General features: G+C 47.1%; 1 protein-coding gene across 8 annotated transcripts; it reads left to right on the forward strand.

Moving 5' to 3' along the window:
* The first annotated feature begins 3384 nt into the window (after positions 1-3384).
* On the forward strand, positions 3385-43972 carry BDNF (brain derived neurotrophic factor). Of its 8 annotated transcripts, none has more exons than XM_030039828.2 (2): positions 3385-3624; positions 42658-43972. In XM_030039828.2, the coding sequence occupies exons 1-2, from the start codon at positions 3622-3624 to the stop codon at positions 43417-43419; spliced, it is 765 nt and encodes a 254-aa protein (XP_029895688.1). In that variant the 5' UTR covers positions 3385-3621; the 3' UTR covers positions 43420-43972. The 8 variants fall into 8 exon arrangements, with proteins under 8 accessions (XP_029895688.1, XP_029895687.1, XP_029895693.1 ...); XM_030039827.2 differs by lacking the exon at positions 3385-3624 and adding an exon at positions 4579-4680; XM_030039833.2 differs by lacking the exon at positions 3385-3624 and adding an exon at positions 5405-5451.
* The last annotated feature ends 27544 nt before the right edge of the window (positions 43973-71516 follow it).

The raw sequence follows: 71516 nt of genomic DNA on the forward strand, positions 1-71516 counted from the left end.
CAGCTATCCTGTTTCAACACCCTGTAAACGGATCACCTGATTATTAAACGGTGGACCAAACTCTACTCGCTAGTCCTGACTTTTACTGAACTGTATGACATGTCAAATGAGTAACTTTGAATCAACTGTGCCCCTCCACCGTAATAAGGAAAAATAATCCTCCGCACCTATTCGCGTCAAGTGATTTTTTCGTGGCTGGGTCTCCCGTGGCCTAGGGATCAACCCTTCTAGAGATAAAAACCACAGTCGGAAACAAGACTTAGGGAAAGGAAATGGCTGGAAACTCAACAGACATCTGGGTTTAATTCTGCTCCATCCCCTTTCTAATGCCTTTCTTGCCGGAATCTCTCTCAGCTGTCTGTCAGTGACTCTCCTCCATCATTTCTGTGCGTTGACCGATGTCCCATCTTCAGCTCTGGTCCATCAGAACGCCTTGGGCTGTTCTCTCACCAGTGAATGGCACTACAAGGGAAGGACTGTGATTGCTTTATCCTACCTCCTCCTCTTCTGCCAGATAAACCCCGTGCTCCACAGCATGCCGTATGACCCTACCAATGACGGTTTGTTCTCCCGTACGCGTTGGTACCATTCTCTTGGTTACTGTGCCTGTTTTTTTCATGAACTAGTTCAGATTGACGTGACTGAAGCGATGTAAATCAAACTATCCCCTTGGCAAACACGTGCTTAATTTGGTCTAACAAGCATGAGATGGGTTATCGCTTGTCACCTATCTGCCGTGAAGTAGGTGGAGTCGTGTTGTGTTATCTTAAGCAGAAGTCTTGACCGGGAGCTCTTCTAGTTAGCTCTCTAAAGGAGTATCTTTGCTTGTGGTTCTGTCAGCATGACCCTGCCTTAGTATTGCCGGCAAACGCCATCAGTTTGCTCTGGAAAATGCAGCTGGACAGGACTGAAACCATAGCATGTCCAGTTCCTGCTGTGTATCTCCCAGGAAGCTTTCTTGGAAGTTTTTTTATAGGTTTAACATTTCTACATCAATATAATACTGTGACCTGGCAAAGGTTTCTTCTGGACATCTCTAACAACTGAGACTGTCATCAGAAAATGAAAATATCTAGAAGTTAATGAGATGAGAAGTAGCGGAGGAACGGTGCTGTAGATAACATACTTTCTTACAAGTGATACAGCTGGAGTTACTTTCTCAACGAAAGGCTATGTTTCTTGAGCTACGAAATAAGTATGTAGAAATATTTTTTGTAACTGACACTGCATCTTTATAAAGTTCTCTGTCCAAAACCACTGAGGACTCCACGGAGTCAGAAACTTTTAGGACTTAGATACATATTTGTGTAGTCAAAATATGAACCGTATGTCTTACTACCCAAAGTAGATATTACCACAGTTATTTTACTCCCCTGAGGGACTGGCAGGAGCTACTTGCTTAGAAGCCTGCGACAAAGCAGAACTCACCGCAAGCCCACTTGTTGAAACACTCGTGCTTTTTTTTTTTTTTTTCCCCTTTAATGTGATTTAAAAAGCGGTATGCCCGACTACTATTAACACTATGACTAATTCCAACTGTTGGAAGAAAACTTCGGCTTCCTGACTGAAGATCAATACTTAAGGACGGGGCTCGGGTGACAACCGGTAGGGTGATCTATTGGGTGCAGGCTTACATCGGCAACAGCCTTTCTGACCGGCTCTGCCTCTTGCATGTCATACAGCAAGTATGTAATGCCGGCGAAGGGGTTCAGCAGCTCTCTTCAGGGCAGCTTTGCTGGAGACCACTTGACTTTTTCTTCTAACACCTTGCCCCCAGGACAGCCGAGGCAGGAAAGTACCAGCTGTACCAGTCTTAGGGCAGCATCTGCTGGTTATTGCATGGATCAACATAAATGGTTGTCATGGAAGAGGCTGCTTGCTTTGGCTCCCAGGCAGAGGTACCTGGGACGAGGGGAAAGGTGGGGGGGGGGGGGGGGAACGGGCGCTCCGAAGAGAAACGACCCGTAAATGCAATCCTAACAGTCAAGGAGGAGAGAACGGGAGCGGGCAAGGAGCTGCTGGGTCTTGGTCTGGCTCTTTCCCGGTATGAGAGGCAGCACCCACAAACTTTGGAGAGTCCAGGTTCAGTTGGCTGCAGTCCGCCTCCAAAGGCAAAGAAACCCGCACCGCCGTCACCCCCCCTCCCGCCCCGCACCCCCGCTCCGCGCTGGTGTTTTCAGAAGCCGGGAGAGGCAGCCACTGATAACCAAAGTCGAGATCCGGACACAAAATGGGGGGGGGGGGGGGCGCGGACTTTGTGAGCCTCGGCAGGAATAACGCCGGGGCTCCACCACCTCTCTCGGGGAAAGACCCCGCAGTTGCGTCCGGGCGGGTGTTTTTAACATCGCAAACGGGGCCAAACAGTCCGAGCGGTAGAAATAACGCGGCGGGGAGGCAGGAGGAAGGCTGTGCCGAGCCCCCGGGGGGGGGGGGACACGGCCTCGGCCGTGCGGGGCGAGCTCGGGGGAAGGCGGCGGGCGGGCAGGGGCTGGCGGCGGGGTCGGGGCGGGCCGGGAGAAGAAGGGGAAGGGGGAGAAGAAGGGGAAGGGGGAGAAGAAGGGGAAGGGGGAGAAGAAGGGGAAGGGGGAGAAGAAGGGGAAGGGGGAGAAGAAGGGGAAGGGGGAGAAGAAGGGGAAGGGGGAGAAGAAGGGGAAGGGGGAGAAGAAGGGGAAGGGGAGAAGAAGGGGAGGGGGAGAAGAAGGGGAAGGGGGAGAAGAAGGGGAAGGGGGAGAAGAAGGGGAAGGGGGAGAAGAAGGGGAAGGGGGAGAAGAAGGGGAAGGCAGGTCCCCGGGATGCTGCCCCCCGCCCCTTCTCGCCTCCTCCCCGGCGGCGGGGGCTCGGTGCGGGGCTGGCGGGGCAGCCCGCCCCCGGGGCTGCGCCTCCCGGCGAGGGTAGAGCGAGGAGGGGGAGGAAAAGCGTGCTGGGAAGTCGCGACTGGGGAAAGGCAAGGGGTTTCCGAAGGGAGTTCGTCTTGGCAACTGTGCCACGTTCCTCTTGTGGCAGGAGCTAGTATGCAACAAGTCCCTGGAGCGCTTCCCGTGTGAGCGAGAGTGAGCGTGACATTTAAAAAAAAAAAAAAAAAGCCAAATGTTTACTTACCTGTCACCCATGCAAATCTCCAGAGCCAGCTCGTCTTGCACGGCCCCAGGTGCGAGCCGGGAGGTGGAAGGAGAGCGGCCGGGAGTCAGGGCTCATTACACAGCGCGCCCGGCCGGGAAGGACTTTCCTCGGGAACTTTCTGTCCCGCTCCGGTTTCCTGGGAGGCGGCTGCGATCACGTTTTATACCGTGTTAGTTGGTAACCCCGCTCATTCATTAAGATCACGTAAGAACTCAAAGGGAAACGTGACTCTGAGCTAAGGCGTTTGCGTAAATCTATAGGTTTTTAAAACTCCCTGCCAGTTGCTTTCTGTCTTCTGTAGGCACCAAGGTGGCGGAGAGTTTAAGCTTGCGGATATTGCAAAGGGTTATTAGATTCATAAGTCACACCAAGTGGTGGGCGATCCACTGAGCAAAGCAGAAGTTCTCACATGATGACTTCAAACAAGACACATTACCTTCCAGCATCTGTTGGAGAGACTGGATTTTAAGACACTTCTGTCTCCAGGACAGCAAAGAAACAATGGTGAGTACCGGTAAAAAAGCCTATTTTTATAACTGGAGAGAGAAAAAAAAAACCCAACCAAAAATTAAAAAAAAAAAAAAAAAAAAGCTCGAGGTGTTGCTTAACGACAGTATCTAATACCGCGGGCTCGGCTTTCTAGTACTTAACATACCGAAGCGTGCAACCCGCCGAGGCCGGCAGAATTGTGCTTTAGACAGTGGAACTTTAATTGCAACGCTCTTTGATTTAAGGCTGCGATGGAAACACCGCGTTTGAGAAACTTGGAGCTGCCGGCGACTTGGCTGCAGCCGGGCGCTCGCTCCTCCCGGCTCTCTCCTGCCCTCTCTCTAAGCGGGCACGGCAGGCGGCTGACGCCCGGCCTGGGGCGGGGGACACACACGGGGGACACCTCCGCGCCCCGCCGCGGAGCGAGGGCCGGGCGCTGCCCCGGCGGCGGTGGGAGGGGGGGGGGGGGGGGCGCGGAGCGGCGCGGCCGCGGCACGTGACGGCGCGCGGGGCCGGGGGCGAGGAGCGGCCCGGGCGCGCAGCGGGGCGCGCAGCGGGGCGCGGCGGCGGAGCGGCGGCGGCGGCGGCGGCAGCACCTTGGACAGAGGCGGCGGCGGAGCCCGGGGCGGGGGGTGGGGGGGGGGGGGGGGCGGCCCCGGCTCCGGCGGCGGCTCCGCACCGCTCCGCGGCCCGCTCCGCGCCCCTGCGGGCTCGGGGAACCGCTGGCACTTGGTACCGACACCCCCCCCCCGCTCCCTCTCCTCCTCCTCCTCCTCCTCCTCCTCCTCCTCCTCTTCTCCGCCACCCCGGTCCTTCCCCTCCCCTCCCGTCCCCGCCCGCCGCCCTCTCGCCCCGCTGGAGCTGGGCGAAGTTGAATTCCTAGCGGTGCGGGCTGGAATAGGAAAAGGAGCGGAGAAGAAAAAAAAAAAAAAAAAAAAAAAAAAAAAAAAAAAAAAAAAAAGCACAGAGTCTTGCAAGCTCCGGGGGTTGGTTTGACGGTGTCAACTTTGGGAAATGCCAGTGTTTATCTCCGCGATCTAGCCACTGCTCGTGGTGTTAGCTGTGACTAAGGTAAGCGGAGGGGTGACCCCCCCGGCGGCCCCCCTCTGGCTTCTGCCTCTCCCTCTGTGGCGCGGGGATGGGTGCCTGCTCTTTGCCTAGTTTTGTTACCTTGTTGGCTGCTCGGTGTGTGGAGGCTAGAAAAGGTAGGAGAAGCTTGATGAGATTGCACTACGAGTTGAGTTAAGTTGTGCCTGATTTAATCTGGGAATCTCGTCTCTCTATGTGCGTGTGCATGCTTTGGGCAGAGATGCAACCGATCTTTACCTAGATAAGCAGATGCGACGGATTTTTTTTCCCTGGCTGAGGATGCAAGTTGATTTTGCATAGCTAAAGAGATGCAGCCGAGCTCTAGCTGGCACTGTGCACAACTGATCTTACATAGATAAAGAGACGCAGCTGATCTTTACCTACATGAAGATGAGCTGGTCCCCAGCTTGAGGGATCACTGATGGCCCCTCTGTGTATGCAACCTACGACTGAACGGGAGAGCCGTGCATGTATTGCTGATGATCCAATATCCGCATCTACTTTGCTATAATTAAAAGGGGGGGGGGGGAGGTGTTTGACAAGCCTGAAACCCAAACGCAGCCCCCCCACCTGGAGATCATTCGGATAAGCTTTCTGCTCATGTCCCTCTCTCTAGTGCCTCCCCCCCCCCCCCGCCCTTCCGATTCTTCCTACGTAGAAATGTAGCTAATAATATTTAGTCTCCGGGCTAAAAATAAGCTCTGGAAAGTCAGCAGTTTGGCGGAGCAGCGCCGGTAGCAGCAGCGCTCGCAGGTAGAGAAGCTCTGGGGGTCTCCGGCTCTGCACGGAGACTGGGCATTGATCCTCCCGATTTCCACCGCCCCCCCCCTCGCCCGCCCTCCCCGCGCTGCCGGGGAGGGGTGCGCTCCCGCGGAGGAGGGTCCGCAGGGAGCCGCGCTGCCTCCGCCGCCCCGCTCCAGCCACAGCGTCCGCCTCCCCGCCCGGGGGGAGGCGGGGAAGGGAAGGCGGGGGGGGGGGGGGAGATCCCGGCCGCCGGGAGCCACCCCCTCCAAACCCCGGCAGGGCGCGGGGGGCGGCGGGCGCTCCCTGCGGCAGAACCGGCGGAACCCCGCGGCCGGCTCCGCTGCGGCGCCGGGAACCGCCGGGGAGGGAGCGGGCGAGGGAGGGAAGGAAGGCGGGGGGGGGGGGGGGGGGAAGAAGGAGGATCCCGCGGCCCCGCCGCCCCCGCCGGGCTCCCGCTCCGGCTCGCACGTAGCGCCGCCGAGGAGGGAAACCCCCCGGCAGGCGAGGAGGGAAGCGGGGGGGGGGGGGACACACACGGAGAGCCGGGGGGGGGGGGGCACCGCCGGGGCCGCCCGGCGCGGAGGAGGGGGCGGCATCCCCAGCGCGCCGCCGCGCAGGGCACTGCGCGCCCCGGCCGGAGCGGAGCGGGGAGCGGGCTCCCCCCCCCCTCGCCGCCGGTGTTTCCCCCCCCCCTCAGCCCCCCGCCGCCGTTGCTACGGCGACCGCCTCCCCCCCCCCCCCCCGGGGGGGCACCGTCCTGCGGGGATGGGGGGGGGGGGGGGCCGGGGATGCCGCCCTTCTCCCGCCCCCCTCCGTGTGTGTGTGTGTGTGTGTCCCCCATCCCGGGGAGAGACACGTCGTCAAGAGCCCCCGGACGGGGCCGCTCGCAGCACCGGGCACCGGCACCGGTACGCACAGCCAAAATGGAGGTGCTGCAGGACGGCACCGGGGGGGAGCCGGCGCGGAGCTCCCGCGAAAAGTCGGTCACCTGGCGTCTCTTCTGCGTTAGTATCTATTTGGGGGGGGGTTGGGGTTTGGGGTTTTTTTTTTCTTATCATTAAAGAAAAACAACCGTCCTTCTCTCCTGGAGATGCGCTAACCGCGGCCTGGGGTCCCCGTCCCCCCCCCCCACCACCACCCACGCCCCCGGGCCCGGCCGCGCCGCTGGGTGGGAGCCCCGGGAAGGGGCCGGGCTGGATCCCTCCGTGTATTTTTCCATTTCCACTTGGAGAACTTGCGTTTGCTGGGATGCCTGTTTGGGTGCGATGAGAGGCATTTCTCGGGAGCTCTAAGGCGAGGAGGAGGAGAAAGTAGCCCGAGAAGAGATGGGTCTCGGAAGCATCCGTCGCCGGCAGGCTGGATAAAACTCAGACGCACCTAGTTTGCAGTATCGGTTTCATGAAATTCATCATGAAACGTCCTCTGACCTTTTTTCACTTAGGAAAAAGTCAGGTGGTAGAGCTGGTGTTTGAATACATCTCCTGTGATCTAGTGGTGATGAGCCCCACTAAAGCCCATCCACTTCCCAAAATAAATGGTTCCGTTACATAGGAGGTTGCCAAGGAGCTTCTACTTATATGAATTTTCCACTCCATGGATAATTTTGTGTATCTTCCTATATTTTAATTTTACACCCATTACTTTCTTACCAGCTTTTAAAAAACTCTTGGTTCCAATATTTCCCTTTCTGCCTCTGTTGCCGTGTTTGTGTTGAATTCTAATCGTTCTCTGCAGAGACGCATGGGACGGACGGCTGCTAACAAATGACACTGGGCCATATTTGGTCACATTTGCTCACGGTGACTCATACCTTAATCTGCAAGTAGCTATATTGATTTTAGTATCTACTATTTCTCCAAGAGCTGTCACCGCTTTGGTGGTGGTTCGTCACCACCTTTCAGCTCTTATGGTTATGATACTGTAAAATGTCCCATCTCCTTCTAATATCTCTTCATCCTGCAAAGTTTTGATATGGCAGTCTTTCTTGCTCCTTTTTCATAGTTTTTCCTTTTATTTTACCTGATGGCCACGAGTGTTGTCTTCAGCGGTGTGGCGGCCGTGAGGTGTCCGTCTCCAGCATGAGATATTTTTTTAATGCAGTATTTGACATAGGCATGGTCTCTCTCCGAGTTTTTCATTCTCAGCACCTCTCCATTTGGATAACCACTTGATTTTCAGCATCGTTCAATAATTTCCTGTTTCAAATGATCTGATAGTTCTCACTATTTGTTTTTAGTGACCACCATTCACAGGCTTGTATGCTGGAGGATTATGTCTAGCATTTCATTAATCTGAGGTGGCTGGATGCACACGTTTGCCTTTGTACAGCAAGTCCTTTATTTCGTTTCTTTAGCACACTGATACTGTTGAGCTCTCAGAAATGCCCAAGGAAAATGCAGACTGGCTGCCATTTACTAACCATACGCTGCTTCCTAAATACAGTGGCATACGATTGCCCTGCCGTGAGAAATTCTGGAAAGGTGGATGAATCCCGAGGGACAAATTTTCCTCGGAGCTGTAAGTCTTGCCATGAATCACTGTAGTAAATCACCACTGAGCACTCGAAGATGTAGCTGCTAGAATTTTTTTAATCAGATACCCAAACAAAGAGAGCATCCATAAGATTTGGGGAGATCTAGTTCATTCCTCTAGCAAAAAATAGTCACGTCAAGTGCTGTAAACAGCATCTGTAAGAAACAGTACCTCTCAAAGTTGTTGAAAATCAGTAGGTTCCCTAGAGCTGGGAAAGAGACAGGTAGCATGAGGTAAAATACATATGGATAGCCACTTTCACGGCTCCCTCCCCTTTGAGCTAACATTAGACTGGGGCTAGGAAACCGGGGCTAGCAAAAAAACCAGGCTTGTCAAAGCGGTCCTTAAAATGGAGACGATGGCTTTTGGGGCATGAAGGACTCGAAAGAAGGAACTGAGAAACGCAGGACTGGTTTGGTAATCCTCATTGTCATTCGTGGTCGGCGAGTCCAACTAGTAATAGGGACCACAGAATATGGGCAGATGATACGTAAAAAAAAGGCAATACCCGTACGCCTGGAAGTAGGAGTTTGAAACAAGTGTGAGTATCCCATGTTTCCCTCGTGCTTGGGTTTCCAAAGGTTTTTACGCCTCCTTTCTGCGTCTCTCCCACCAGATCATTAGGAATACTAAAATGCCCCGGCAGGGAAGTGTCAGGGGACGTCCCGCAGTGCCCGGGGCGCGCGATGAGCGGTTTCGCCTGCAAACCTCTCTCCAGCTTCAGTGAATCCCTACACCCACACGCCAGCAAGGTGCGGGGCAGGGCAGGGCACCGACTTCTCCCATTAACTGAAAATATCTCTGAGCCATACCCTTGCAAAATTATAGCCAGGAAAACATACCAACTGACATGGAGTTCATATAACAACTGCCCACCCATTTCATTATTTCACAAATGTGTGATTCGTGCTTGTGAGCTGTCACCGTTAACATTTCCATCTGTCTCAATATTGCTTCTATTCTTAGTTGCTATGTGATAGATGTAGGTGTATGAAAAGGATTTTTCCCCCCTCCCTGTGTCATGAAACAAAATAAATGAAAGCCACATATATGTATCCACGCACGTCATGCAGGCAGCAAGAAATACAGGCACCTTCGTGGCGCTCCCATTACTAGAAGTAGAGGTGGCGTAAGAAACACGTGCCTGTGGCCTCTCGGTGCTGCTAGGACATGTACTCAATGGGGAAAAACATAAATAAGTCAAAATCTAACCGCAAAAGAACGATATTGTTTTGATCTCCCTTTGAACATGCAGTCTGAGAGACCTATTTTCCTAATCACGTAAGTATGGGAGTAATTTTACTTATCACGTAATCCTAATTGGTCTTTTCCTGAGGCAATCTCAAAGGGAAAATAGCCGTGACACACTTCAGCATTCAAAGGATCGGGTCCTCAGCTGTGTAGATATTTCCAAACTCGGAGCTTTCAAGATACTCATCGCTCGGACAAACAGAAAACTCTTTGCATAACATAGGCAAAAACCTGCATTTGTCAGTACCTCTATGCCAAAACTGGATTCGATGGGATACCTGTAGAAGTGAAGAGACATTTCACGACAGCCTCCGGCAAAAGCGAAATCTGGCTCCAGTCGCTTTATTCCTGTTGTCATTTGAACTTCACGGCAGAGCGCAAGCTCGTAGTCCTCTGATGAAAAACGTCTTTTGAAGTCGCTAATGGATGTGACTGATTGTCACCCCTGGCGCAGCTCGATGCGCTTCCCAGGGAGGCAGGGATTAGCCGGCTCCGGTCTGTGGCGCAAGCTGGGCTGCGGGGGGTTGGCCCCTGCTCCTCCTTGGCTAGCGGAGAGCCTCGGGGCCGGGGCATTTGCCACAGAGCCAACTCCGCTGTCGGTAAGTGGTTTCCCCACGGGCCCAGGCTGTTGTATGGTCTCCCGCGGGGAATATTAGCGGTGGGACCGTAATGGACCAAGGTCTTGCCGTAAGTGGCCAAGCGTATACTTTTCTCTTCCCCCTACCTTTTCGTGGTCCGGTCTGTCTGTCTTTTTTTTTTTTCCCTTCCCGAAATAGCACACAAAACCCCAATTTAACAAGCATAAACCGTACACTCTGGCCTCCAATTTATTTTGACATTTGGCAAGAATGATTACGCAACATGTTCATTAAGTCGTAACATTTTTGCTACTTTCCCATTTCAGATCCTTATTGACTGTAGCACATGCGAAAATAATGAACTTATTTATTCTCCAAACGGAGAGCAGACCCCAAACCTCCCAAGAAAACGCATTGCTTATGGATGCAACGTATTGCAGAGACTTTTAAAGCCCTAGGTCTCACCTGACTGTAAAAAAAAACAATGGTTCATTTCTGAAAGGGGTGAGGAGGGGTTTGTCATCCACTAAAATGTTTCTAGGGTTGCGCAGCTGAGGAGGTCTCATCAGACGAGTTGTTTCCTTTTTCTTAAACAGAGCCCCTTCCTCCTGACAATCCTTTTGTGGGACTCGGGAATAATGCAGTACACAGCTATGGTAATAGATAATTAGATGGACCAGCTAAAAGCAATATGAAAGGGGGCTGGTAGCACAAGGATTACAGAAGGTGTGTGGGCATTTTGACATCCAGAAAACATTATAGATCTGGTCTCAGCTACCTCAGTCTCATGATGATAATTAAGAAATGTGGGTGTAGCAAAGCTCTTTGCATGGTTTGGTTGGATTATTGCTGCAGTTCAAAACACAATTGGCACAGACACCCACATTGGACATGATTGCCCTTTGATGAGGCAGATACTGACTTTTTAAAGCTGACATAGTTAAAATTATGTCTAAAGTTTATGGGGCCACAAGCTTCTCACTAGACTCCATTATTATAACAAATGGTAAAATACAAGCTGAAGCACTTTAAAAAAAAAAAAAGTTGAGGCGTGTTGAGGAGGAAGGGACCCTGGCAGTGGGAAGGCTTCAGGATTAACCCTTCTCTCATCTGTTTGGCAAGAGTCGAAGAACATAGGCAGCGTCCAGGGGGTTTGCTTTGTATGCGTGGTCATACATCCTCTTTAAAGACGAACCGGAGGGAAGGCCAGCGGGGCTGGTTCTTTGGCTGGTTCCGTTAATAACCCACCGAGTGTAAAGTCCAGCTCCTGTACAGTTTGTGTGTTGTATGGCAGATCTTTCCAGTTCCTTTTACCTCTGTTTGTTCATCAACGATACAGAGATGTTACCAAACTCCCTTCTGAGCATTGAATAAGGTGAAAAATACCATAAATTTAAGGAAAAAAAAAATGCTCAAGCTTCTTTCTAAGTAGAATTTTTTTAAGAAACACTTGTGAACGGTAAGAGAACGATGGAGGCTGCCTAGATCGGGACTGCTTGCGCCTAAGATAAGACATAACAATACAGCTTAACGTACTCACTCTTGCAGCATGTTATTCTAATATTAGAGACACTAAACCTGTACAGCTATGGAAATGTCAAAGTATTGACTTCAGCCCTGATCCTGCATTCAGGTTTCTTTATTCTTTTACACGTTTCACTCCTTAAAACAATAGCAATGAAAGAAGGTTGCATGGTGGCCCACTGGTCGTTCTGTATCTATCACTTAGCTCCCATTCAGGTTTTCCTTGAGGAACCAGAGAAGGCCACACATTGACAAGGTAGACAGAGTTGCGAAAATATTTGACATTTCAAAATTATCTTTTTTTCCAATATTTTCAACACAAACTCAGTTCCGTATTGTTTTACAGTGTTCAAAGAGGCTTTCAGTGTTTCCCTCTAAAGCTATCATCAGAAATCTGACAGTGACATTTGCTAAAATATTCAGATTCAAAACAAAATATGTCATTAAAAGACAATGGACTTCAGGGAAACAGGTGGTTACCAAAAGAAAAAAAAAAAAAGGCAGCTGATTTCTGACAGCAAATACCTTTTGAAACCTGACCAACTCTACTGAGAATAGGATGCAGTGAGAGTCATGAGCAGGGGTCAAGAGACTGGAGCTGCTTAGGTGGTTAGTTGGCTCTGTCAAATACATGTTCACTCACATCTGCCAAAAGTTTATAAAACCATCTGAGAGGGTATTTGGCTGAATTTTGTAAACAGATATCTGATAAAGTAGTATCGGCCAGGAAAACAAAAAGCCCTAGCAGTTTTTAAGTGAGGCTAAATTCTGGGTTTGGAATTTTCCAGTGGATGACGATACGTCTCAAATGTCCTTTGCTTCCGTACATGGCGCTTGCTGTAGCCTGAAGTGTGATACTCCTTATTCTATTGCTGAAAATTTATTGCATCAGAGAAAAAAAAAAAAAAAGAAGAATGTATCTATTGGTTATAGAAAGAGTCATCCACACAAGGAGTGAATCTCACACTATTTCCCATATGCATCTCTTTTCATGTCCCAAATTTGGTTTATTGACTAAGTTATTGTAAGTCCTTATACCACACTCATCATTCATCATGGTATTTGAACACCTTTCTTAGCGACATGACTAATATCTGTCACATGTTTTGTTCTCATCCTCTTCCGAGGGAACAAGTACTTCAGTCTAGGGTTTTTCCTTAGGTTTTTTTATTGTGAATAAGTCTTTCACAAAGGCCTTGGTGGTGCAAGAGGTAAGAGCTTCATCATAGATCCACCTGATTCTTCTCTTTCTCCGTGGTATTCACCCCTACATCAGGAGTCAGTCACTCTATCCACCACCTATTCCCCAGGCAGATCTGATTCTTGTGTTTTTTCCGCCCACCACCTGCTGGTTTCCTCTTCCCAAATCCTTCACCTGGACTCAGTCATCAGCTGCCCAACCATGGTCATAGCCCAGGATACCCACTGCTTTTCTTACCCCTTTTTTTGAGCTCTTTCAAAGACCTGAACGTCTCTTGACTTCAGAGGGGTTTTTAATCCCCAGTCTACCGCCTTTGGCACCAAATAGTTATTTTCATCGTCTACTTTCCCATCAAAGATTTCCTGCAGCATTCCCTAAAGAAAATTCTGCTGGCTCCCAAATTTTAAGGAAACCAAAATATCTGACAAGAAGGCTACGCTCTTTTTAAGGCAAAGCTAGAAAGTTAATTTGAAATGGCCAGAATTGCCTATTCATTCATCCATAGGGGTTTCCCAGACAAAGAGAAAGGAGGAAATTCAGACTAGTGTGAGGCATACACTTCAGGCCAGGGGGAAAGCCAAAGATGATGGACTTTTCAAAATTGTTTTCTTTTGGGTCCGTCCCGTCCCCTGGCAAGTCAGCCCATCCAAGAGCAATAGGGCAAGACCAAGGCAATGTACTGACTCGCCTCCTTGACCACCAGAGGCCATTTCACCAGCTGCTGCTTGTGTGTGACAGCTGCCTGGGGCTCTGATTAGCAGCAGAACTTCCCAGCTCGCCTCTGCCAGGGCTGTAAACACGATGATGATGATGTGCGTTATGCCAGTTCCCTCTCAGAAACTGAGAGCTGGGCAGACTTCAGCGCGTGCTCCCCCAGGACACGCTGGGGATGATGCAGCCACGGAGCCGAGTCTCGTTTGGATCCGTTTGTCTTTTTAATCTCTCTCCGTTTGGATTTCCAATATGACTTGCAGGCTGGGTTAAGCCCTGAGACCCCGCGCATAGGATCAGCCCTCCCCGCGAATCTCACGGAGCTAATTGCGGGTGGACGTTAATACCTCCCTGCATAGCAATAGCCTCCCGCTCGCCTTCGCTGCAGACCTGTAAGTGGCAGTGAGCCACACGCTGTTCCCGCAGCCGAAGAAATGGAGATAAGAGGATGGGGACTGTGCAAGAAGGTGGTTTGGAGGGTGCAGAGCCCCTGAGACGAGCAACTATGGGGAAGGGGTGGGGAGGACACGGAAAGCCCCTGAAAGAGGAGGTGGATTGTGGGATGTGAGGGAAGGAGCCCCATGGAGGGGGTCTCTGGGGGGAAGAAATGAGGCAGGTGCCTGGCGTGCTCCGGGTGCTCAGCCTGAACGCTTGGCATCGCTGCGAGTTTTGTCAACCTCTCCTCAAGCCTTGTCCAACCCCCGCCTTTGACGACTCCTAGAAAAAGGCAGCGTAGTCTCTCAGACACAGGCACTCGGAGACTTTGGGCCAGGACACAGCACCACCGCTGTGGTGGAATCAAGCTGCGGCCACGAGCCCTCCCTGTGCCCCCCAGTACCGCTCCCGCGGTGGCAGTCCCGTTGTACCCTCGGAGAGGAGGCACCTGGGCTGTGACCGAGTTAATTTTCCTTTATCCATTCTGGTAGGCGCTGTCACCGCTCGGCAAGGCAGAGACTAGACGGAGATATGGTAACAGAGACGGGCAAGTGACAGGGAAGGAAAATTACAGGGTTGTATGGTTCAAGCGTGTACAGGAGGGATGTGCTTTAGGTACCTGAGAATACTCCCAAAGCTCTACATATTATACCAATACAAGGAAATGCGATGGAAGGCTGTTAGCGTTTATCTGAAGACTCTACCAGGTTATTTATAAAGATCCATTTTAACATACCTCTCTCTTTGGGAAATGAGGAGAGAGAGAAAGCTATGGACCAGAAAGCAGCCCGGATCAGGAGCCTACAACGCACTTACACAGGCACTTTAAACCAGCATAAACGCCCATCCCCGTTCCTGCTGGGTTAGCCCTGGCCTGGAGCGGGTCCCTGGGCTAACCGGTTGTGTGGCCAGAGCGTGGCCCTGCGGGGCTCCCGGGGACCACCACGGACCTCCCTGCCAGCGAGGAGGAGTGGATGCACCAGGAGGTGATGGGTGAGCAGAAATGATGGGTAGCACTGGAGCCTCGGCGGGCCCAGGCTGGCCCACGCTGGTGGAGCAGCGCTCGGATGGAAAAGAAATAGCGATGCATCTTGCCCGGTATGGGGGAACACGGGATGAAAGGCCCATCTTCCCGGCAAGTTGGCTTAACAATCCCTTGGTCGTCTGCGAGCGTGTCCTGCCTGGCTCTATCCAAAACCTCGATGGGAGAAGCTGTCCGCCGCCTTCTGAGTCCACGCTTTTTGTGGGATGTTAGTAAAGATCAATGGTTAGCTAAAATCAATCGGCTAAATTCAGATGGAGGTCTAGGACCAGTTTGTCAAACAGACAGCGAGAATGTGTTTTTCCTACGCTTGTCTTTCGTTTGTGTTAGTATTTGGGCTCAGCCTTTTTTCCTGAGTCTCTCTCAGCCCATCAGTATGTGGAATTAAAGGAACGTTCATTTACTGCGAGGGTGAGGGCCTGACAAAAGCACAGCAAACCCAAACTGCGAAATAAACTATGTAATCAGTTACGCTTTCCCAGCTCTGGTAACTGGTGCAATTTTCTGGCAGTTAACAGGGTCTAAATTAAGAAACTAATCAGAAATAAGCCTGTAAATTATACTGGTTCTTATTTACTTTCTTTTATCTTGATACAACTTCTTAAAAGAATATTTTTAACAGATCTTTTAAACATTTGTAGTAAGAGGCAACAGACAAAATGTCACAATTTCCATATGAAGGAGTTTCTTTCAGTGCAATTCCTATCTAAAAAGCCATTTTACCCTAATATGGTCACAGAGCCTAAGTAACATATTCTGTCGCAATGATTTTTGCATCAAAACAATTTTTCTGTTTCATATCCAAGAAGAAATGTTGAATATTTAAATTCCATATCCTTTTTGATCTTAATTCCCATCACAGAAGAGCTCTTTAGGCCTCATCAGTGTGCTCTAGGTGCAATATCAGAGTATATTTTTCATATTATGGGATCTAACCCAAATTAAGAAACCAAAGGGGAAGAAGCTATACATGCCTGGAAGGGAAAGGGATTCTGCTCAGAGCACGTAGCAGGGTAAAGCATCAAACGGAAACGTAACGGAAGTGTAAAATAAGGGTTTAAATGCCTTGCTGCAGAGTCCTCACTGCAAATCTAGCACTCAGCTCTCTTCTGATTTAAATACTTTGCATTCCTGTTGACTTCAGTGGTGTTTATATTCAAATAAGTAAAGGCACTATAAGGCCATACAGCACAACTGTGAGTTGCAATAAATTATAGCAGATTAAACAGGCTAACTAATGAAATACAAAGAGGTGTTTAATGCCACCACTCCCTTGTAAGCATTTACGTTTCAGCTGTATAAACTATACGAAAAATAAACAGTGTCCAGAAATTAAATGTAGATAATGTTGTTTACGAATTTATACTCCAATGGCACGAGTCCTGAACCACCGAGAAAAGGCCCCACTAAATGTCTCGCCAAAGCCAGAGGTGGATTTTACTTGAGTAGTCTTTGAGTCTCGTCCAACCCTAAAAATAGAGGGGCTTTGGGGCATGCCGAGTGCGTGGTTGCTTTCCTCCTGCTTGAGGTCCTGGTCCCATGGGTTTTGTGGTGGCGGCCGTGTCCCCGGTGTCGGATGCTCCTGCCCCACCACCACCCCTCAGGAGCCACCCCGTCCTTGTGCAGGCTGGGACAGAGAAATCGATACGTCTTCCCATTTGAGAAATGGTGTAGAACTTGAGGAAAGTTATTTTAAAATACCTTAAAATTTGTATTGATTTTCTGAATCAATATTTCAGGATTTTTGAATTCCAGAGTAGCCGTACATCCACCCTGTGTTTCATTCCCATCTCTCTGCATCTATAAATGATAGTCCAAGCACATCACGTGCTGCAGAGAGAGAACCGGCTGCGCATCCAATTACTCCCGTACTGTAGATGTGAGGAGGAAAATAATATTTTAATAGGAGTGCCACAAATACAACTATACCGGTACTAATTGCTATTTAAAGCAATTCTGCAATGCAAGTCAATTAAATCATTTCATCTGGTGAATGCAGAGAAATAAAGGCCCCTGTGCAAATCCTGCACCCTAGGGCTGGGCTGGGTGTTACGGTGAAAGGAAAGGGGGAGCGGGGACCGTACCCTCTTTGTTGGCATCTTTTGCTGTGCATTAACGTGCCCCGAGGAATGGGCAAGCACGTAACCTGACGGTGGCCCAAATCTGGACTCTCGCCGGGCGCTCCTCCGCCGTGGATAAACAGACCATCCCTTTTATCTGGACAAGTGAAAACTGCCGGACTGACACATGGCCGCCTGTTCATCCCCAAAGTGGAATGTAGTAACGTTTATACACAACATGGTTCCAGTCATTAAATTAGTGGAAGATTAACAATCCCAAGTGTTCAATAAACAGAAAAGACAGCAAACAAATGAAAAGTGTTAGTCAAGGGAAATTTTGGCTTTAGTGCGACTAATCCAGTACTTGTTTCTTGAGCCACAAGTCACAGTAACTGGAAGAGGAGAACATAATGTGGCCTGGGTTTCATTTTGAGGACTCTCTTTAGTTTTTATTGCTGCACTGATGATTTTAGTTTGTAGTTAACAAAAATATCCGCTGTTCCTCAGCTGCTTCTCTCTTTAACGCTTTAGGTGGTTAACATGAAAAATGTTTTGAACTCTAGAGTTGCTTCTTTGGTAAAATAGCTCAATACCCTATTTAAAAAAAAATATCTTGAATTAATCTTTAAACACATCAGCTCGTTAAAAGTATTGATGCGGCTGCGCTTTAAAGAAGGACAGAGCCAAAGCACCTTAACCTCTTTGGGAAGACGAAGACTGCTATCTAAGTGCAGCGTAAAATGCCTTAATATGAAAGCAGCACAGGGCAGGAGAGCTAGAAGAACTATTTAATGTTTACGCATGCTTTTCATTCCCAAGGATCTCCACGTACCCGAGGAGGATCCCTCCTGCCAGCTCCGGGCCGGAGCGGGGCCCCACGGGTGGTGGGCACCCCAGCACAGCTACCGGCCCCCGGCACCGAACGCCATCCTCCATCTCCCCTCCCTGACTGTTTGCTTTAGATCTCTTATCGCCCATCACCCTCCAGGCAATATCACTGAGCTGCTGCACCTGGCGAACGGAGCGCTTGAGCTTGATGTCAGAGGAGATTTTAGTTGCTTAAATAGAAATAAACTACAAAGGAGCGCTCGCAGGGCTGCGAACCTGAGTTTGGGGGGCTTGCTTATTTTTAGGACATAACCAAAATAAGCTCTCCACAGCTATGCGCTGAGGAGCGTTTGGTAGGGCACGGACCTACTCTGACAAGATGCCTGGCTAAGTTTATTAAACCCCTGGAACCTGATCCCTTTAAATATTAAAAATAATCCACTGTATTGCATCTAATTGAAACCCACTGAATACTTAGAGGAAAGGAGAGATGAGTCAATCCCAACACCTTTCACCCACAAGTGCACCAACAGTTTTCTGATCTTCTTTAATCATAGAGCTCCAATGGCTGGATTCGTCACAGGAGTGCATCTCCAGCCATCTAATCTTTCCGCACTCGGCTCGGGTTTCCCCCATCCCAAGGAATCACACACAGCCTCTTTGGGGGAGAGGGGATTTTCTTTTCCCGTCCCATGTCTGTGGCTCACTCGGAGCCTGCTTTTTTGCTGTTGCTGTTTCATGCCCTCTTTTCTGTCCGCTGCGACGGAGCCGTGGCTGGGCTGTTAGCGGGGAGGTCAGGGGCGAGCGGGGAAGGGCTCGGGCACCGTACGCCAGACACCCGGTACACTGGATACTCTCAGGCACAACCCAGATACCTTGCTCTTTGCTCAGGCGCCGGGTGTTTAATGCCTCCAAAACAACAGCAGTAAGGCAGAGACACTCAGGAGATGAATTCCCAGTTTTAGCGAGCGTCAAAGCATCAGCGAATGATAAACCCAACTTTTAATTTTGCTGCTGGGTTGGGTTCATTCTCTCCTTTTGTTTTTCTGGCTCTCGCCTTCTCGGCCGTGCCACCGTCCTCGATAGCCGCCCTCCGCCCCGCAGCACGGGGCCAGCCTGGCACGGCTCCGCACCGGCCGCGGGGCCGAGCGGTCAGGACGAAAGGTGAATTATCCTCCCGGCTACCCCCAGCCCTTCTGCACGGGGAAGAGGGATTTCGCGTCTGGTTTAGGAGTCCCACTGTCCAAGCAGCGTGTGAAGTTCATGCAAAACCCCAAACTAGAAGCCTAGAGATTTGGATAGGGAGGAGTGTGTGTGTGTGTGTGTGTGTGTGTGTGTGTGTGTGTGTTCATCACTCGATGTATGTGGTAATTGTCACGTATGACTCATATTCCATTTCTATGACAGTTGATGCCAGCAGAGACTACTACACGAGCGGTGGCAAGGAACAAACACAGAAGGGGCGTGCTCGCCAAACAAGTATGTTCATGAGCAGCTTAATAAATTTATATATAATAGACACCTGCATTTCCTCATTTGCAAAAGACTAATCTGCACCTACCACAGAGCTCTGTTATAGAAGCAGTTTCATGCACATAAATTGTGCTGAAATCCCTGACTAGAAGGCATGGGACAAGATCCAGGGTACAGATCCCCCCATGTGACGGAAAGCTGGCATACCTCTAGCAGACATGAGAAGAGACCAATTATTTTAATTGTTTGTTGGAGTTTTACATTCACTTTTGCTGTAGCTGCAGGGTGACGATTCTGAGCTATTAGGTGATATTTTCTTCAGCAAAAATGTTGTGGTTTCGGTGCCTGTGACTGAAAGGGTAGGTTTCACCGCTTTATCCTGTACACACGCAGCCTACAAACTGCGTCTAATGAAAGATCTTTGGGTTTGTATTCCCGTCTTTGCTGTTTCACATAATACTTTCCCTGCTAAAATGAGGCCGAAAGGCCTCTCGGCAGACGTTGTTCACTGAAGGCGAAATTATGCTCGATATTAAGAGCAAGTACCCTGTGCTATTTAAGGCACAGGGTATATTCCAGCCACCCAACAAGCTACTTGCAGACCAGAACCACAGCAACTGTTTGCGGGCTGGACGCAAGGTAAACCTCGAGGCTGTGAGATCCCAGTGCCACCAACCCCCGGGCATTAACACAAACGCAGACGCCCAGCAGAGGCCGTGGCAAGGGGTGGGCTGGGGAAGCGCTCGCCACCCCCCTTCTCTCTTCATCTCGCTCGGTCACAGCCTGGCCGATTACCAAGATTTTACATAGTTGAGTAGAATTTGGGTTCCGTCCTCGAAGATGCTGAGGGTTTTCTAGTCCCGCTGATGTTAGTGCGGAGCTTGTGTGGCTCCGCTGTGTGTGCTGCGATCGCTGAATCATCAGAGAGTGGCGTCACAGCCCAGTCATTCATATTCTCACAAAGGCAACGTGCCTGCAACCTCCAAGTGTGTTTATAATCCATCGCAATCTTTAGCGTTACTCGAGTTGGAAAAGTTTACTTCCATGAACTCTGCAGCCCTTTAACGTGAAAAAATAGCAAAGATAGGTAACTAGGAAACATGAATAAACATAATTAAACATAAAATGCTTGTAGTGATATAAGAACTGACCTCAGCCAATTAAAATTATTAACAGAAAAAATACTCCAGTGTCAAAACCCAAGTACATCAACAGCATTCTCATTTCTGTAATCAGGATTAGTTTATATTTCCTGACAACCGAGCGAGAGGCAGTCCAAACTGTGGGTTCTTGACCTTTTTCTCATTCAAAAACAGGTCGAGATACCACGTGAATAAAATGGGGAGTGTAAAGACACATTTGTGGGGGGAGACTGAATCGCCACTTATGTATTGACTAACTATGGACCTTTTAAGAATGTTACTCTTTTCAAATATTGACTTTTTTATTGCTTCTCTTACAACTGCAATGGGGGAATTTAAGAGCCCCACAAACTACTTTATCATATAATTAGTTTATCAGTAAATTTGGACCTCGTATATCAATCACTATAATGCATAACCTCCACTGAGACAGAAACCAGATGTGCATGCTTCTGCTTTCTTCTTTATAGTATCTAGAGCATCATTAGTGCCCATGCTACAGTTTAAATTGAATTCAGCAAAAAGCAATGGTCTTACCCCCCTGCAAGCAATCTGATATTGCTGCAGGGATAAATCAACGTTATGTTGATTGACAATTCGTACTCTTTCTTACTCCTTCCCGGTTGCTGTACAGAAAAGGGTGAAGTGTGATTTGTGTATGGAAAAAAGAATTTTAACTAGCTAAGTACAGGAACAAGATACTCGCTTTCAAGGTAAATGCGGTGAGGTGGGCATGCCGTGACAATGACACCGAGAGGCTCGATACGCTGAATTAACCAAACCGAAACCAACAGAAACGGGCCTGCCTGCCCATTTCTTCCCCCATGCAGCCTGCAGCGTAGCTTTGAGTGCCACTCAGTTCCGATGCCTGTACAACCCAAACGGGGAAAACATCGCCGCACCTGAGAGAGGCTGGGAGATGTCCTTTTTCAGACACGACAAGAGGGAACTCTTTCTGGGGCCACCTGGGAATCCACAGGAAACGTCAGGATGTTTGATCACTGCATCCTACGTATCCCACAAATTTTGAAGGCGAGGGTTTATGTATGCCTCCAAGCTTACAGTATGTCTTGCGGACGAAGGAGTGGAGCTCTGACCAAGGCGCTGTCTCCATGTGATGACTATCGGTTGCTTCACAAACTAATACCTTGTGGGCCCAATCTTTCGAGGCTCATTCATACAAAATTCTCCTTGAAGTCAGGGTCTGACTGAAAAATATGAAGCCCAGCTTGTGTGTGCATTAAAAATCCAAACAGATCATTATTTACACTACTTTTTCATTTTCCCAGTAATCAAGCACTGGCTGGTAATAATCCCCAAAGGGCTGATTATACTGGCAAGATACAGCAGCTCTCTGACCACACCTCTTCCCCGGGAAAAGCTCTACACCAGGGCAAAAGCAGCGCGTTTGCAGCAGAGCAAAATGGGAATTTCAGCACAGGGTTGCCTGGAATTGATGGTTCTCCTGTTCTTAGCAGAGCTGAGCTGAAAGCGCGTACCACAGAGTGAGGACTTGTCAGGCGGTCCGTAACACGCTTCCTTTCCAAAATTAAAAAACTTGTTCCGATTGCAAGCAGACTTTTTCAGAATATGTGCCTTCTCCTTCGCTCCTGAGAGCAAGCCAGCAGATGCTTCAGTGTCTCTAAAGCATGATACACGCTGCTGCTCATCTGCATGTTTAGTGTACCGGGAGAAGAGTCCTTCCTCCAGGAATAACATGTGTGTAATGTATTACATTACAGCTAATTAAAGTAGCCTCTGCTGCTGCTGTTAATCTTGACTGGTAGATCATCCAAATATTTGCAGGCATCGTCTTATGAACACAGAATATTAAAACTATGCTGTCTTCCCGCTGTGCAAAAAGGCTGCTGGAAACATGGTGCCCTGGTGGAATGGGGCACCCACACTAATCCAGTCAGACCTGGAAAGCTGAATGGTATCACGGAGAGAAGTCCAAAACGGTAGAATAAAATGCATACGGTAGCAAGTTCCAGTTATGATCCCCGTGTTTGAAATCGCACTCAAACGTCCACCCGGCGGTGTCGCTGAGAGATAGAAGGTTATACCAGTATATTGGAGTGGGAAAAGAAATGGCTGAGGTATTCTTAATGGCAGAATTCGAGTATTACAGAAATAGCCGAGCAGGAGTTGGGCTAAAGAGCTACCTTTATTAGCGACTATCTATCAGACAGCAAGAGCTGGGCGTAATTCGTCAGGCCCAGGCTGTTAGCGAGGACTTTGAAAAACCATCTTCTTTTCTTGTAAATTGAGTAGATTTGGACTGGAAATCACTGGGACAAAAGAGATGGAACCATCTTCACAGCTCAGCGACGCTTTTAGTTCAAACACGCGAAACCAAACCTCCAAGTGCAAGAAGGATGGTAATGTGGTACTTGAACATGATTTCTAAAGAAGTTCTTAAAGCTGCAAAGGATATTAACCACCAGGCTTGTTTCCCTTAATATATATTAAAAGCTGTTTTATATGGAAGGCCTTAGGTGTACTCAAATTTCAAACGCCTGGGATATTTTATTACTTTACTGATCTAATAAATGCAGGTGTTTCATAGCAAAAGCACACAGGCAATCAGACTGTCTGAAGGCAGCAATGAGTTGCACACATTTCTCCTAGCATAAATAGATGGCCACGAGCGCGCTGAAGCGGACGGGCCTTTGGCGTTACTTGCGATTAGGCGGCAGTCAGGCTTTAAGGTGTGGAAAGATAACTGGTTTTAACCGATTCATACAAGAGATGGCGCATCTTCTTCTGAAAATCGCCCGCCGACCAGTTTTGCCAGCGAGGGGACGGGGGACGTGAGGCCACGACGGCCCGTGCCAGGCCGGGGCCGAAGCGGGCGCCTCTGCCACGGCCGGCTCTCGCCGTGGGACGTGGCACAAGGCGCCGCGTCCCGCCGGCACACGCGTGCGCTCCCGCTCCCCGCGGCCAGCCCGGCCGGGGAGCGTGCCACCTCTCTGTCTTTACCGAGATCAAATGGAGCTACTCAATCAGGGGGTGCCATTATTGCCTCCACCATGCAATTTCCACTATCAATAATTTACTCCATTTGCTGCGCGGGCACAAGGGGGAAACGGCAAGACAGATTTTTGACAGGAGGGGCCGGAGAACCACCCCGCGGCCAGCGGGGCAGAGCCGAGCCGGGCGGGTTTGGGTTTTTTTTTTCGCCCGGGATCCCGCGGGCACCGCGGCCGCCCCTGGCTTCGCCGGCGGGCGCTGGCGCGACGGGCGGCTCCGGCTGTCGGTGCCGGTGCCGGTGCCGGTCCCCCCGGTGCCGGTCCCCGGCTGGGCAGAGCCGCCTCCGGACCGCCCGGCTTTGAGCTTGAGCACCCGCGCCCGCTGCGCGCCTGCAGAAAGTCACCGGTGTAACGTTACCTGGGGCGCTCATTAATAAGCAATGCCTGTTATTATCTTGATTGCATTCTTAATAGGCAAACTACGGAGAGGTCAGCGCGGGAGCGATATTTAAATGGATCGGGCTTGCTTAATACCCGCCGGAGTAAACCAATATCCCGCGGCGGGCGGACCGACAGACCGACCGACCGACACCCCCCCCCCCCCCCCTCCGCCTCCCGGCCCGGCCCGGCCCCTCCGCGCCCTGCCCGCCGCTCGGGGGGCGCCGGGGGAGCGGGGGCCGGGCCGGGCGGGCGGGGCCGGGGAGGCGGCGCGGAGGCTTTAAGCGGGGCAGCGCGGTTGCCTGCGGCCGCCGCAGCCGCTGGCCGGAGGCGCCCGGGCTGGGGCTGGGGGGGCGAAGCCGCTCCGCGGGGAGGCGGCGGCGGCGGCCGGGGCCGGGCCGGGCCGGGAGGCTCCGGTTGGGCGGCGGGGGTGGAGGATCCGGCTCCGCTGCCCTCCCGCCCCTCATAAAGCTTTGATGAGACACTTGAGCCGCCGCCTGTGTTGCCGGGGCGGCGGGTAGGCGGCCGGTGGGACTGGGCGCCCGGGAGAGGATGTGACTTCCCGGAGGGGGACCCGGACAGGCTTTGTGTGGACGACGAGGTACGCGGCGCCCCGCCGGGGAAACTCGAGGGGCCGGGGGCGGGCGGGCGGCTGCGGGGCCGCCGAGAGGCGTCCGGGGAGCGGGAAGGGCGGCGGCGGCGAGGGAGGGGAGGGCCGGGCCGGGGCGAGCCCCGCGCCCCTTTGTTCCCGCACCTGTCGGTCCGGCCGGTGCCCGGCGGGGCGGGCGGCCCGGCGGGGGCTTCTGTGGGAGGCAGCGGCGTTCCGCCGTCGGCGTGAGGGGGCAGCGCGGGGCCGGGCGGCCGTTGGGCGCCGGCGGCGCTTCACCCGACGGCGGCGGCGGGGGCGAGGCGGGGCCGGGCGCGGGGCGCGCTGCCCGCGTGGCGGCGCCCTGCGCGGGGCGGGCGGGCGGCCCGTTGGGCGGCGGGCGGCGCCCCCTGGCGGCGGGCGCGCGGCGGGGCGGAGGCCCCGTCTCTCTCTCTCTCTCTCAGCCCCCCCTCAGCGGCGGCGGCCCGGTGGGTCCGGGACCGGGCGCCGCCCCGGCGCTGAGGGAGAGGTGCCGTCAGGGAGGGGAGCCGCGCACTTGTTGAAGCTGAGCCGTCGCTGGAATGTGAAGCACGCCGGGGCACCCTCACCGGGATTCCGGTGCCGTGGCGGGAGAGGCGGGCGGGGGAGGGGGGGTTGGTTGTCCTCCGCCTCTCCCGCCTTCGGCCGGGCCTGAGGAGCCCGCCGTGTGCGGGGCGGGTTGAGCGGCCCTCGGCGGGGTGTCCGCGCTGGCCGGTGCGCGGGGAGGAGGAGAGGGGAGAGGTTGGGTCCTGCCCGCGGGGTTTGACTTCACGTTGGTGTGGGGGAACGCCGATCCGCCGGCCAGAAGGGAGTTGGCCTTGGACGGTAAACGCGGTTGGCGAAGGTTTAACTTACACTTTGGAAGCCTTGCGCTCTCCCGCTGTTTTGTTTTGGGTTTGTTTTTTGTTTGGTTGGGTTTTTTTTTCTTTTATAGGATTAAAAGCATAAGGTGTTACAACTGTGGGCCACGCTTGCTTTGCTTGTTTATTTTTAAGAGGTGCTATTGGTGTCTTGGTTTGTACATTAGGGTTAAAATGCCTACTTTTCCTTTCGGTTTATTGTAGTTTGCCGTTCTGAGGTTATGACTATTTCGAGATCAATAGTCATTACTTATTTATGTTTCTAGTAACACAGTTCTAATGAATGCAAAGAATCTATCCTGGCGATACATTTTTCTTCAGCAAGGATTTCTGTAATCTTTAATTCATGGTGCGATAAGTACATAAAATGAATTTCCTTGGTCATCTGTAGATAGGAGCAAAGGGCCGGGCAACGAGCCGCCTGCTCGCAGGCAGGACCAGCCTTCGCCTCGCTAAGTTTGGGTGGCTGTTGGGTAGCAGAAGCGAGGGGGTTTTGCCCTGTTTGCGCGTGGTCGGCCGTCCCAAGCGAGAAGGTCGTCGCATCGTCCTGCTCGTTTGTGTCGGGTAGCGCTTTGGTGCAAATCAACGGCTCTGTTTGCAGAGCAGGAGCGCTGCCTGCGACCGCTTGGGTGACAACTTGACCCCAGTGATGGCCCGGAGTTAGTCTAGGTGGGGAAGAACGTAAGCAGAGGGGACGCTCTTGGCTCTATCTGGGCTGCGAATCCCGTGGTTTGGCACGTGAGAGGAGGTAGCAGCTGTCAGGGGGATGCTACCGGCAGCGGCAGGGCACTGGCTGTGTAAACAAACCCGGGGCGAGGGAAAGGGAGAAGGCAAACCGCGACGTTCTCCTGCCTGCTCTGGGAGCAGCGGGACAGAGTGCAGTCCCTCACCTGGGAGTCAGGGCAAAGCAATGGCTCGCTGTCAACTCTAAAATACCTCGAAGGAGCTGGTAGATGTTTCAGCTATTTACTTAACACGACTAGATACAGGAGCCTTTCTACAGGGCTCTGTAACTCAAAACAATTTTCTGCTGTAGTACTACCACTTAATGTTCAGCTTCACTGAACCTCGGCTGGGAAAACCCATTTGTAAGTAGCGTGCCTTCTGTTCACGTTGCCAGAGCACTCTGCTTTCTGGAGCTGCAGGGTAGATCCTGTCGTTACATGGCTGTGAAATCAGGGTAAACCGGGTCAGAAGGATCAAGAACACTTTATCTGAATAATCCAGATATAACAGTGGAGGAAAATGGGAAAGTACTTTTATCTTGGTGGGAGTAAGGCTAAACTGAAAAAAGTTTTAATTTCAAGCAGCGTGCTTTTAAACACGAAGGCATTATGTTGTAGTGTAGTGCTATGGGAGTACTACAGTATGCTGAAATACTACGAAACGTAGTGCACAGATGCAAAGGATTTTAAAGACTCATTAAAATGTGAAAGAATATAGTGGAAGATAAGGATCTGTGTTTTTGCTTAAAAGCTCTGCATATAGCGACAGTGCTGAGCTGAAAGTAGCTGCAGCTAAAAGTCCTTGCAGTACCCGTAGCACTTTGTGCAACTCTTACTCTGCTGTTACAGTGAGGAAAACACACGAAGCTGCGTGTTTAGCTCGGATAGTCGTTCTCTGCCAGGGTGCAGGTATAAAAGCAGGTCACAAGAAACTTGCGAGTAGGAGACCCTCTCATCCTTTCTATGGGTAAGCCTGTGTGAAGATGAAAAACAATTCACTCTACTGAGCGAATTGTGTGATAGGTGTGATCCTATTAAAAAAAAAAAAAAAGGTATTTGCCATATTCTGCCTTCCTGGTTTGTATAAAAGGCTGAAAAGTTGTTCTAAGAATGTGCCCTGTGCCTACACTAGAAACGTCACGTTAGGCATTGTGTGAATTGGTGGAGGCTCCACTAGAAGAGGATATATGCTTTTAATAGGTTAATTGCGAACTTGTCTTGACCTGTTTTCAAGCATATGTTGTGAGCGCTTGGTTCCTCCTAAATAGCTAAAAAGCTGCTTAATTAGGAAACTCTCAATCATTTCTTAGATCGGTTCATACACTGGCATTCTTGGTAATGCTTAGCTGTGAACACCCTTTAAAAGGAAGCTTTTAAAAGCGCTGAAGCTAAGCTATTTTTGTGTGTTGCTGAAATGAAGCAGTAACTCAATAACCTACTGTCTTCAGTTCCAGCTAGGAAGGTGCTATGCGTAACAACTCTTTTGTTCCTTGCGGTATGCCATTAGGAAGCAGTACAGGTGCGTACCGAGCAAACTGCCTGATGTATGAGCCGGGATGGGGCTAGTAGGCTGTGCCCACTTGTCAGCTCACAAATCTTACCGTTTCCCTTCCTTATCCATACCCGTTATTCAGTCTTATCTTTGACTGTAAGTTCTTTGGGGCAGAGATCGTCTTGCCCGTCTTCTATTCCTGGTGCCTGACAAGGACTTCTCAGTGCTCTTGCAATACAAACAATAAATAACAGATTTTGCTACGCAGTGTATACAGGCAACTCTGCCATGGTCCTTTAAACTTACGTGTTATCAACATAAGTCCTTATGCTACTCAATTTGGAAACACTGGAGTATACAATAACAGAAGAATAAAATGCTTTAATTTTGGAAATACACGTGTGAGTTAATAGGGTAACCGTTATACCATGGCCGATGACCTCTGATACAATCTTACGCTGGCCGTGTTGCTTACAATTCTAGGCTCTGAGCAGTCCAACGAGGAGCACCGTTTGCAGGAGTTGCCCATGCAGAACAGGACAAACTGTCATATGCATGAAGTGGAGACGATTTGTAGGGTCAGGCTCACGTTTTCCTCCTTTTCAACATTCAGGACCTAATTATAAGGCAACTATAGACTGACAGAGTTCAACTGCTACACCCAACAGTAGCAATCAACGTGGAACAGTCTGAAATACTGAAGATGCTGTGACTTGACTGAATAGGCAACAGTCTTACCAAAAAAAGCCGACCTCATCTGAGGCACAGAGGGTTGGCTGGGATGATGCTGATTTGATGTGATTGTAATCCTTTAGTAACACTGATACTAGTAGCAGAACATCCCATTACAGCATAATTTAGGCATCACGAATGGATACAGCTGTCTGAAGATGAGTACCACGGACAACCGGAGGAAGCAAAAGCAAACTTCGTTTAGTGAATTTTCATGCCCTGGTGACAGCTGCCATAAGGCTGTAGCAGTTGTATACTTTCCTCGGTAAGAATACTGTATCTTTCAGAGAAGTCATTTTTTGAAACCAGTTAATTAGGACGGTTATTTCTGGCCGTGGCATTTGTACAGAACAGAAGGCATGATTGTTCTTATGTTTGTTTCTCTGAGTCCTTTGATCGACTAGAAGCTCTCCATGCTTTACGCTATAAATTACCTCAATACTTTGGCAGTTCATTTCTTTTCTTGTGTACTTGGTTAGGAAAATGCAGAAATCCTTGTGACTCAGCTTCAGACTACTATAAATTATGAAGAAATGGGGGAGGGGGTCACATTTCAAATTAGGAAAGGCAATTCTAGGAGGATGGGAGGCATACTGGTTGCTAAATTTGAGATAAGCATCTCTTGGTATCTCAAAATCTGAGCAGCTACCGCCACCTAGAGATGCACGAACCGAACACGCTGCTATGGCTGGCTCTGGCAACTGAGGCTGCACGATCAAAATGAGTGAGGCTGCTAATCCCAAGCGTTCTCACTCCGCAGCAGGAAGTTCGGGGTATGGATGCGGGCTTTTTTTTGAACCCTGCGACTGAGGTGGTACCTGCGAATCCTGTTCTAGGGGTGCAGGTAACTAGTCTTTATACAGTCTTCCTGGTGTGGCTTAAATAGGTAAACAAGAAGCATCGCTTTCAGTAAATCATTTGCTGAGTGAGCTTTAGACTACACCTAAAGAAGTGTTTGCAAGTCAAATTTATACTGGTTTGTAAGAGCTGTTGGTGAGACTTGATAGCGTGTCCAAAGCTTGCACCTAAAAAAGTGCAATGTAGAACTAGTCCCTTAAAGATTTGAGTTCAGGTGGGGTGGGGAGGTTTGTTCCCCATCCCATCACTGAAGTCTATGTAGTAGGGGGTGTCCTGTAGTAGATATTTGGTGGAATAGAAAAAAATTCTGGTTTTCTTGAGGTATTGACTCAGCAGCCTTTAGCTTGGTTTCACTAGATCCAGGATTTTCCCGATTCCAAGATTTAAGTATTGAAGTTGAACTGGCTACATAGATATTTGTTGCTACCTCAAATCTAGCAATATGGAATACACTTTTTATATCTGCCCTTTGGTTCTTAGGATACGCTTTCCCGTTTTGTTTTGAGCTCACGGTTTCTGATTTTTGTTTTGTACATCAATCTTTGGCTATAGCAGGTTCTTCCTCTGCGTTTGGGAGAGAAGAATAAGCACTGTTCCCTATTTAATTTGTGAGGAACTGCTTATAAAGAGAAACAATGTGCCTTTTTTACCCACTGAACTCAGAATCTCATGTGTAGTTATTTCTGTTTGACTCTTACAGACACAGTACGTTTCAGGGGCTTTTGTAGTAACTGCTAGTTTATGGCTATCAAATGCCCAGTGGAATAAGAAACCCAATGCAACTAAACCTCGGTGGGAGTTGATAACTTCTATCTCTCAGAGCCTTGAAAATGCAAGCCACTAGTTGATTGCGTGTACTGCACATCTTTCCAGGTGATGATTTTGATAATTTCTTAAGATGCTTGAAATCTGTCAGTATAAAGTATGTCGGCGTAAGGGTTTAATGTGTAGCTTGTGAGGGAACAGAGTTTTCCTGTGGGAAACTGAAGAGCTGTGATACAGGGATATTTGCCATTCAAGTCAGGAGGCAACTGTGAACTATTTATACCATATCAGGGTGTATGAGAGAGCTGTTGTACCAAACTAGTGTTTGAAAAACTACCTGTGGCTCACCTGGAGTTCCACCTCCAAGCTCAGCCTTTCCAGTACGTGCACTGGGCTACAGGTAGGCTTGTAGTCCTTTGCACGCCTGTAGCGTAGCAGAGCAGGAGGAGTCTGGAAAAAGATCGAACTGGGTGAAGTCTTGAGCAAAATGCTGTTATATGCTCTTTATTAACTCAGCATGCAAAAGACTTGGAGCGTGTTGCTGCAGTTAAGAGTGTAACAATAAGAACAGGGCTAAGTTGTCGTGTCCGTGTGTGTCGTTCCCCCCCCCCCAAATCCTGTACTACATATCTTATAAAAGAGAGTTAAGCTTAATCTTGTGCCAGTTCTGGGGCATGTTGTGCCTTATCTAATGTGATCAAAACACTGCTTTCTTTAAAAAAACCAGCTCCTGGAGAAATGCAGTTTTGTCTAGATCAAGGAATTAAAGGTTGTGATCTCTGGATTCCTTAGTCCGTTATGCCATTTACTTTCTAAGCTTGGTGCAACATCAGTACCCATATGGTTTAGTTTACCCTTCTTTACACTGGCCATGGTGCTCTCAGTGAGTGTTCAGTACTTGATATACTGAGATGAAAAGAAATCTAAACTTTATTCAAGGGGTGGATTAGTAAGTAAACCAACCTCCCCTTAGTCATAGCTGTCACTGTACCACAGAAGTGTATGGACACTTGTTGGGATGAGCGACAGGACTTGTTTTGCAGTATTTCTAGATAATTGTGCCTGCTGGCTGCCTGCATTAAGACTTGGATCTTCACTTGCTATTTACATTCCTTTTGAGTTGATAATCCAGTTTGACTGAGCCGTAAATGCCAAGAGAGAAATGCTATTTGATAGAATTTGTACTGAAAGCCAGTGAGTCCAAGGGGGAAGCAAAGCCACTAACAAGTTGAAGCTGGCAAGGGTAACTTAACCAGAACCCATGCCAGGAAACTGTGGTGAAGTAAGAATTTGCTGCTGAACATCATGACCGGCCTTTATCTTTATAATGGGTTGAACCAAAACTAGAAATAAACACATCTGAAGTTCTCCATTTTTCCTTTTCCAGATATAAACATTACTGTTTATGTCAATGTCATGATTTTTTTTTTTTTTGTTGGCAGCTAGTGCCCTACAGACGGGTGAAGAAGGATTGTTTTTATTTTATGGGAGGCAAAGAAGGATGTTTCATGTCTTGTTACAACAGCAGGGTACTTACTGGTATGGCGTTAGCAAGTTGCTGTCAATGAAATGTGCAAAGAGATGATAAGCAGGTGCTTCTTTACATCCTCTCACAGAAATTTAAAATTTCGTGTAATAACTAGCAAAAGAATGTCTGAAAATGAGTTCTCCCCTTAAAAGCTAATGATCAGCACCTGAAGTTAAAAAAAAGAACAAAGCTGCCTGCCTTGGAAGACTCATTTTAACTCCTTTTCTCTCTCAATTTTGCACTAATGATTAATTTCTGCTGCCCCCTGTGCAAAACCTTTCTGCTGTTGTAACTGCAAAAGTAGCAGGAATGTTAATGATGAACAAGGATGTTGCAGAAGGATAAGTGAGTCACTTCCACATGCCTCCATTAAAAAAAAAAAAAAAGGCAGAAATAAGATTTAAGAAGAAACTACTTAGAGGTCTAAGCCTACAAAGAAGTCTACTTCTGAGTCTGACAAACCTAGATGCAACGTCTTGAATTCCATAAGCCTCAAGCATGACGTCGTATCACCTGGTTCTTAATCAGATTTGCTCAACATGGATATTGTTGTATATTTTTTTCCTTGCTCCGATTCCTGTAACTGTTATGAAAATTATAGATCTTACACCTGGAAATACCAGAAATCATTTCCCCTAATGGAAGAACAGGTATGCAATGAGAGCTAGAAAACACAATAAATAACTTCCATGTCTACTCTAAAACACTCTGGAGGAAGTCTTCAGTCGCAAAGCACCACCAGACCTGTTGGCATTCAAGTTGTACTCACTAGAAAATGACTGCGGGGGAACTGCTGATACTCTGCGTATCTTGTAATTAGTCATGTTCAGGCATACTTCAAAACTGACCCGTAGTTTTGTTGAGGACAGTCCTGAGCCATTTGTATTTTAATGCAAAGATGCATCTGTGGAGATGCATTGGAAAAAAAAAAGATGACGAAGTCGGTCATCTTTTTTTCCTTTTATTGTTTTGATGGGGTTGATGCTGCTACACTGGCTTCATCCCCTGTGAGCGCTGAGCATCCCTATTATGAGTAGGCATAGCCTTGCTCTTCTCCATTTTATACAAATTAAGGCTGACCTTTGGTCCCTGGCAAGCTGCCTGGTTTGTGTTTATAGGGCTGGTAAATACCTACTTGTGCAGTAGTAGTTTTCCATGGGAATAGGTCTTTCCTGAGTTTCATAGCAAATTTGCTGCAGGTAAAAGCAGACTCTGGATGAGACGGGACATTGTGTTGCATTTCACATCAAACCTCTTAGAGGTTTTAATGTTGAAGAATGTTTCTATTTTAACACTAGTTTTGCTTTTCTTGTTGCTCTTTGTTATATAATGGTTGAGCCCACAAATTAGGAGCGTGAGGCTAAAAGCTGAAGAATGAAGGAAGAAACAAAAAGACATATGGCAATAGCAGGAGGTCCTGCCACCCCACCTTAGGCTCGTGACAACATGCCCTACATTTAACCTACAGTCAGGAACTAATTAACGACACAGATGGAAGTGAGCTAGCATATGTATTCAAAAAAATACCCCTAAGGTTTTAATCAGCTGCCCTGCCTCTTTCTGGGTTAGACATCGAAGTTACCATAGAGAGATTTGCAAAATAGGTGAATGATACACATGGTTAAGGCAGCTTTGTGTGGTGGCTGAAGCGAGGGATTGGGAGCGGGGGCTGCCCTGTTCTCTGGTTCAGCAGCGACTTGGTGTGCAATCTGGGATAAGTTGTTTAAACGTCTTTACGGGCTTCAGCCTACCCAGAGGGAAAATAGGATTTCTGATGCGGTTCCTCCTCACCCAAGTATGTTGAGATTCAGTGTTTGCCAAGCACTCTGGAAGCTTTGATAGTATGTTCTCCAAGAAATGTTGTGCAAGTGGAGAGTCGCAGCAGCATAAGTAGCAGGTCTCTCTGCTTTTGCAGCTTGTAAGTGGTTTTTTTCCCCTCTAGAACTACTAATTGTCTCTGATAAGACAGCTCTGCTTTTGATTTTTGACTAGGATGGTGACTTCTAGATAAGCTGGTCTGTTGTGCAGAGATTTGGGAGAGGGAGAACACTTAGCTGTTTTCAACAGACTAATTGGGTAATTTAATGTTTCTCGCTTTAACTTTCTCTTTCCTCCCCCCACCCCCAGCGATTTGAAGAGAGGCTCTCCTTCCCTGCAGGGCAGTAGGATCTGCTTATGTGAAGGGACAGGTATTGAACTTTTTCTAGAGAAGTGTTTATTTAATGACTGAAATCCCATATACAAACCTACCCTTTGGAGCTTAAGGGCTCTTACAGTGAGAACAGTATGCTGGCAGCAAAGCCACTTTCTTCAGCGGGGAGGGTGTGCGTGAAACAAGACACCCAAGCGCAGAGCGGAGCGGAGGAAAGTTAGCTGGTGTTGGGCTGGATTTTGCATACTTCTGTTTATAGGCATGTCTGGGCTATTTATGTGCTTATATCGGTGGGGGAAGGGAGGAGCTAGTCTGCACACCTAGAAAGCTTTTTTTTTTTCCTTCCTCTTTTCAGTGTAATTATTACCAAATATGCCTGTATCCCTCAGGAGTCCTGAGTGTGAGGAAGCTGTTTTGCTGAAACCTGTCAGACTTTGTTCTAATACAGGTATTGGCTATAGTTTAGGTGTCGGCCCCATCTGATTTTATGACCACATGAGTACTGGGCCACCTTTACAGCTGGTATAAATCTATGAACAGAGCACTATGGATTTACAGCAGGCAGTGACTGTGTCCACCAGAATTAGGTCCACTGGAACATACTGCTTCAATGAACCACGACGGGTTTTGTGGAAATAATTTCCCATGATGCCACAATCTATAGTTATATCTGGTGGCAAGTATGAAAAGTCACGAACCAGGTAAACTTCATTGGGGAGGGAAAGGACCCAATGTCTGTCTAATTCACAGGAATCGGTGTAACGCTCCTCTGTGAAAGAAACAACATCACTATACAACTGGGAGAAGGCAGGAGCTTGATAAATTAATTTTTCCTGCAAGGCTGCAGGTTTTCTTTTGTTCCATTAAATGTTTGTACCTTGAGCACTACAACTAATGAAGCTCGTTTTCAGACACTTGCATCTTTGCCAGATGTACCTCTTCACCCCTTCTAGTAATTCCAAAGCCTTTTCCTATGTGGAGCTTGTGAATTGAAAGCAACAATACACAGCGTAGTAAGTCTGTAACTGGGTAAGCCCGTATGCTGGTGGTTGCCTGACTAAGGATGGAGGAGGGGGGCAGTTTATTTGGGTAGGTCTCAGCTACTTGCATGTCAGTTAAAAAACGTGCCCGTAGAAATAGCGTTGTCTGTGAAACTTGTATCCCTCTATTGAATCCACTTGAAGTTGGCCCCCAAATTTTTAAAATAGATTAGAGATAGAGAACCAGGCATAGCAATTGCAGAAGTCTTGTTTCAACATGAAACCGCTTTGAAGGTGGGGGAAAAAAAAAAAGCTCAAAACTATAATGCTTTGAAATCTGTGGTGTGCTGCATTGTCATAGTAAAATTTCAGTGGTGAAAGAGCACTTCTTGCCAAAGTGTTTTCAATACAGTTACGTTAACACTAACATAATTTTCCAGCAGTATTATCTCCAATGATAAAGCCATTGTCACAGCAGGACACACACAGGGCTGGCTGCCCAGTGAGGTGGGTTAGATTCCTAATGAGTAAATCCTTGTTCAATACAAATTCCTCATTATTCCATTAATGTGGATTGAGGTGTCTTTGCAAACACAAATTTCTGCTCCTGGTCTGGTTGTTCCCATGTAACTTTGGACTTGAATACTCCCAGAAGCTGCTCTGGTACCTCAGTGTAAGCTTTCATCCCTTGCCCCGTCTGTGGAAAGTATATATCCATGGAGATGCTGTGCTAACAACTGGACTGAGCATGTGTTGAGAGCAATCTGCACATGAGGGCAGGCAGCCAAAGATGACTGATAACACCACTGGCAAACGCAAGCATATTGTTAATACCTGTCAGGGCTCTGACAACAGGCATTTCCAGTTTCTGGTTCATGCACATCACGACATACTGCTCTGCTTCATTTCAAGGACTGGCTATGGCTAAAAAGCAAGGTATTCTCTTACAGCAGTGCCACACACAGTCAGGGTCTCAGCAAAGGTAAGAGTCTTGCAACAGAGGGGTATAGCCCTTGCTCTCCTCCCTTACCCTAGAGAAAGCACTGCCTGCCCAAGCCATGGGTAACTGCTCCATCTGACACTTGTGCTTTTTAACCATTCATTTTCCTTGGCTGAGCTTCACTTGTGTTCCTGTGGAGTGCCTAATGTTCTATAGGTCCCAGGAAGCTTGCCACTTGCAGTAGAACTGATGGGTGCGTGGGATGTTTTACATGCTGTTCGATAGTTTATAGGCACTTGTAAGATCCAAGCTCAACTGGTACAGCAGCTTCTGGGTTGTTCCAGGGCTGCTGGACACATGTCGCAGTACAAGGGATCCAACTCACGCTAGTTTGCATGCAACGTGCTCCATTCTGTTCCTGCTCTCGGGTGCCAATTATCCATGACTTCAGTGGGAGCTTCATGTGTGTACTTGGCAGAATAGCTTAGTCCTGTGACGATTCAGCACAGTGTTCCGCACCGAAGAGCCGTAGTGAAATGGAAGACAAACCACAGATGCTGCTCAAAGGTCTGAGGTTCTGCCCTAACGTTCTTCTGTGCACAGGTTGAATTAGCATTATATAAAGCTCTAGTGGCTATCGAAGCACATGATTTCGGAGAACTGTAATTATCTGCTCCCATGGAGGAACCAGATAGTATCTTGGCATGGAGTAATTATTTCGTGGAATGGTTTTGTGGTTTTTGGTTGTTTTTCTTGTTTGGGGCCGGGGGGGAGGTAGGTAGCCTGTTCTATAGGTGAACTTGCTTTTCACAGAGGTTGCATAATGTTACTTCTGAATGACCACAGTAATGGCATGAATGTGCCTTGACGTATAGTCTAAAACAGATTAATGCAGTTTTCTAAGCCTGAAGTCAATTTTGAAATTGGAATTTGCTAATGCTTAGGTTTTAGACTTGGAAGTCATGTCCCTACTGTACAGTATTTCTGGCATGGCACTAGGAGTGCGGCATGTTACCCAACCCGTGATACTCCTGATGAGCAAAAATAAACCTGCTGGTAGCACTTTTATTTCAGCAGGATTTTCACTGCATACCTTTGTATTTCAATGTGAAATTTTGGCAAAAAGCGTTGTGGTAAAGCATATTGTGTTTGATATGTGTAGTGGCATGCACACAAGTACCCTTCTGGAGCCGAGTTTCTTTGTTTACAGTAGGGATCGCAACCCCCCGTGCAGTTTGAGTGCCCTGTGTGCAGGATGCTGTACAAACAGCTGGAAAGGCAGTATGTGTGTCACTGGCTCAAGAATCAGTTCCCATTGTCAAAGTATAAAAATAGTGCACATCTGTTCTCTTCCATGGGTGTTGTATCTCTGAAAGCTCGGATACCATCTGTGAGTCTGGCCTGCTATTCCTTCACTTGCGCCTACTGCCAAGACTCATCCCGCCTGTTTCCTGGTATGGGCAGAATGGGTCTGAGATCCATCCGACAGAAATCCTACTGGGAACTCCTTGTAGTCCCGCACTTGGCCAATTTAAGTATAAGCATGCTTGTAATGAGGAGACTGTCTGGTCTGTGCCCATTAGAGCAGCTGAATTCTCTCTCGCGGAGCTCTGAAGCAAGTGTGCCCTTTTGCGTGGTCGTTTGAGTGGCCAGAAAGGTATGATGAAAATTTGTAGGAAACTCTGATACATAACTCTGTGAAAGATCAGGGGTGTAATGTCATGGCATTATTATTTTGCCATTATTTTCTTTGGTTCTTTCCCACCTGTGGTTGACAGGAGAAGTTGTGGGGGTTTTTTTGCATGCGTTGGGGAACGAGTCCGATAAAACCTCGGAACCCCACAAAACCCCCATGTAGTGCATACTACTCCAGAGCCGAGGTATTGCTGGAGTTTCTTTGCTCTTAGAAGCTGTACCATAGGCAATATTTAGCAACGTAAGATGAAAGCAAATTTCTCATGTTTAAAGTTGTAGTTTACAAACTTCTTGTAAATTTGCTCGCTATTTATCTTAGTCTTCAAAATGGTTCTTAGTCTTTGCCATCTCTGGCATTATGGCTAAGTAGCTTTTATTGCCTCAGGGAAAACCAACATGAGAATAAAAATAAAATAGGGTTCTTCTTCCTGACATGAAGCACCAACTTAGAAGAGTACAAATTGGCTGTGGGTGTGCATGTGTATGTATTGGGGGGGAGGGCACTTTATTTTCAGTAATAAAAAGTAATTATATAGTTTGCTGCATAAATAGCTGCAAGGATAACCAGAGTGTGTCAGACATCCAGTTATGCATGTGTTAAAGGTTAATACTATTTGTTCTCAGTACATTTAGTCTTTGCAAATCATGTGCTGACATGCATCCCATTTTGGTATCTGTTCACACACTCCGGTAATGATGCGTAGAGCAGGAACTCATGCCTGTGCCATTCAGTAGTATTTAGTAAATTGAACTTTTGTATAAAGGTCTTAGAAAATGGCAAGGCAGAAAGTGAATGTCGTCTTGCTGCTAATTTTATCTTCCACTGCACACTCCTTTCTGGAGATTAAAGCATTATGAATCTATTCACTACTGAAAGTTATTTTGACTTTCATGGCGCATATCAGGATGCAGAAAAGCAAGTACATCTTCACAGCTGTTCCTCAGGTCTCTCTGCTGGAAATACAACCTGTTAAGCTGCTAGATTTCTGCTTAAAATAACTAAAAATAATGAAATAAAACAATTAACTGGTGAATCCTCATTAAATACAAGTACTGAAATAAATAGTACAGCTAGGTAATTGACTGCATATGTAAACTAGCTGTAGATAATTGACATGACCTTCATTTAATGAGCCTCCTTCCCGTTAGTGGAGATGACAGCCACAATTACGGGCCCTTATTCTAGCTGTAATTGTATGGACTTTATTGAAGTACAAACTAGGTCACGTCTTCCTGAGACCTGGTCCGTGGTGGGTGACCTCTTTTCATTGCTTCAGCTTTGCTATGCTGCGTGAGAGAAGGAAGGATGTTCTTGCAGCCATGAGAATGGATGGCGTTCAGGAAACTGGTCTCAAATGTGATTTCTGATAGAGACGTCTTGCGTGACCTGGGGGAGTAGTTTAAGGCTAGGTCTCAAGGAGGCTAGCATATATCTATCTTACACAAGTTAGTGGGTGTATACAACAGGCTATGGGACAGCAATCGAACCAAGATTCCCTTTCCTAGAGAAGTGTTTGATCTTTTATGCCCAGTGATGTAGCTCAACAGGCAGAGTGCGAAAGGGCTGCAGCCTTTAGCTGTTGTTCCTAGAAGGTGAGGAGTGGAGACCTGAATATCCTACAGCTAAGAAGGGAGGGGTTGAGTGCATGAAAGGACTACAGATTGAGGTTGTATCATCAGTGATTTTATTTTGTATTTTTCTAGCTGCCTGTCTGACTAAAAAGTGGCCGTGGCTAGTTTGTTTTGTTTGGCTTTCAGTTGTACTGATGCACTCAGAACACGCGGTATCAGCCAGGTTGCTCCCGTTAAGAAATACTCAGCACTGATAAGTCTCCGTGGGAAATAGTTGCTCAGTCTGCCAGGGTAGCATCAGGCATGGGTGTACAAGGAAATGCTGGGGCATCTCTATGTGAGGCCTCGTAGTGGTGGATGTGCCCAGCATGGAAAGGGGCAGCACCTTGCTTAGTAGCATGCTGGGAAAACAGGAAAATCCAGCTTTCTCCCATCTTCCCACCCCAGTTCCACTTCCACGAGCGGTAACGTGGTGACTGCCTCGTAATCGGAAGGGTGTATGTAATCTGTTAGTGTTTGGGGTTTACAAGGCACTTATTGTAACAGGACAGGCAGTATCTCTAATCTTTGCAATATAGTGAAGGTTTGATAGTTGGGGAGCAGAGGAAGAGGACTGGAAGCTGCCATCCAAAGTGTTTCCGATGACCTTTTTCGTCCTACATTGGGATATTAGTCCTGCCTCACTAAGTAAGAGATGAACCGTGCGTTCGTGAGTCAGTTCAACGGTAGCTGAAAGGTTGTGTTTCTACCCGTGGAGTGAGATGTAAATCTTACTCTGCTATAGCATGTTAAACTAGTAGATTTTGAGCAGCTGCTACTAGAAATTGCTATGGCCTCTAAAATGAAGAAATTTCCTAGGTGTTAAAATATTACTTCCTCGTATTAAATCACTTGATACCATTTTGCTGCCAAAGACAAGGACTGTGTGTATTGCTCAAGTCACTGTCAAGATAGAGAGAAGAATCTTTCCACATCCTGCTTGCACAGTTTGGCTTAGTCTGGGACTCCTTTACAAAGAAGTAGATGGTTGATCTCTGTCTGCTTGCTAGGAGTATTCCGTGTGTCTGTGCTGCTAAAGCTTACTTTGACATACTCTTCTACTGTTACGAATGGGAGGAAGAGGGGTGGCTTTCGGTGGGACACATTTTCTTGTGTATTATCAGTATGTTATGTGGATAACGGCTGTCTTAAAGTCGTTGGTTTTCAGAGCCTAGTTGTACGTTGTTTCTTGCTACCCAAGGTAATAGCGGCGGTTGTATGTCATCGGATGGGATGTAAATCGATCAAGCTTGACAGCAGTTTCCTTCCTAAACGGAAGACAAAATCGATTAAGGAAGGATTAATTTAACGTGAGGTATAAAGTACTGTTAGATCTGGTGACGAACCAGCCATTGGCAGAGGATGCTGAGGGCTTATTGAAGTCAGTTGTTGAGGTTTCTCTGCACCTCTCTGTCCTCCGTCTTTTTGTAAGAAAAAAGTCCATGCGAACAAAGTTGCACAGCCACTATTCTATTCATTTCACGTCCCTCCAAGTTCATTGCTGTCGTGAGAGGTACACAGCCCAATGACGATAGTGAAGGATGTGGCCTGATCCAGGAATCCTTCTATCCTTTGTCTACCTACCTAACTTGAAAAGCAGATGTTCAGCTTCCAACTGGTGCACTTGGGTGACGGGTGCAAGCTTCTCTCTGTTTTGTGCTTGTCTTGGTGCCTCTCATGTTGTGTCCTCTTTCGCACTGGAAGGCCCGAAGGCCCTTTGGGGTGCTGTGTGCTCAGACAGAGTCTGTCCTCTGGAGTCAAGATACTGGCTGGGACCTCTGGGCACGACTCTAATAAAAATAGCAGGAACTTGATAAGGAGCCAGAAGATCTGCGTTCTGTTCACTGCTCTGGTGGTCACAGTGTGATGTGGGTGTTTGGGTTTTTTGTTTTTCCTTCTAAGTTTTATATAAAACAAGTCTCAGAAGAGGGAGTGTATGAATATTATTATTTCTGTTGCCTGTTCCACTGGCTCTGCATTTGTATGCTAGCTGAACCGCCCCTTCTTCCTCTTGTCTTGTTTCTCCTTGTTTGATAAAGGAAGACTGATAGCTTTCTTCCTTGTGTTTTAAATCATCTCTGTAGTGTCTGTCGTCCTCCCCTTTGAGGAAGAAATCTGATACTACTCCCTGTAGAATGTTTTAAAAATCCTAGGATGAAAAAAATCTGCAAAATATTAATGTTCTGCATTGCTAGAGCAAACACTATGTTCCTGTGAGTCACAGATGTCAGGTTTGTTTAATCTTAATAAATCTATGCCACAGTAACACTTTTAAACAGGAAGAGAGATGGAGGGATGACGGAAGAGTTGTGCTGGGGTTGAGAGGATTCTTAGCCAAAATTTTGGTTAGTGGGGGGCTGGGGGTGAGGAGGGCATGGACACAAACCCAAACACTTCCCACCCACCCCCCACTTCATTAAGTAAACTTTGAGACCTACATTTTGGGCACTGCCTTTCTGGTACGTATTTCATTTTCTTTGTATGTTTTATGATGGATTGTCTTTCCATGTTTGAGTCTTAAGAGTACTAGTTTCCCACAGCATATTTGCAGGAGATGAAGTAAGGCTTTTTACATAGCACCCTGTTGGCAAACAGAAATAGCGTTTACTCCAGCGAGCGCTGCCAAGTATGAGGTACTTCCGAATGAACTTCAAAAGCTCTGAAACAAGCATTAGCTGCTGCTTCAAAAATGTGAACAATGCCATTGCTTTCTAGCAAGCAGGACTGGTGAGAGCGGGAATCGGAAGGAGGAGAAATAACAACTGATGTGATGGATGTTGTAGTAGCACTTGGGATCAGACAGAAAGTATAGCTCTCTGTCACCGCAGGATTTGGGGGGTTCCTGTTGTAATAGTACCTAAAGTGTGTACTCTCCGCTTGAGGAGGAAACAATTCCTACCCTGAGGAATGTACGATCTACGGAGACTTAGCGAAGCGCTTGGGAAGGAGCAGTCATACAAGCCCAAGCTGTTGGGAGTGCTGATGGGAGTGAGTCGTGCTGATTCCAAGCCTGGTGAGGAGTTTTCTTACCGGCACTCTTTCCTGGTACTACCCCTCCATGCTCAGTGAGGACAGAGCCAAGCATAACACGAGCCTCAAAGCATGGCCCATAACTTCTGCCAGAACTTGGGGCAGAATCAGAGAGAAACAGGCAAACTGCTGTGTTTCAGCGTGGCAGTAGGGCTGGCTGTGTTTCTGGTTTTCATGTTGGTCTCTGGGCTGGAACTGGGTTTGAATAGATGCTTTGCCCGCTTGAGAACAGGCAGTACGGGGCTCTGGGAAAGTACGGTACACTGGTTCTGGTACTGTCATTTCAGTATAGCTCTTACCAGCTCTGTCATCCAGCAGGTCCCTTCCATGGCATTCACATGATGCAAGCAGTCTGTCCAGCTCAAATTTAGTATACTGTCCTGGACTATTTTCTTGTCTATATTTACACGTACATACCTTCTACTTTTAGAGGAGGAATTGACCTGCTGAGACCTCAGAGTTTGTGTGGCCTCTTCCTGTGTTTTGAAGGTTGTTTTCAAAATACAAATGCAATTTATCCTGGTGCTGTTCGGTTTGGGTTGGTTTTTTTTTTTTTGTGGCTAGAACAATGAAATATTTTTGGCAAGGAGAGATCTTAAAAATTAAATACTTGCATTTGCACTTGATGTCTTGCCTTTCATGCTTGCAAAGCTGCCTTTTACTGCTGAATGTTGCATTGCTAAACAGCAGTTCTGCCTTTGCTGTTACTTGAAATAGATGTAATCAGTCAATAAATAAGGGGTCTGTATAGCATCTAATCTCATACTTACTACAGAAAGACTTTGGCATGCAAGAACTCTGACTTGCTGGTATCAATGATGCCTAAGCTTTGGCATATGCTTTATCTGAAGCTCTAAATCAAAGAACACCCTTGTACAAGAGTATGCTTTATCACCGGTAATGAGTTGCGGCTGCATGCAGCAGATCTCCGCAGAAAATGCATAATGTCTCAGGACAACTGGGGTGAATTTGTATTACTCCATCCCTTGTAAGTTGTTAAATATTTTTTTTTTTTCTTGTTCTTGTCCTTGACAGTTCCACCAAGTGAGAAGAGTGATGACCATCCTTTTCCTTACTATGGTTATCTCATACTTCAGTTGCATGAAAGCTGCCCCGATGAAAGAAGCTAGTGTAAGAGGACAAGGCAGCTTGGCTTACCCAGGTCTTCGGACCCACGGGACTCTTGAGAGCCTAAACGGGCCCAATGCTGGTTCAAGAGGACTGACATCGCTGGCGGACACTTTTGAACATGTCATAGAGGAGCTTCTGGATGAGGACCAGGGCATCCAGCCCAGTGAGGAAAACAAGGATGCAGACTTGTACACATCCAGAGTCATGCTAAGCAGTCAAGTGCCTTTGGAACCCCCGCTGCTCTTTCTGCTCGAGGAGTACAAAAACTACTTGGATGCTGCAAACATGTCCATGAGGGTCCGGCGCCACTCTGACCCAGCTCGCCGCGGGGAACTGAGCGTATGTGACAGCACGAGCGAGTGGGTGACGGCGGCGGAGAAAAAGACTGCAGTGGACATGTCCGGGGCGACCGTCACAGTCCTGGAAAAAGTCCCAGTACCCAAAGGCCAACTGAAGCAATACTTCTATGAGACCAAATGCAACCCCAAGGGGTACACAAAGGAGGGCTGCAGGGGCATAGACAAGAGGCACTGGAACTCCCAGTGCCGAACTACCCAGTCTTACGTGAGAGCTCTCACCATGGATAATAAAAAGAGAGTTGGCTGGCGCTTCATAAGGATAGACACTTCCTGTGTATGTACATTAACCATTAAAAGGGGAAGATAGTGGATTTGTGTTGTATAGATTATATTGAGACAAAATTATCTATTTGTATATATACATAACAGGGTAAATTATTCGGTAAAAAATAATTTTATGGACTGCATGTATAACTGAAGTTTATACAGTACAGTGGTTCCACAATCTATTTATTGAACATATCCATGACCTGAAGGGGGAACAAAAGTCATTTGCGCACAAGTTGGAAAAAAAAAAAAAAAAAAAAAAAAAAAAAAAAACACGAAAAACCAAAAAAAAACCAAAAAAAAAAAAAAAAAAGAAAAACAAGCGAACAAAAAGTCTGCATTACATTCCTCGATAATGTTGTGGTTTGTCGCCGTTGCCAAGAATTGAAAATATAAAAAGTTAAAAAAAAAAAATAAAATTGCATGCTGCTTCAATTGTGAATTGATGATAAACTGTCCTCTTTCAGAAAAATAAATTGAACCAAAACATTCCGTTTACATTTTAGACAGTAAGTATCTTTATTCCTGTTAGTATTATATCTGTTTACTGCTTTTAACTTCTGATAGCGTTGGAATTAAAACAATGTCAAGGTGCTGTTGTCATAGTTTTACTGTTTCTCTTTTACTTTTGAACTCCCGTCAGATTGAAAAAGAAAAAAAAAATCATTACCTTATTCTGGATTAAAAACAAATTTGGTTTTTTTGTATGTTGTGAAGGTGTTTGCAATAGCGATCCAACTACTGACAAAAAAAAAATAAAAAAAAAAAAATAGGCAACTGAAAAAGAATGGTGATGTTCCACTTCACATTCTTGAACTTCAGGCTTAAAGACAGCACTTACTTAACTGTATGGCAACATGCTTTTTTGGGTTATTTTCTTTTTTTTTTTTTTTTTATTTTTATTTTTATTTTATTTGCTGTCTTTTGGGACCTGCATTTGTTTATACCATGTTTGTTTGTGTTTGGGGTTGTTTGTTTTTTTTTTCTTTTCCCCTTTCCTCCCTCTGGAAGGATGTTGGTTGTGATCTTTAAAGTATTTCACTTACCATACAACTGGAGCTTGTCATATAGAAAATATTCTATAGAGTGTTGAGAGCGATGATTTTATGTAATAAAAGACTCTGTGCTTGGATCAAATATCTTGGTGAAGCACAAGGAGAATGTCACTAGAGAAAGGGTCTGGAAGGACGATAGTGGATCTGAAATCAGGTTGGTCGTGGGACTGAATAGCTCAGCCCGTTCAGGGACGGATGACGGTGTTTTGGGTTGACTCGAGGCTATCCGAATTGTAGTCGGCACTGAACGTGGTCCTGTGCATCGAGCTTTGCCCTGTACGACGCTGCCCTTGCCCCCAGCCCCAGGCCGGCAACGCGCGGTGCGCTGACTGCAGCGGCATCCCTGCCCGCGGGAGCCCTGGGAAATAGCTGGGGAGCGAGGCGGAAGGAAGCCCTGCCTCTAGTTGAAAGCAATTAGCATTTACGTTCGTGTGGCTCTACCTCCGCTGTCAGCCTTATTTTATGAAACAAATATTGGCATAAAATAATACTCTTGATGTAAGTGAAGAGCAAGTGCTGGAGGAGTTGGCTTAATGTTGCTTAGGTTCTGACAGATGGATTTAACCCTGCGCTACCCCTCTAACTATCTTGGCAAGTATTTCTAAAGAGGCAGGTTGTGAGTCTGAGAGCTGTGCATAGCACTTTGCGTTGACTACAGTGGGCAGAGAGGCAGAAATAGCTCACTAGTGAGCTCACTGAAGGCAGATGCTATATTTGTAATTCCTGTAGATGAAGGAAAGTAGCTGAACAAAGAGGAAAATACTGCAAAATAGAATTACTTGTGAATGCTGCAGAATCTGCCTTCGTCTGCCTTGCTGTTGAAGTTAATTAAAAACCTGAATGGGCAAAGCTTATTTGAAATGTGATCCCCCACAATAATTCTCTTTTGAAGAGCATATTCAACGCTGAGTTTGTCATTACTGGTAGAAGCCCATGCTGGAAGCTAACAGAGACACATTCAAAATCAGTGATTTCTTCTACTTAGGGTAGAAGGGCTTCCCCTTCCCTAGGATAACTGACTGTCGAAGGAGAACCATCCCAACTGCACACTGAAAATCTTTTGCGTTGGCCATGTGCACGCTGGACCGTGAGTGAGAAGAGAGGGTTGTGTGACCCACCCGAACTTCACACTTCAGCCTTCCCAATCAATTGCAGATATTCAGGCTCCCACATAGAAATCAGAAATGAAAAAAAACTTACTGAAATGTCTCAAAACGCCAACTGAAGTGTTCTTCATGCAAATGAAATGTTGGTATAATGGAGAATTTCATTCCACTGTGGCCAGTACCTGTATGTGTATTATAATTCTGTGCATTTAATAACCCAAACGTGGCTCAGGAGGTATTCTCGGCAATACTCCTAAACTGCAGCAGAGGCATGGTGTAATGGTGGCTCCCCTGAAAATCAGGGTCGGTTGCTTAGGAAGGGGAAAGGGTGATGCTAGTGAGTGAATAACAAACAGATCCCTCATCTAGACTGGAAAAAGAAATAATAGCTAGAACATGACAGTAATCTAATTCAGATACAGGAATAAAATAATTCCCAGTTCAAATAAATTGAATTTCCCAACGAGAAGCGTTAATGTATAAATCATGCTAGAAATGAAGTTCCTCATTTCCCAAAGTTAATTACGGCTATATCCTTAACTCGGAAATCCTCACCTGTCGTAGGCGAGGGTGGCACTGGTGTGGCAGAATTAAACCAGTGGGCTGGTAGGTTCGGAGGGGTAAAGGGCAGCCCGTGCGGCCGGGGGGACTATGGGATGGAGCTGAGAACCTACAGAAGAACCGTGTCCTGTAACTACATCTAGAGTGATATTCCCCGTAATACGCCTATTGATATAACATGAACCTGGCAATTAAACTGCGGTCCCATGGCTCTCACCCGCGTGGCCTGATACATCCATGAGCACAGGCTTGGCAGTTTTAGTTAAAGCAGAGATGGGGAGGGAGGGGTGTTGGTTTTCTTTCGTGTCACTTAATTAAACTCTTGCTGTGGTCTGTTTGTGACAAAGGTATATCATGCATGTCAGCAGGCCTAGTGCTGTGTTAAGGTAAAGACTTGCAACTGTAAGTTAATGTCTGTGGCCTTGTTCTCTATTATTCACCTTGTGTAACATAAATATTTATTGTATATTTATATAATTTTATGTTTTTTGGGAAAAACTGAAATTGGCATTAAAATTTAAAAGCAACTGCGTCATATTGTAAATATAATTAAGCTATATTTAAGTGTACTGATTAACATAATATATGTTTAACTATAGAGTTTTTTATGTTTTTAAATATATTTTCAAAATATATATATATAAAACTTGGGGTTTTTTGGGGGACCATGTGACTCTTTTCTCTAATTGTAAAACAAACTTGAGTTTTACTATAAAGATGTGTGTTCTTTGTTTTAAAACAATTTTTACTTTATTTTAGCAATAAAATCTCACTCGGAGGGCAGACAGCCCCCTGTTTCATAGCCGGACAGTTAGCTAATGGGAGGGGAGGGGTGGCAAGAATTTACTTTCCGTAGAAGTTGGGGACACTTGCAGAATGATGTCTTTCCATTTAATTCTAGCACGTAAATCCTCACGAGACTAAAAACCCATGAATGACACGTATCTATGATTTTATTATAACGAGTGTGATGGAAGTGAGGGGGAGGGGTTACTAACCTTAGTGACTAAGGGATAAGTGAGACAAACTCAATAGCTATAGTCCAGTCATGTACCTGATTTTTAAATGGTGTCATGTATATTTATATCCCCTGCACTGAACTTATTTATGACCCCACAGAGTACTAGGGGTGGAATTCCTTGGATTTAACATATTGTTAGCATTTCTAAAAGAATATTTTCTACTACAACTGCCAAGCCTTTGTATATTTAATTATCCCATAGCCCTAGAACAATCAATAAATCCTCATGATGAATAGAAAACTTTCGTATAACTTAAGGGGGGGAAAAAAAGCACAAAACCAAACTCTTAAAAAATTCTATTGCTGCGAATTTCCCAGGAGCCCAGCGCCAGCAACGTCTCCGCAAGAACCGAGGAAATGGTGCTTCAGCAGAATCTCATTTATATTAAACACACAGGCATGTGCGTTGCTTGCTTTATTGTTGCCTTAAAATAAGCTAACGGGAGCAGGAACACGTACTAAAACCTTTGGCGTATGGCAGAACGGGGCCGCGGTATTGCCGCGCCATGCGCCTGCTCCTGGCTGCGGGAGCCGGCTCCGCTCGGACCCTGCCTCCTCCCCTAGGAAGGACAGAGATGGGCGAGGTCGCTTTAGCTTGTTAAATATATAGTAAATGTATGGCATAGGTACCTAGGGAATGAAATGGTCACGCTCGAAATATGTATTTGAACTACAGAGGAAGATACGGGAGCTAACCCTGCGTCCATACGCTCTACTGAATCCTAGCTCCGTAGGGGGAAAGAAAGATGTTTCCATAGCTTTTATCACTTGGAGCAGAAATAAAGGCATGTAGCTAGACTTTTAAATTACTCAGCCAGAAAACAATAGCAAGCAGTAAAGGAAGATTTTTTGAAGAGAATATCAAGGCTACAGTGAAGTGCAATGAGAGGGGGAGGACATTTATTTCAGTTTGTCCCAGGTGGATCCAATACACTGCTTCCACAGGCTCCTTCTCCTAATTAAGATCTCATTGAGAAGACACCTTCTGGCAGGGCAATTAAAATGAAAAAGGAACGGATGCACTTGTTTGGAGTAAATATAAACAGGCCTCACTTTATGAAGCAACTTTAAAGTTAGGAAGGTTCTGCAGGGGGGTGTTTTGGAAGAGGAGAAGGTTTTTCTGAATTTTTTTTTTTTTTAACCACTTGCTACCGTTTTGGGTAGTCAAAGACTGTGGCGTTGGTATAAATCAATGGAGTTAAACTGATAGCTTTTTTTGATGCCTGGGAGAGAAGAAGGCCTGGAGATGGCATGAGTGGGTCTAACTTTTCCAGGCAAGATTTGGATTCACCTGTGGAATTTGAGATGCTTCTGGAAATCAAGTCTTTTAAATCTCATCCTGTTAGATGGCGGTAGAAAGCACTCGGAGGTAAGCTGCTCTTTGCTACGCCAAAACTCTGTTGAGGGGAAGAACACGTAGCTGCTGGTTTTTTGCTTTGCTGCGCAAGAGTGAGTCTCTAAAACCTGCCTGCAACCTGCTCAGTTCTCTCGGGGGTCCGTACTGAAGTCACAAGTATGTATATGTATTTACCTAGGTGTAAAATAGCCACTGGTAGTGCTGGTTCGTCTCCGTTGATCAGGCTGGTGCTGTGCGGTCGACTCTATAGGATTGCAGCCACCCCACCTGTTGCTCCGTAGGAATAACCTGCGGAGGGAACCGAGGGGTGGCAATTCCCAGTAATTCCCCAGTGCCCTGGGAGCCCTCCGCCGCCTCGGCTTGCAGCAGACGCCGCTGGTCTCATCGTCAGCGCAACCGGGGCCGGTTGGCTCACGCGGGGATTTTAGGAGATGAGGAGGAGGATTTGGCACAGAGCTGCAAGGCTTCTTGGCTAAATCCCTCCTTTCCGCCTCTACCAGCCGGGCAAAGCACCCGTGTGGCAGTGGGAAGAGGCAGGGAGCTGCCTTTAACCCCCGCCGTGGCGAAGGGACGCTGCGGTGGGCTCTCCTGCCTGCCGCCCTGGGACTGGTAGCACCTTGCAACTGGAGAAGGCTGTGACTGGGCTCGGAGGCCCTTCCAGTAGGGCCAGGCAGACGGCTAGAATGACACGGGCTCGGGAAAACGGAGCTAAAGTGTTTGGAGAAGAATGTTGTTTGTGTGTACCGACCCCAGCGAGCAGGAACCCGAGTCCCCGGTACAGGTGTTGCTCTTATCCGTTGGCACGAGGTGAAATAACGCTCTTCCTTATCTTCCTCTGAGCCTCGATAAACTCCCTTCGTATCACGGGAAAGAAGGCCAGAGCAGGAACTCCAAAAGCATGTGATTTATCTAATAGGAGTAATCTCTCAGGTGATACGCAAAGGGTTGGTTTACATGGAAGAAATACGTCCTGCTAGGAGCGCAGAGTTTTGCACTTTCAGAAACAGCATCTCATGCGTCTGCACTCTGAAAATGTTTCCCCTTGCTACAATAATCCTTTCTTTAAACCATCCCCTCCTCCCCTTTATTAAAAAAAGACCCCGAGCAAACAATCTGGTCTAGGTTAAGTCCATAAAGTACTGGAATTTCCAAGTTAAAGCTGCAGTTCATGTACGTAAACCAAGCTATCTTCTCCTACTGTGTTATGTTGGTTATAATAGCCTTTAAAACTACTCGCACTCTAAATAAGAGCGTAGGTACTTACTGCACTAAATATTCCTTCAACTGGCATCTACACTGAGGATTTTAAATTATCCTAATAAGGTTTCCAATTATAATTTTTTCTGACCTTTAACTAAAGACCACTCTGCTGGGAGACTCATTTTTGCTCTAACCCCAGCGTGGTACTTCATAGAAGTTCCACTATATTTGGACTCCAGTCTTGGGAATCTGTTATTTAAAGACAATATAAAGTATGTGCGGCCATGTTTGTGTTGCAAAAATAGTTAGCACTGCCAAGTTCGTCATTTACATCCATGAAACAGCCCGATGAGGCCATTTCACTCCCGGTTCTACGCTCTGCTCTTACTCAAACACACATAATACAGGCACAGATTGGTACAGCTGTAAAATTGAATGGAAGCATGTACGCAAAAGAGCTTTGAGAAATATAAAAAGAACAAATCTAGTGAGCTTTGTTGAAAGCCAAGTACAGATGATGGGATGCAGGACAGTTGCATCTTACGTGCTGCTCCTGCTGTCCCTTTTCGTAGCAGGATGGACATCCCCACCTTTGCCAGCCAACTCTTTTGGAGCAGGAATAAACAACAACAAATGAATACCTAAAGTCCTGCTTAGTTACAAGAAGTACATTTATTTGAACAAACAAACAGCACCCAAACAACGCTTTTCTTGCCCAAGCTGTGCAGCTTTTTTTTTTTTTTTTTTTTTTTTTTGTGTGTGTGTGTCCCTCTGGCCTGCTTTATTCTTGGGACAAGCAAAATCACCATCCTTGACGTCCCTGTGTGGCACAGCCCACCTGGAGAGCAACAGCACCTGTCTCTGCAACAACAGGAGTACGTTTATTTTCAAAATAAATAAATCACTACATCACCTCGTAAATTAATATTCTTTCTGCCCTGCCGGAGCTACTGCTCCAGAGGGTACAGTCAAATGGATATGGTGCTGGTGGAGGTGCAGATCTCTCTGCTAACAGAAGGCGCCTGCCAGTGCTGGAATGAGGCAACAAGGTGACTCGTGCTCGCTTATCTAATGTCAAATCACCTCCCAGCTGGTTACATCTTTTTTTGGCCACTATTCCTTTGGATTTGATTGACATATTAGTCTTAGAGATGCCGTAGTCTGGCTGTTGAATTCTGAAGGGTACAGAAGAAAGTCTCACTCGGCTTCAGCTTACCTATTCGCTACAGCCGTATTATCTTACACTTTCCTTCCTTCAAAATTTCCCCTCCTCGCTGCCAGCTGTGCTGGTATGGAGGACTCACCTCCCCATTTCAGGGGATATAAGTTTAGACATGCTCACCCAGTCTCGCTAATAGCTGCTGGTACATACCTCTGAGCCACGCAGGTCTACGACAAAGAGCTGTTACGGCAGGAGAGCGGCCACGGGGATGCAGCTTCGGAAACCGAAGGGACCCTCCGCTTGGGAAGGCAGGGCATGGCAGTCTGCAGCCGGCTCTCCTTGCCTTGCTACGCAACGTCTGAGTAGAGGTGTAGTAGGTATAAACCAGGAGTTCTTGTTAGCTCACTGCAAGGTATGCCGCGGTGTAGGTGACCCCGGCCTTAAATTCTGACAACGGCTAGTCTCCGCTTAGCGCTTCAGGAGGAATAAGCCACGTTCCTGTTTTCAGAAGTCTTGTTGTGAACGAGCCGTGTAGTGAAATGGAAATTCATCACCTGAAGTGCTAAACAGCAGCTTTTTTTTCCAAGGGGAAACTAGGGCAAACGCTCAGAAGAAGCTATTGGAGGGAAAGCATCGCTTTGCCTGCTCCCTTAGAATATGCGTTACCTTTAGCTTCCCAAAGAGCTAAAAATCTTTACGTGACTGTATGAATTGAGGCCTTGATAGCCAGGTATTTTATTCCGGTAAGCCTAGCGAGCGCAGGGACCGCAGGACCCTGTTTGCCAGCTGTTAAATTCAGTTTGCGCAGCATGGGACCCAGAGGAAAGGCAGACGAGCACGTGAAATCTCTTCATAAATCTGTCAGGTAGGCATCCGCGGTTAGCAGTAGCAGTGCTCCTCTTGTCTGTGCCTCCTCTAAATTAAACCAGAGATTCCAGGCATAACTCTGCATGTCCTTACGGCTTTATAATTGTTGCCTGCACGGCAAGTCAGAGAAATAATGAGGATAAAGTAGTGCAAACAATAGCTATACAAGCTAATTAGCCCTGCCTGTCACTGAAAATAATACAGTGAATGGGCTGACGGTCTAGAGCCTTGCTTGAACTTTCAAGGCAGGAAGTTAATACGCGGAGATCCTGAAATAAAGTGTTCCTGTAGCCCAAGATGATTTTGGGAGTCTGCAATCCATTACCTACTCAATGGTCACGTCATAAATCCCCCTTCAGAACCACAATACTCTGTTACGTGTTTCGTAACACAATAGATATCTACAGTTTCTAAGAACTGGTGCAACATCTCTAATAAAGTATGTGTCAGGTGTTATGCAGAGCTATAACTACAGCATAATTTACGGTTTGGTGCCAGACTACCGAAATGACCACCTACGCAGTGATGTGTTGGAGCATTTCAGAACAAAGCTGCAAGCCTGGAAGCCTCTGCAAATCTTCTTTCTTGGAGCTTTCCATTTTCTCTCCTTTAAATAGGACAATTTCTCCTTAATCACAGAGCCTAATTCTGCCTTTGAAAAGGACAGTGTCTACTGAATTTAGTGGGAGGATTGAAGAGCAACTCAATAAATCAATGGAGAATAAACCTAGCAAAAGTCATTCTGTGCAATATCAGTTTTTAGCTCAGGAGGTCCCTGGGCTGAAGACTGGTGGAGGAGTATTCTGGGAGAAAACTGCTATGAAATTACCCGGTTTCTACCTCCATCTGGCCATCGGCCGTTGGCCGATGCTGGAGGTCAAGCATGAGGGTGGCCAGACCGGTGGTCTCAATTGGTGTGGGCTTTCTCAGAAACGCATTACAGCGCTTGCAGGGTAATGGCAAAAAGCCCCCGTGCCAGGCGGTGCTGGCGGGAGGGCCCGGACCCCACCGCGCGCCTGCGTGGCTTCCAGCCCTGGTGACCACTGGTCCCGGAGGAGGAGGAGAGCGTGGGACCTCGCCTGGTCTGGGGGGCCGCTCCGAGGGCACGGTGGGCAGAGCCTTTCCCGGGGGCCTGAAAAGAACCACATGTGTGACTTCTTCCTGCTACTTCGGTCTTTACGCTCCGAAATTGTGTGAGTTCGGCTTTCTGGTAAATTAAAGTCAGGCCAGCGGTCTGTTTCAGATTTACATACGTGTATTTGAGATACAGCTAGCCTAGGGAATCAAGCAGGGATGAGAAACCCGTCATGTCTCGGCAGTGCCACGGTCTTGACACATGGCCTCGGGCACACTCGAGCTCCCCAGCTCTGCTTTCCCATTACGTTTCATCTTTTTTGTTGTTGTTGATGTTGCTCTGAATGTTGTCGATTTTTTTTTTTTTTTTTAATTTTTTTTTTTTAATTTTTTTTTTTTTTTTTTAGCAGGTTGCTAGCCGCAGAGCCCTGTGCCTGGCTGTGGGCAGATGTCCCGCAGCTGTGCGGCCGGCCAGGAATTCCCACTTTGCTTTGAAGCAAATGAGCTTGTTCCATCCAGTGGTTTTAATCCCCCGCCAGACAGAGTGCAGACCCTCTGCTCTGGTTCAGGGCTGTGGCCACCATCTATTTCTGCCTCTTCATGTACTATAGATCATACCCAGAGGTTTCGGTCGTTACCCGGGAGAGGGTTTTGCTGTGTCTGGCCCTGAGCATCGTTGGGTCCCCGTAAGGAGGCACTTAAGTGCTTACCGTCGTGGTCCCGCGGTGTTTTGCGATGTGTCGGTGTTAGAGCAGTGTAATTACTTCCGAGCTGGTGCGCCGTTCGCTCCGCAGTAGGGAAAGTTGGTGTTTTTTCAGCGTCTGGGGTGTGAGTGCAATTAAAACCCCGTTGGGTGCTGCCTTTGCCCGGCAGCACCCTGATGGAAAGGCAGCGCGTGGCGTGCACCCACGCTACGGGCATGCCACCGTCACACAGGCAGCGCCCTACTGTCCCCTCCCAACCCACAGCCTGGGGAGCCCCCAAAATTACCGAAAACGAGCGTGGTTTTGGGCTGGAGGAGAGCCAAAGCTTGGCCCCTGTGGGAGGAGGAGGAGGACGGGCCACCCAGACCCGCTCCAGCAGGCAGGAGCTGCTGTGCCGGCCGTGCCAAACCCCACAGGGGCCCTTCCCCCCCCCCGGCGTCCACACTGCTCAATGGCTATTGCAAATCTGCCTTCAGGAAGAGAGATTTTTTTTAATACTGACTTTTTTAATCCTATACCGTCAAACCCAGGCAAGCTATCCTGAGCCCAGAGAGCGCGCGCGGGAAGCCTCTGGCGAGCCGTATGGATGCAGAGCTCCACCAGCATCCCACAGCTGGGTGATGGGGTGGCACCCGCATGCGTCAGGCTGGCACGGGTGTCCTGTGGACCTCGCCGAGCCTCGTCCCAGCCTACCCCAAAAGCCACGACCCCCGTGGATGCCCGTCCCACCGCGGATTTTGAACTTTCTGCCTCCGACCCGACCTTTGCGCACCGAGAGGCAGCTCCCCCAAAAGCTCTGCGTCCTCAGCAGCACAGCAAACCCTCAGCCGTCGGGACCGACCGCCCGGCGAGCAGCCCCGCGTGGCGCTGGGGCTCGCGGGGAGGCAGCCAGGCACGCTCCGGGCGGGAAGGTTTGCGGGGAAGAGGGTGCTTTGGCACCCGTGAACCAAACGGCTGCGGGAAAGGTTTGGCATCCGATCCAAAACGCTAGGCGCTAATTGCAGTGCAAAGGATCGGGACTGAAAAATAGCGTCTCTCGGAGGCGCCGAGAGCAGCTAGCGGGAAGTTGTGTTTCCCATGAGGTGCTGCGTAAGCTGGCAAATCTCTGTCATCGGGGAAGTTTTAATTCTCCGTCCTTCTGAAGTCTCAGGAAAAAAAATCAGAATGATGTTCTGGAGAACTTTTTCCTTTCTAGTGGCTACCAAATGTCTTGAAACCCTTTGTGGCTTGGCTTCCCTATAGGGAGAGACATCTATGAGTTCAGATAACTGGGGCTGTGGTGTCTGCCCGTGTAGATGGAAATGGACTCTCTTGAACATGTATATTAAAAAAAAAAAAAAAAAAAAAAAAAAAACCAGAAAAGACTTTCCGCCAAAGCTGTGATTGCTGCGGGTAGTAACTAGGGAGTTGCAGGAACTTGTATTCAAAATACAAAATTTGAGCTGTAGAGAGAAAACTCTGCCTCCGCTCCTTGCGCGGCAGGCACGCTGATCCGTCTTTGTGGGCCAGCTTGGTCTACAGAGCAGCAAACCCAGTGTTATTCCTTAACAGGTGTATTCCAGACATGACGACTGTACCTGGGAGAGGAATTTGGGCCACTGACACCGTTTGGGTTGGGAAGTATAACAGGATTTGACTAATGTGATTAGGAAAAGTGTTTCTTTCAACTACTACCACCATACTCCTGGCCTACAGTTTTCTTTCTTTTGAGATGAGCAATATGTGCTGCCAAAAACTTTTTAGGTTTTGAAAAACATACTTACGAAGGCTTCAGCACGTCACTGGACACAAAACTCTATCCTTCCTATAAATACGTATTGCAAAATATCTGTTCATTGATGTTAAAATATCCACAATATAAATATTTAGTAATATAAATATAACTCTACATTAAATAACTAAACAAAACCCATGACAGGCTGTGTGAGTCACTAGTGCAGATATATGCTGTATTGATTGCTGATGCAAAGGTCCACTTTGTAGGCTGATTTTATTTATCAGAATACATGCACCGCTCCAAAACTGGAAATACTCCTACCCACAGAGTATTTAAAGGATATTCAAAATAAAATCCCCCTCTGCAAGTGTAAAACTCTGTCAAAGACTTCAGACTCCTCAAGTACACTTCAGGCTTGAAATGACGGAAAATAAGGGCTCCAGACTTTTTTTTTTTTTTTTGCCTGGCAAACAAATGTGACATCTCCCGGTGAGGCCCCTGGATCCAGCCCTCCCCTGCACAGAGCTGCACATACACAGCGAAACGGCTCTTGCACTTGGTGTTTGGACGGGTCCAGCTCAGCCGGGATCCAGCATTTTCCATGCTCGTTTCCCACAGATACTCAACTCTAAAGCGAAGCTGGGCGTATCGACACCAGCCCTTTGAGATGAGTGCCCGTGAGGGTCCGAGCGCCTGGCTCTCGTGAGCCTAGGTAATTGGGAACCGGGAAAAATACCAGGACCTGGTATTACCCATCCAAAAATCCCCGGGGATGATTAACTAGCGCTACTTTGTGGTCACACCGCTGTTGGTCTCATCCCCTCGGTCCCGCTTCCCTCCTGTTGTTTCTCTCGCTCCTCACTTGGAGGAGAGCTCCACGGCCAGGGCCACCGCACAAACCTGGCCCCGGGGATGGCCCGTCTCGGGGAAAAGCCGCTCTCCCCCCACGAGGGACCCGTGGAGAGCCCGTCCCCACGGATCAAGCAGCTCGCAGGACATTTTGGGGGGGCGGTGGCTGTGTAGGTCTGTGCTTCGCCAAAAGGGTAGGACCCGTTAACAGCTTCCCAGGAAGGAAAAAGAAGGGGCAAAGCCGTTTCTGGCAGAGGGGACTGGATTTGCCCCAGGAAGGAGCAGCCTGGGAAGCGGATGGGAAATCACGTCCCTGCCTTCTCACGGCCGCGGGGAGAAGAGGCCAAGATGTGGCGTGCGGAGGCAACGAGACGGAGCAACGGGAAAGAAAAGTCAGAGAAACTAAACCCGGGGGAAAATGCTGGTAGGTGGATGAGCGTGTTTGCAGGAAGCTGAAGAAGAAACGGGAGCGATGCAGCTGGCCGGGGGGCGGAAAAAAACCCCCTTGAACTACCGCATGGAGCTGCAGGCCAGGGATGCTGCTGAGCACGGGGGGGTAGGAAGAGGCTGAAGGGGCCGGGGCGGCTGAACGCAGAGGCCGCGAGCTCGACGTGGGGATTTAGACGTGAGCAGCTTCCACTCAGGGCTTGTTCGTGCTTGCGTGCTCTCAGTGTCTGACAGAGAGCGGCTTCGCTAATGAGCAGATGTTTTCTCCATGTGGCTGTTACAACATCCTTTAGGGTTCCTGCTAGAGATGTGTAACCAGTCCCTCCCCACCCACGCTCCGGCTTTGAATGCAAGCCGTAAGACACAGTTGTGCAACAGTATTCGCTCCTGACAGTCCAAGGTATGTACAGAAATGGGAGCTTTAAATATAAAAGTAATCCTGCTACTGCCGTAAACGACTTGACATTTCTGATCTTCAGACATTCAGCGATCTGCCTTACCCAGAAACCCAAATTTGGGGTTCCCAATGTGCCAGCCACCTGCGCTGCCGGCTTTGCAGTTTCTTCGTACCCGGCTCTGGGGCTGCATAGTAAGATCATCGCAGCCCGAACCCAAATTGAGAGCAGGACACACGGGGTACCAGAGCTGCGGTCCCATCCAAACTGGCCAGCCGTTCAGCATCACACAGCAGCCAGCTCAGCTATGGAGATGCTAAGGGTGTAAAAAACCATCGGGGTGGCGTAGAGTAACAACTGAAACGTTACTCGCGTAAGCCACGAGCGCTTGCTGCTTTTGTGAATGCTATAATGAGATATCAAAAACTTTTCAGAGGAAACGCCCAGCCATCTGCATGCACCTAATCAATGCAGCAATCAATTAAAACCACTGGCAGAGACATTGTACAAAGGACGTTGTTTATGCCGCATCCAGCTGTAAAGCAAAAAACCCCAACCCGGTAGGTTTTAGATAGTGCATACTGTAATTGATGGCTTAATTATAGCCTACCTGAGGCATAAGTCTGATCTCTTCCATTTTTCTGGAAAAGTCTCGTTTGGTTCCTCATTTATCACCTGCGAATTAACATCTCGCACAGACACTGCAGAAGGTGGAAGAATAAGTACCTCTTCAATGCTAAAAACAGTTTCATGAAAATGGAACAAATAATAACTGTAAGTGCTTGTTTGTTTTTCGTAATGGATTAGCTGGCCTTCTAAAAGAGATTTCTTTACTGACCTTGTCTAATTTAAATATGCAGTCGTGTGCTTCTCATCTTTTGCTCTCTGTGTTTGAATGCTATTTCTGAACCTCCCTAATTGCTGCCTTTATTTGTGCCTGAGCAGGAACAGGTGAGGAGTAAAACTCTGCTTTGATTTAAGCAGATGTGTTTGCATATTGCCTAGGTTACCATTTGCATGGAAGGGAAAAAGATCACAACTATGGCATCCTCCGTCTTTCCTGGCTGAGCCATGGCCTGTGGAAAACGCTAAATGCCAAAGAAATCATCAATAAATCAGAGCGCTCTTCCCTGTTTGAGCAGTTTATCCTGGAGAATCTTAAATTGCAGTTATTCTCAGAATGCTGCTGCGCGGTCTGCGGGCGTTTTATGGTCGAGTAAACTCAGCGCAGAGCGTTTAAGAGAATCGCTCAAGATTTCGCAGCAAAGTAATGGCAGAATCACCACGTCCCCTTTCTTTTCCAAATTGGCCCATCATCTTTCATCTGAAAGAAAATGAGAAAACCCGCGTGCCTCCCTTCCCCGCGTTGCAATGAGGAAACACAGCGTTTTCAAGGGAAGGGGCTGGTTTCGGGTGCAGAGCTGCCGGGCGGTGTGGTTGGGAAGAGGCGAAGGCAGTGCGCGGGCAGCCTGGCCGGGGTCGGCTGAGGCTGAGCCCTCCGGGGCCACCGCCGCGGGGACAGGGCAAGGGTGGCACTGCCCGGGGACCTGCCGGTAGCCCGGGGGCTGCCGGCGGCCATCCACCCTCTTTTCTTCTAGTCCAGCACCGCGAGGGCACACGGAAGCTGGCCCTTGCGTTGCACCCTTGGGTCTGCGCCCCTACAGCTCAGCCGGAGCACGGTAACCTCAATTTTCTGACGCTCACGGCGTGCTGGCAGCATCCACTCGCCTTGCGTTCGCCCCGTTCGAAGAGCCCGCGGCCGTCGGCGGGGGAGCGGGCAGCCCTGGGACCGGCAGGTAACGGCAGAGCCGATGCTGGGGCGGCTCTACTCCGCAGCGTAACTTCTGCGCCACGCGGGACGGCGTGTTTGTAACTCGTACTGCGAGCGTGACACGCGGCACCCGACGTGCGTACGCTCTGCTGCCTGCGATGCTTTTGTAGTCATCTGTCTCCTGATGCCGAATTAAGGTTCCCACGCAAAATGTTCGGCAAAGATTATCTTTTATGCAAAGCAGCAGAATCCTGTTTGCAAAGCTTGCCTCCGCCGTGATTGCTGTTGACATTATCTTTCCAGCAGCTAAAGTTCAAATGGGAAACAAACTGTCTTGGGAGTGGGGTGGGGGAGGACCAGGGCTCAGCGAGACAGTGATAAACGGTGGTGATGCGGGTGAGGAGGGAAGGCAGCATCTTCTAGCAAGCTTACAGCCTTGCCTGAAATGTTGGGATTAAAAGGCTATCAGATGCACAAATAAGACTGTCGCAGCTAAATTAATCCTAGCTCAACAGAGTTGAATCTCTTCTGCGGGTTTCGCCAGCACTGTTGAATGGCGTTAAAGCCTGGCTAGGTAATGGTACCCAGAGATGGGCGTCCCCACGTTTGGGCAGGGATCCCAAAGGGTGGCTGCTCAGGTAAAGGGGGGACGACCGAACCTTTTTCCCCCACTCTGCGTATAGCAGTGTGTTTTCCCACACAGCTACATCATCTGTAATGCTTGTGGTTATAGATGCCCAAAGTGTAGAGCTGAAGCTCTGTTATTATGTTTTTTTAACAGTAGATGCTCGGGTACCTCTCATTTGCTTTAGGAGCCTTTGGAATTGACATTTTTCTCTCTAGCCATCAGGGCTGGAGACCTTTATTGCCCTAATAAAAGCTGAGATTTTCACATAATAACATGATTCTGGTAACTAGAGCTTTAAGGAAAAAGGTCAGATAATGTGACACTTGCAATAAAAGCTCAAGATTTGACAAAGCCATATTTAGTGCAGTTCCCAGCTGAATGGGGAATTGCCGTTATGCATTCGGTTTAAAGTACACTTACATTTATTCCAGGAAAGCTCTAATGCAACCTTTTCCTATTAGCTAAATAAAAGATTAAGTTAATGCTGCCACTTATTTTAAAATTTACTGAAAGTATCAGGGGGAAAAAAAAGGCGAAGGCTTTTGCAGATGAGTCGCTATAGAAATACGCAATGTTGGTAAAACTTTGCTCGGCGTCATTCATTAATATTCACAGTAGGTCTTCACTAATTATAGTCTGAAGCAACACTTCCTTGCTTTATTTTTTACCTTTTTAGTCATTTCACAGAATTTCTGGTGTCGCTTTATTAGTCAGCATGCATGGGTCTCTCTCCTTGAAAGCAGGGGCAGGAGAAAGAGTTTTAGGGCACGTACTGCTCAGAGACGGTGAAGAGGGTGAAGGTTTTGAATGGGGACATCTGCAAGCAGGTACTCTTGGTCTTTGTCCTACCAGGGCTTTGATAGCAGGACAGGGCTCTCGTGGAAATTAAACGTCCTCCCTCCTTTCACGTGGAACAATTGCTTTATGTGGGACACCTGGCATCAGGTTTTATCCTTCCAGTACTTCCAGCATGAGCACGTAAAAAGCACGACTACAAATAACACGAATACAAATTTGGGCAAGGAACTTACCTTTTCTTTCCAGCATGGCCCAGCTCAGATTAGGAGAAGATTTCTTCCGTGCTTTCTAATGGACGGCAGGCTTTTGTGTCCACAGTATAGAGCGCGTAGGGACACATGGGTTAAAATGGCTGAGAAATTATTTAATTATTTATTTAGTTAGCTAAACCATGTCCTTTGTCCCAAAAGACTTTGCAAGGGTACCTATGACTCTTTCCTTAATGAAAAGGATTCTGCCACATGCTTTTTTTTTGAGAAAAGCAGAGAAATATGTCAAAATTGGTCAAAAATAAGCTGTGCAAATAACATTCAATGTTGTAAAGGGGAACAGGACATTATTTGTGGTCAAATTTGTATGTTTATATTCATAAAGATTCTTTCAGAAAGGATGTTTTATTCCATTTTTCCCTTTTTCCACAACAGAACAACAAGATTTTATTGCTTCTCATATACCCATGCTTGCTTTTTACCAGCACTGCTGATGTATAGTGTGATATCACATCTTCTTGCCACTGTTTCCCAAAATGTCTTTAAATTATTGAATCCGGTCCTGTATTAGCCTTTTACTATGGGCTTCATTGGGTAGGCATAGCACAGGATCTGGTTCGTAGCCCTGCTCCTTCCTTTTCGCTTGTTAATTAATCAGTTTCATACCATTGATCAAATTTTGATGGCTAAAGACTGTTTTCCTGTATTCTGAAAATACAGAAATGTTGCTGTAAAGGTCTGGTGTTCAGGGAAGGAGCGATTACTGGCTCCAGCGAGCATCTAGAGTAGAGTAGCATCTACTGGAAATTAAATGAAATGACAGCTCAGAAATTACAAGTACAATAAAACCTTGGCAATGCAGAGGAGGTGGCTGCTTCCACTCCTCAAACGCAAACTTTCCGCAGCCCGTAGGACAATGTGATTAGGAGAAGACCAACCTGGATAAATCCACGTAGCCGGGCTGTTTGGCATATTCCTCAGCTAGGTTTTAACGAGGCTCCTAAACGGAGGAGAAGCCCTCACGGGAGAAAAGTCAGTGCCTGGTCCCAGCTGCATACCTGTCCCATCCTCTGTCCGCAGCGTTGCAGGGACCAGTGTTCCCAGAGCATTTCTGGGAGGGGAAGGGATGCTGGGCACAGCCCCCCCCGTTCCCCCGCTTCAGCCCTCTGGTCCCCACGTTGTGCTACATCTGGGGACTGTCCCCACAACCACCGGCACCCTCCTCTTCCAGGGCAAGGCTTTGACTGAAGATCCTCTGCGGGAAAGGACGAGGGGTTTTGCCAGAGTTGAAAGCAAAATCCTTCGGGATTTGGGCCTAGGGTATCGGTACGGGGCTTGCCCCCCCGCCCCCGGAGGTAACACACGGACGGCTCCTCTGTCAGCATCGCTTCGCGTAGGTAGCTCAAACCTTCCCTCTTTCACTCCAGATGCATGGTACTTTCACTAAGTGGGCTGCCATTGATTTTCATATGTTCATAGGTATTAGAGAGGAAAAAGACCTATTAAATCATCTAGTCAGTATAATCAGTGCAGAACTATTCCCTGCTGGACATTTACTGGTGGTTTGTCAACTCTAGTTCAGGAAATTGAGTTGTAGTGTTCAATATAATGGATTCTAAATTTCCATTTAATATCAGTTTTCTTTGGTTTCTGCTTTTACATTAATGCAGTGATGTGCTTTATATTGATTGACTTTTCTTAGTGTAATGAGAACAAAATGCCACTTATCATTTAAGTCATTTAACTCAAACTAGCTAGCTATCAAGCTAGCTCCTCCCGGGGGAAAATCGTAATGGCTGTAGCAGAGAGCCATGTCAATACAGAAGTGTTGGTAAGATAGATAATTCTACAAATGTTTTAATTTATTTCAAAACAATGGTAGAGAGTTATACAGCTGAATATACCATCAAAAACTACTCAAACAATGAATTAAATCCTCAGCATTAATCTTGCCAGTCCTACTTGTCTCCCAGCTTCCTAGCAGTTTCATACATCTTATGTGCTCAGCTGCCTTTGCAAAAATAGAGGAAATTCTTCAAAACCATGTGAAACAAAGCCAATGGAGTGTTAACTTTTGAGCCAGATCCCTACTTGGTTATGACCACTATTCCGTGGAGATGTGCTTGAGAAGGACAGAAAGAAGAAGAGTAGACCCATTGCTTTCCCTCCCCTCAACTGATAAAACCTGATGCTGCTAGTAGTGGATTATTCATAGATTTCAACGTAGCAGCAGACCTAGTGTGAGAATAGGTGACAGAAGTAGGTTTTGAGCCTTATAAATAGGTTGCTGAAAAGACGTTGTGATTACTGTCATATATTTCATTACTTAATATGAAAAATATCATGCCCCTCTAGTACCAGGCTGTTACAAACATGTTCTGAATTTTAACACCCCAACTGTTTCGCAAATGCTGCCAGACTGTTAGCCGCTGGAAGAGAGCTCTGGGCTTAAACATCTGTAGAGCACAGATGCAGTGCAGGGTGAAGTGTAATCTAAAACTGCCGGAAAGCAATTAAAATCTTACTGTTCTCAGTAACACATCACTGGAATTATTTATAGCATTAATTTTCAATATTGGGTAACAGCCTACCCCTATGGGTTGGGTAAGAAATGGTCAAACTGAAGATGTTGTACTCCTATGATGTGTTCCTTGTGCCAGATTTTTATGAACTTTTAATAAGTTTGGGGTAAAGAAATTAAGCAGATGATACAAAATTTTCTCTTTGCAGAATGATGCAGACATTTCTAATTATGAATTCATGGGATGGTATAAGGAGGAAAAAAACATCCAGATCCTTTCTTCTCTTTCTTGTGTTGTCTACCATCATATTTAATGTATTGCGGTGGTCTACATCTTGCCTAGAGCATGCAATTACTGTCAGGAGTTCAATTTTTACCCAGTATTTCTCTGAGGTGTTCCAATCCAGCCTGAAAATATAAAAGCCTTACGACCACTTCCGACTGTCAACAGATCTGTTCTCATTCCCTGCCAAAAATGTTAATTACAAATAAACTGTTTCAAGAGAATCTGAAGTGCACTTAGACCAGGCAGACTGCTGTCAGCGATTCTCTGCAGAAGGTGAAGAATCGGAAAATTTCCCATGACTTCAGGCTGTTTCCCTGGAAAGGTGTCAAAGACTGAACCGAGGAGAAGGTGGTTGGGAGCATAGCTAAGTCACACTCCTCATTTCCAGAACTAATTATACTATTTACATATGGCTGCTCTCCAAGGAAAACAAATCCATCCATGCTTTCTCCATCCATCTTACTTCATTCCAGAAGCTGCTTTTGATTCATGCCCCACAATCTTATAAACAAAGTCAGAAGGCAACAGAAGGGCAGCCAGGCTGAAGGTCCCTGCAGCCCAATAGCCCGTCTCCAGCAATGGCATGAGCAGGCGATGGAGAAGTAAGAACAGAGCAAGTAAATATCATCCTTCCCCCGGTGGTTTCCCTGAAAATGACTTTTTGCAGGTGAGGGAACTTCCTGAGCTGATACTCGCTGAGCCTCCTGTTGGCCCCTCAGGTGTTGCATCCTTGGGCAGGGAGTGCCGGGGGCATTCTGCGAAGGACCGTGTCTGCGTGCCTTTTTCAGCTCCGGCTCCTCCCGGATCCTTCCAATGCTTCCCAGTGCTCGTAGTGGGAAAAGTCTTGTGAACGCCTGACCCTGCTCTGCTCCCTGCTCCCATGACCTGGGGCCTCTGGCTTTTCTCCTCGGTTACCCTCTCTCCAGACGAAGAGTCTTAGCCCACCAACTTGTTCCTCATAGGGAAGGTTTCGATTTGTGGTCATGCCTGTTGCCCCTTTTTGACTTTTTTTCCCCCAGTCTTGCTATAGCTGTTTGAGACCAGAGCTGCATACATACTGAGAACATCCAATCCATACTAACAGAGTAAGCTTATAGTAGCAACGTTGACCTCAGAACTGAGATAAAACACGATTTTTCACTTCCTGTTCTCTGTAAAGTGGAGACACCAGACTGTGTACAGCCCCCCATTGCCGAGAAACAATCATAACATGTGGTCCTGCCCATCCATCTACTGGGCTCCTTAAAATAAAAAGGATTCTCTGCTCTCATTCTCCCACTCTTCAACCCCATTCCTGTTAAGAAACTTTCTCACATATTTGTTGTGGTTTTGGGGTTAGAAACCTTTTTTTTTTTTCCCCCTTCATTTTTGGTCTAACTTCATTCATACTCAGACTATATCTCTTGTTCTTGTTGTTATGGGTTTTTCTTTGGCTTACGGATATTTTTCATTTTTCGTTCATTGTGAAGAAATATATACCTTATTTTGTTCCAGAGATGAATTTTTTCCCTCTTTGGATATGGGTTCTCCTGTTTGACTTGTCCTATATCATAACCACATATATAACGTCTCAGTAATGTTTTTTACTGTGCCAAAACTTCTTAAGCTGTTGCCTTTAGTCAGGCTGGTATGTTGAACGCAGCTCTGGATTTTGTTCTGCTAGCTGGTCAAATCCTTAGAAAGTGTGTCTGCAATCATGGAAGTGCTTATAATGTGTGTACAATTTGCATATGGCTATATCTTTGTTTCTGGGGATCTTTCCTTGTAGATATGTCAAGCGCTATTTTTGCAATGGCAGTAACACCGGTTTTAGCTATGGTGATTTTCTCAAAAGGTGATACTAAACTTTTCACACCCATGAGCAAAATCCAAAGTTGCCTCCTCTGAACATTCTTGCATTTAATATTTTTAGTACCCAGAATCTGCTGCCCTGTAGTTTAGGTGCTACTGCTAGGTTCCCCTAGTAGTCCTCTTGAACCTGTCCATGAGGAAACTGAATTCTACCTCTGATGAGAGATGGTCAGAGAGCATCAGGAGCAGGGCCTGGTCAGCTAATTTAATAGAAAATAATTAACTTAATAATAAGATTTGCATCACATTGTTTTCCTAGTGTCTGTGGTTTGCTACCTTAGGTCCACATTTACCATAGCAAGGAAGGTTTGTACTGCACTCTTGTCCCATGGGGTAAGCCCTCCACCACCACCACAGAATCACAGAATGGTTTGGGTTAGAAGGGACTTTGAAGACCATCCAGTTCCAACCCCCTGCCATGGGCAGGGACACTTTCTACTAGACCAGGTTGCTCGAAGCCCCATCCAACCTGGCCTTGAACACTTCCAGGGATGGGGCATCCATAACCTCTGCGGGCAACCTGTTCCAGCGCATCACCACCCTCATAGTGAAGACCTTCTTCCTTACATCTAATCTAAATCTACCCTCTTTCAGTTTACAACCATTAGTTCTCATCCTATCACTACATGTCCTTGGAAAAAGTCCCTCTCTGGCTTTCTTGTAGGCCCCTTGAGGTACTGGCAGGCTGCTGTAAGGTGTCCCCGGAGCCTTCTCTTCTCCAGGCTGAACAACCCCAACTCTCTCAGCCTGTCTTCATAGGACTCCACTAGCTCAGTGCTTCCTCCAGGTTGGCCAACTTCCTACAGATTTTAGAGTTTAAGTGTTTACTGCCACTCCGTGCTCAGACACGGCGGTGCCCACGCGTGTCGTCTGCTCCCGCTGGGACCTGCCGGGGCTGGGGCAGGCGTGCTGTGGCCCATGGCCACGCAGGAGATACGCCACTGCTTACGGACTCATTTTCAGAGACGATTCTCCCTTTTCCAGCCACTGGCACGGCGTGTTCGGTCCTTGAAGTAGTTTGTTGCTTTGACGGCTGCTTGGTTAAATGGCATTTATAATAGTGCATTGATGTTCTCTGGGAAGCAACCTCTGAGGTGCAAATCCTACAGCTGCGCCTTGCATAAAATACAGGTGAAGCCCTTGACTGGTGGAACGTAACACGAAAAATAAATGGAGGTGGCTTCCAAGCTAAAAACCTTAACCACCTCAGAAAAAAACCAATAAGTGTTTATGCTCTTTCCTTTTAAGCAATTCAGTCTGCTTATTTTAAACCCAGAGTTAGTATGGACGTGTCCTGTAGAGCCATAAATCAGAGCGGCCTGTCTCTTTGCCAGTACAAGATGGATGCCTGCTTCACGTTAATGACTATTCAAACTGTACTCAGGCTCTGAAAAGCAGCGTGGAAGCGCAGGGCTGTCAAGGCGCGGTGCTGAGGGGGCATCATCTGGTTCTCTTCATCCCGCGGAGCAGGAATATACCAGCAGCTGCCTCGGCCGTCTGGCCCCGGAGAGGCTCCCGGCCCGCTCCGGCACAGCTCCATAGCTCGTTTAGTGCCTCTCGTCGAGCATCTGCTCGTTACTCGCCCAGTAACTATTCCTCCGTGCTTTCCCTCCAATTATCTCGATTTCCTGGATCCCCTATGATTGCTCGCATGAACGTTACTTTCATTACGTGCGTAGCCGGCGCAGTTTCTGCAGCTCCCCCGTGTAACCGGTGTGCCCCCCCCCTCCGCCGGCGAGCGTTTCTGGTGGGGTTTTATTGCCGCGAAGCTGGTGCACGCTGCTGGAGGACAGCGAGAGCCCAGGCGAACGGAGCGCAGGAGCGTAACCATCTTTTCCCAAAACTGAGCCTTTACTGAAATGCCAGGTATGAGAGCTAAACTTTTCCTGGGGCTGTGAGAGTTCCCTGATAAGATCCTGCATAACGTGCTGGATAACGACGTGGGGCAGGCTCATTCCTCACCCCATGAAATGAAATGAGTGGAGGTTTCACAATGTATAAAATAACAGAGAAAATATGCCGGTGGGTGGCAGGGAATGGTGCTTAGTCACTGGATATTAAGCAACGCAGGGCACGACAAACAAGGATTACAGACCCTTTGGGGATGCCACATCACGTAACCATTAGGAGGCAAGTGGGAGCCCTCGCCTGACACACGCAGGCACAGGCATCCGTCACCGCAGCCCTGCCCCGGCCCAGGGCAGGGAGGCAAGAAACGAGAGCTCCTCAAAGCCAAAATGGCTAAGGGCATCTCAGCAGGGTCTTGTTACTCACCTGGGGAAGGTAACAGGAAAAGGCTAGGAAAGCTTATCTTAAAACAGAGCTAGAAACGCAGCTGTTGATGCCAACAAATCCCCATTTTTTTTTTTTTTAAATTTAAGTTTTTAACTGTACTTTCTTAAATAAAAACATACGTCTTTTATTCAGTAAAAATTAAGATCACCCTGATTTCCATCAATGTAGAAATTATTTGGGTTTTTAAACCTGATAACGGATACTTTATTGCTAAATTTCAGCTCAGCTATTTAAACACAATCTTTAGCATACCTTCAGCTACATATTTTATTTTTTTTATATTCCCTTCTGAAATACTAATATATTCAGGCATAAGCAGAGGATGGCCTCAGATGCCCTCATCAGAAAACATTAAATGCTAAAGGTATGTGGTAATTAACTTGTGCTTAGAGAACTTCCTATTAAGCTGTTGCATAAATCCAAAATTACAGCAGCCAGAATTACTTCAGAGTTTATTTCATTACATAAATATGCATCACCAGATCCCGACTTTTTACTCCTGTGGATAGAAATAGTCAAGAGTTTTAGCTAATATTTCTTACCTGTGATTTTGGAATAGCGTAACATCATGGACGCTAGAAAGAAAAGAGAGTCCTTAGTTGCCACAGAAGCCAGGTAGCAAAGAGTCTTGGGGAGGGGGCAAAAAAAAAAAAAAAAAGGCATATTCTGAGAAATTGCAAGTGTCAGACTTGCTAGCTGTCGGGCTTATGTGGCAGAAAGCACCAAGAAGACTTCTGAAAATAAGTTAGAGACAATTTTAGTACAGATTTCTTCAACCTCACGCAGCCAGGCTCTGGGCCGAGTAAGAAATCGCCCTTGGCTGTGCTCAGCGCGACATGGCACGTGCAGAGAAGACAGCCATGAAACGTCCGTGGGAATCCACGAAGGTTTTCCGAGGCCTACCGGGGACTTTAACTGTTGCTCTGAATTTAAATGACGCTGGATTACGAAAACCCTCTCTGAAAACAAAACGCAGCCTCCCGACATCGGCAGCATTTCCAGGCCCTTGAAACGTTATGAATCGAATTAAAAGGTGCCCTCGCTTTGCAGCTCTGGAATTTTGGGCGCCCTGCTCCCGAAGAACACCCACGCGGGAGTTCACGCCGCACCTCACCTGAACCCACGAGCAACTCCATGTGCACCGCTCCCAGCTTTCAAAGATTTGGGAAAGCATGCCCTTAAAGAAACGTTGTCGACAGAAATACAGAGAATACAGTTGTGCTGCTGCCCCACGAATGCGCTAGTGCTGCGTGAGCAGCAATGAGAAGTGACGCCAAAATACGCGACGGGTCACCACCTGCCCTGCCCACGCACCCAGCGTGCGGCAGGAGGGAAGAGGGCTCCGTTTTTGCTGAGCTTTCTCAGCAAGCTCAGCGTGCTACTCCTTCCTTACCTCTAAGAAATCACTTTTTTAAGCCCATAGCAATGAACACCGGACACTTTCTTAGAATAGCTTGGTCTTTTTGCCACGATTTAAACCATTGGGTTTTTACCAGTACCCCATACATAACCAAACTCCTTCCTCTGCTTCCGCCTACCTGTTTTGGTTTTGTACCTTTGTGCGCAGCTGGTCTATTTTAACTCACGGGCTTACCGAATTTATTTTTCCTTTAAAAGAGAAATAGTTCGGAAAACACTTTGGTAGGCGTGCATCTTGGGTCTAGCCAGAAATGGTAGATCAACCTTTTCATAAATAAGGAAAGAATAAGTGCGTTATTGACCAAATTTGGAGTAGGCTCCTTAGAAATACGTTTACCACTAGGTTGCTGGGCTCAAGCAAGAATTTCTAATCAAAACAAGGGCTATGAGAATCAGGGGAAATGATGGAGCACTTCCAGAGTGGGCAATATCCTCACGATTACTTTATTCACCTGGAAAGAGGTAGCTTAGGATCCTAATTTGGAACTAGAACGAGGTAGGGGCTACAGATATTTATATGGTTTCTGTAGCTGATGATACACTTGCCTCTTTCTTCGAATGGAGCTATTTAATTTTGCATACATATGTCAATATACATTGAGCCAAAGACTGCAAATTACTCAGTTATTTTCACCAAAAAAAATGAAGAAAGAATTCTGTGATTCTCGTAGTTGGTTTTGATCTGCACTGCAACAAAAGCAAGCATTTAAAGGGGTAGGGGCAAATTACAGAAAGGCAATGGATGGTAGAAAAGCTTTAGAAAATACTCTAGCGCCGTGACTACTGACGTAACCTCAGATGTGGCACACGCAGGTTTGACTCCCTGCTTTGTACCCCATCTCCTAGGGAGCTTCCTAGCCACAAAATTCCTAGATATTCTGGAGTCTCTTTCTCTCATTCTGGCTTATCATTAAAAATTTTAAGCATCTTCGTTTCATCTTGATGTAAATGAAATTAAGTGCCAAGCCTTTTTCGTTTGTTTGTTTTTATTTAAATTAAATACCAATTTTTCTGACCAAGCTTGCTCCTTCGCATTCACTTCTAAACACATCAGACTCTTGCTGGAGTGCCAGAGACGGCGTCTAGTTTTTCTAGTTTTTCCTCTTCTGGAAAATCCTTTACACTTGAAGCACTACAAACCTTTTAATCCTTCTCTTGATGTTTGAAATGTCTTATGTAACCATTAATAAAAGTATGGCTATTGAAATTTGCCTAATACTGCCCGGACTTGTAGGTGGTAGCTTGGACTAGGAATTCTTGTGGTTCTCGGCTACCGGCACATTTTGGAAGTGAGGAGGAGTATCTCGGCCTTTGGGCTCTGGTAGGGTGTTCTTCACAGTTCTCTGAGCAGAAGGGATTTGCCCCAGTTGTTTTGGGAACAAGAGGACACAAACCAAGATGAAGTCTATCACTGAGAATTTGGGAGTTGAGTCAGGCTCCATACTGCCTTACCGTATGCCAAACGGTTGGTAAATCCAGCCACTGATGGACACTTATTCCTCTCAGATTTATCTATCATCCACCCCATAATAAAATCGTGTTGTGTTAATGCACACGAATACTCTTTCACCCTGAGGATATCATAGAATAACATACAGTAGCCTGTTTAGAATGATGATTTTGAGGATCGTTACGCCTGCAGAGATGGCACATTTCACTATGTGTTAGACCATTCCGTAAGTTTTAACGTGTGGTGAGTTTTAATGATAAAAGTGTGTGTTCACTTTAAAAAGTGTGGATTTTCACTATGAGAAGAAAGATAAAACAATAAATCTCACCATTATGATTATGCTTGTAATATTACAATTTCTTTCCTCTTCCAGCTAACTCACCTTTTCCTATTTTTTGAGCTAGAATCTCCATAGCATCAAGACATCTAAGTCATAATCCAAAGCACAATGCTACTGCACCTTATTGAAGTCTTTTTAATTAAACTTTTCCTTCTGAGGAGTTCTCCTCAGGAGGAGAAATGCTTTTGAGAGAGGTCTCTTTGGGCACTGCAAGCGACCTGCAGAAAAGCAGGACTTCTTACATCCACTCCACTGGAGTCCCTGTGAGCTTCCTAAGCACTTTCTGACAAGCATAACATAAATAGGAAGCTAGCTTTTGTCTTTATGAGATTCCCACCTGGAAAACAGAGGAAAACTCAATGAATAAATAAAATGTGTTTGAATTCAAAGATTCTTGCCAATTTGGCAAGATGGTTCATTGGTCAGGTTGTGACTAGGTTGTATTATAAAACAAGAGAAACTGAATGAGTCTAGATATATATTGTCTCCAGCTGAACGTTGTCATTTAAAAACCCCTTGTGCTCTAAAATCTATGCTGTCCTTCCATAGCATGCATTATCTTTAATGATGCAGTTCTTTTAGCTGTGGAGGAATACTAGCGGCAATTGGACAAGCTTAGCTGGCCTCAGATTTTAGTGTTCTCTATTTTTCTTGTGTGGCTCAGTGCAAAATCCTTTTTTATTTCTTGCTAAACAGAAATGGCAGGGAGTGGAGAAGAGGCGGTGTGTTTGCACTCCAGAGGACGGGAGCTGGCTGTACTCCTTTTGAACCACCATAAATTACTAGGAGCACAGGAAAGAGATGAAAGCTACTTGTAGTCCTCTCTGCATAGTGGAGAGATGTTTTTGCTGTATTTTATAATTTTATTTTATTTTATTTTATTTTTATATTAAGAGCCCCAGATTTGACATCATAAAACTCACAGCACCTGAGCAGAGGGGATGAAGCCTGGATGTCATCAGGGTTTCTATATGTACATTCAGGGTTTCTGTATGTGTATTTGCTAACACAATCTTACGGATGTCTTCAGGTCTGAGATCCATTCAGGGTTGCA

This window comes from Aquila chrysaetos, chromosome 16 (assembly GCF_900496995.4).
Source record: "Aquila chrysaetos chrysaetos chromosome 16, bAquChr1.4, whole genome shotgun sequence".
Classification (NCBI taxonomy): domain Eukaryota; kingdom Metazoa; phylum Chordata; class Aves; order Accipitriformes; family Accipitridae; genus Aquila; species Aquila chrysaetos.